The sequence below is a fragment of the Saccoglossus kowalevskii genome, chromosome 21, assembly GCF_978046115.1.
Source record: "Saccoglossus kowalevskii chromosome 21, keSacKowa6.1, whole genome shotgun sequence".
Taxonomy (NCBI): domain Eukaryota; kingdom Metazoa; phylum Hemichordata; class Enteropneusta; family Harrimaniidae; genus Saccoglossus; species Saccoglossus kowalevskii.
In genome coordinates this window covers 26,317,851-26,389,939 of record NC_140661.1, presented here as the reverse complement: position 1 = coordinate 26,389,939, position 72,089 = coordinate 26,317,851, and the positions used below count along the sequence as shown (strand labels likewise).

Sequence of the window (72,089 nt, the reverse complement as noted above, 5' to 3'; positions counted from 1 at the left end):
AATGTCTTGCATTTTGCGTCTTGCAGGTTCACTTGAATTGCTATACTTGTTCATAATTGTAGTTCAGTGACATCACAGTTATTTTAGTAACCATAGTAACACAGATCATGGATCAAAGCTTCGAATGATATAAAATGTAAAGGCTGATCATTTACTCTTTTTTTTAGAAAACAATTAATGCCAATATTTAAAGTGAATAAATGAAAACTATAAATTTGTGTTTTGCCAATATTCACACATTTGTGACTTCTAAAAAATCACCTCAAGCACCTTTCACATGAGTCTGTTCATAAATTATTATGCCCATGACACCGTTACACAAATATTGAGAAACATATTTGACATTTTACTACTTTTCCTCCAATCTGAAAATCAGGATTATAAGATTTTATTGCCAAAATATCTTTGCCAGCACTACACATGGCGGCTCTGTTGTTCAACCCATACCACAGGAACTACAGACTAGGTGGTATATGTGATACTTAGGTGTTGTTGTATGCATGTATGTACGTGTCTGAATTGTGTAATTTGAATTGTGCGTGTCCTATTGTTATTTAATAAATTATACTTTGTGTGTGGAATTCTGCAAGCTGTTTTCGACTTCAGTGACCATCTGGTCATAGTCCAGTGATAAAAGAATATATGGATTTTCGTCAAAAGCGCCAATAACTAATTTTGCTTCCACTTGATAATTTTCAAATTTGTTCGAAACTTCGTTCGGTGTTTTGTGATATATTCATTGAAAAAAGGCCCACAAAACATCTGGACACCTCGGAAAATAAATATTATTAATATTTTCATGACATTTCTTATTTTACAGTTTCTGTTACTTGATGCATACACAGATTGAAATGTAATATTTGATATGAGACATTTCTGTTGATATTTGTGAGAAAGGATTCCCTGTCCTGATCATGGTAGTTTGTGACGAGAAAGAAGATATGGCTATAAACATATACGCAAATTTGCATAATAACTAATAGACTGCGTACATGTATACAACAGAAAATGAGAGTATCATACCTACCGGATGTTGATATTGCAATTACCATATTGCAACACGACAGACACATATGGAACTTTAATTTAAAATTGTATTTATTAATAAAATGCTTGAGTAGAGAAGAAAATAGACGTTACCACTGTGTGGTACACGTCACACACGACGATGATACCAGTTTCAGTGTTTCCTGTTATCATACAGGAGTATTAAAATATGACCTGATATTTGACGACTTGTAAAATACTGTGCGGTCTGACTTGTTTATTTGTTGTCCCGAAGCACGTTGTAACTCGACCACGGTGTGTTTCACATTATTCACAATTGTCACTAAAGACTCGGCATTCAGTGCAATAAAATAAATCTATTGTTCAAAGCACTAATACATGTCATGCTATTATTTTGTGTTGATAATACTGTTAAGTATATTTTATTTATCGCATTATTTTTTATGACAGAGCTTGTACACATTATTACTATATTTTATATTTTATTTTTAAGGGTTCAATTATTCCGGCCTTGGAGTCACATTATTGTCGCTTAATTTGCTTATTTGGTTTGGCCGCCATATTTGATTTCAGGCTTAAGAGTGTTTCAACCAATAGCTTTAGCTTTGCTCGTCATTTTTGATTTTCTTAATAAATGGTAAAAGTTTCGAATCAGCATTTAGATTCTCAAGAGTGATTTAACTGTTCAACTTGTTACTTTGCATGCATTGACGAAACCCATTAAACCCAAAACCTATAAAAAATAAATAATTCTGATCAATCCCGTGGTTTATCCGCTATTTGATATTTTCTTAATAAACAGTTTATTTGGACATTTGTTTCTCAAGAATGATTAAATAGACATGATTTTGAATGTGTGCTCTATCCTACCGAATTCCCCAGGTTTTTTTTGATCAAAATTGATCATGTGCTCTTTTGTCAGACTAATATTTTAAATAATTTGTTTCATATGCATATTAGTAATAATCACAGGTCTTGTTGGTACATGTGTTGATTAGTAATTTGAACATTTTTGTGTGTCAAGCACTTCAAGTGTAATGAATGACTCCCACAAAAGTCCAGGGCTGCGAATTGAGATTGAAGAAAAAACTAACTCGAGCCACTTCATGTGCTCGTTTCATAAGATAATGATCAGGTTATCATGTCATTTAATATATAATATCACGGCAAATACCAGTAGGTTTAGCGACTTTACCAATCGTTCCGAATCATTTGTTCGTTCGAACCCCATTTTTCGAAATTTGGCAACCTTGATCACTGGTCATTCACACTGTCTTCCTACACTACTACGTTCATGGTTCCCTTGTAGGCTTATGGCAGAGACACCCCTAACTGAAAAGCCGGTGAGTAAGACAGTCCCCTTACCTGGCGAACATGGGTTCAGGGAGACCGTTTAGATAACTTATACATGCTTTGTTACTGGTATGTTCAACCCATCGGCTAATCTAATCATCGGATGTGGATGTTTGTGTGCCATATAAGAGAAAGATCATTTATTATTCCAGAGGGGGGAGGGGCAAAATAGAGCGGGGTCAGCATATTTTTCAAAGCAGCAAAGAGGGGGGGCCGAATATATAGAGGAGGGGTTACAATTTTTTCATTTTCAAAATGAATAAAAGGAGGGTCCATTGATTTTTTTGAAAAGCACCAAGAATTGCCCGACGCCCCTTAGGAATAATAAATGGTCATTCAGAAGGCTCAAATGACGAGACTATGACTAGACTAATTGAAAAAAAGAACCCTTTTTATAACACTACAGACGACAGTGTAGTTAGTATGCAGCAAATAATTAGAAAATCTGCTAATAGAGATACAATTGGTACCAATTGATCTAAAAATATGAGGGAGTCACACGATGAGAGGGGGTTGGACACTCCTGTGACTGTGAAAGTGAACTTTGCCTGCCGGAGAATCATGCTCACTTGTTTACATGTGACACAGGTGTTGTAGTCAATTGAAGCTTTCAGAAAATTTGACCCGGTTGTCGTGTTTCACTATTGGGTTCTTTGTGATGGCTACCACTTTGCCAAGAATGCAAAAAGACATGTAAGGGGTGGCTTGTCTTCACCATGCATGGGGCTCTTGCCCTGGCCATGTTCACCTTCATGTCAAAGGTGTGTGTAATTGTTAAGATAAGGTTCAGGGGTGGATAACAAGAGTGACGAACTGGTGTACACTATAACAGATGACTTTATTGAAACTCCTGCCGTGATGTGTCAAAACACCCACTTATATACACAATTTTACATTCCTTGCATTTTGGCGGAAAGTGACTTTGGCCTTGTACTTGATTGGGTAATAGGGAGACGAGCTGATAGGTAAATAACTATTAATGAGGTTGTTTTATTGGCTAAAATTAACGTACTATGATTGGCTAAATTATTTGTAAGCAGAATCCTAAATCGACATCAAGCTCGGCTAGTTATATTTCCGATAAAAGGTTAGTGTTACTGCAACTACCAAGACCAGTATGTGACCTGATCCTGAGACTGAAAGAGACTGCTGTTTATACTAAGTGCTGGTGCCATGCTGTGGCCTGCAGCAACAGATGAGCTCCCAAACCCGGCATATTACCGAGACACGCACAAGATTCATCGATGTCCTTTTGGTGAATATTCTAGTTAGGTTCCTTTCACCAATGCCATATCGGTAACTGACAATGCCTGCCTTACTTGCTGGTGCGTGTCAGTGGTGAACTTATCAAACACATTTTTGAGTATATTCAAGACTCTCTCATCTTTATTCTTAGATTGAGACTTGTGCTTTAGAGGCGGTCAATACCATGTGCACATAAATTCGACTTGTTCAGGAAGAAATTAAATTAGAAGAAAACGACTCCTCACCAGATGAGTGTGATCGTTTCTGGTCATCGCCATCATTCCACAACCTGACTTCAGAACTAACCTAAAAGTATGCTTTTGGTCAAACTGCACTCCGGATTTAAACAAAAAATAGTCCTGTCATACTGTTGTCATGACAACGGCCGGAAACGTGATTTTTGACCGTAGCTATGGACAAAATGTATTTTTGTGCAAATCTTTGAGTCAAAATATCAGACATATCTCATCCAATTTACTTGAGTGTGTGTGCAAAGTTACTATTTAATATTAAAGTCTGTCCTAATATTACCGAAAAAAATGATAATTGTTTAGTGGAGCGGTCGCCAATCAGCTTACCGGTTTGTGCACGTGTCTGTTAAATGGTCGCGTGCCGTATACACCCGACCGTATGTATTATACCACCTGTGACCTTCATCAACATGTGTTCGTTTAATTAGGCATGTCATCCTATAAGATGATACCGTCCTTGATTTTGTGAAAATACCAACGTACATATCATACAGAAAATATATATAGGAATATTTCACATACATTGTTCGGGTCCTTTCAAAATCGTCTATAGGTATAACACGATTAACTGCAATATGTGTTTTGTAGATCTGTCCAACTAGAGATTCCCAGTTTCAAAGTATAATTTTCATTAATACAATAACTCACTATACCAGAATATGTAATGTATACTAAAATACTTCCTAATAATCCACCTAAAACCCGGTCAAATTATCTAGTACTTAGGGTGTTAATATCTGGTTAATAAACTGGTGATGACACTGTTGTTGATGATTAAAACCGACATCCGTACAAGTCTTGCATTCAGGTATTCTTATACAGTGAGTTTTGCATTCAATCCGTTTTCGTTTTCGTTAAATACATTAACCCAACGTTACAACGCTTTACATATTTTTAATTAGTGAAAAATAAGTGTTTAATTTATCCAAATAAATGTTTGATACGCAAATAGTCACAACATCATACCTCTTTGATATAAGCAGTGGCACCAAACTCGGAGACAACATCAAGAGTCAATGTTTATGGCTCGCCGAGACTTAACACCATAAAGCCTAACGGCATGCAATACCAGGTAACCAGTATTTATACGCAACATAATTCGGCCCAAGTGATGTACGAGTATCTTTAACCACGGGAAATGTTGTCGTTGCTCTATCTGTTAACACTTAAGGATGAATTCGGCGAGGGGGAGGGGGTTGACACGAAAGGGTGCCGTCCGATCAAAATGAAACGTTTCGACGGAAGTCAGTCGTCCGAGCCCATTGTCGAAGCAACGACGCTTCTTTTACGAACAGATGAAATGATTTCAGCGATTTCTTTACAGAAAAATGCCCAATAAAATATAGAAACACCACATAGAAATATGCAGGGTCTAAAATGTTGTCTATTCAACCGACAACCAGTTTGACGCCATTAGTTGCTTGCTGGAGTGAACTCTACGCGTGATTTTATTGCGTTTAAAATTGTTTCATTTCAAACTGCACATGCTCACACATAATGATTTCCCGAAATGCATACTAATGCATGGCCTCTGTACCTTGAATAAAATATATATATAATGATTGACCGGGCTTAGATACTAGTACAGAGACCGTAACACCCACCCACCCCGATATATACAGTAGAGCCGTAAACTGATATATATTGGCTCTTACTACACTTTTCTTGTAGCCATGTGTGCGCTGTAAATTATTAACATTTAAAAAAAAAAGATTATACTAATGGCCAGTGGGAAATTATGTCTACCAAATTTATTAAAGAAATTATAAAAAAATACATTAAAACATGCATAATGTTGCACCAAATGGAAAACAAATATGGCGTTGAAAGGATTATGAAAACGAAATTAATACTATGATCCGAATTTAATAAAAATCATTACGCCGAATCTGACTATACTGCACTACCTCGAGCGTTTATCGTGTCTATTACCTATCAAAACACTAAGTCATAACCGAGAAGCAATCTACAGTAGCGATGCTCGTCTATGAGCTTCCCTTGACACAATGTCTGACAACAATATACTTGGTTTAACGAAAAAACCACATGGTGTGATTATTACCCCGGCAGTATTTGAAATACACAAACAATTTGTGCAGCAAATGTATGTGTTTGTGTTCATAACGACACCGTGATCCCGATATATCGCCACAGCTTACCCAAATTGATATCTAATTGGGCTACAAGCATTCGGCATGGACCGGTGTTTGCTGTCTTCATATTAGAAGATGACCAACACGTCCCGCAACGCAAGCATACGAATACATGAATACATACATTGCCCATATATGGTAATCGAACGCGCGGGTTGACTAATAAGTGACAGCAGTGGCAGCGCGTACTACGTGGGATGCAGAATAAAGACTCTCCAATGGCAATTAAATATATCGAGTAATCCGCAATAAAGTTAAGAAGTCAGATGTTGTTCATAAAAAAATATTGCTATCCATCGAGACATCGCCATGCGTGATTGTCGCCGAAGAATTAAGTATTTCACTTACCGATGTTTCCAGGTTGTCGCTTATGTATTTCTAGTCCTGGTGGATATGCCGCTCCGCGTTGGCGACACGCATTGATCACGTGATACAACATAGAACATATGGAACACCTAGTGGGTTATAAAAATTCCCGGAATAGATCATTATTGTATTGGTAGTATGCGGCGCTAAACGCCAATCTTTTAGGCGCTTTAATTAGAATCGCAAGAGGACGAGAATGGATGTGCTTGATTGGCTATACATTCCCAACATCTCACCGTGACAATCAGACCAATCAGAGAGCAGTTTGTTTGTTGACAGTTTTTTTTTGACGTCTCAAATTCTACATGTGTGTACATGCTTTGACTCGACTGTAATTAATGCAGGGTTGTGTGAACCCGTGCAAGCAACATTGTAGTGCAAAAATCGTTCATCTCAACTCAGCATTTTTCCAATATACGCTGTGAATACTTATAGTTTGTCACGTGATCATGTTAGCGAGCTTGAATTTCCGTGTATCAGCCGGGTGATGTGTATTCAGTCATTTTTGAAAATAAACGAGAAAAGATTGGGAGGTGTATTTATGAAGGCTCGGTGTGAGAGGGTGTATTTTTGGGATTGATGCAAAGGTTACAGGCACAGTTTTTTTTAAACATAAGATTGAATTATTTTATAACAGATTTTAGAACCCACGTCCATTTCTGCGAAACCACGCCAAAATTGTAACTCGATATTCAATTAACAGTTAACAGAACTTCGAATTACGGGCAACGCAGATTTTTTGTTTTGTTTAAAGTTCAAATGTAGTAACTCGAATTTTAATTATCAGTTAACTGAACTTCGAATTACGGGAAATATATACAACTAAGTTCGAGTTACTGTTTGGGCGTGGTTTCTGAAATATTGGCATAGGCATGTCCTCTGAACTCGATGTCTGCGTAACTCGATGTTCGTAACTCGAATTCAGCATCTCTCTCCGTTGATGCTAAGAATAATCAATTGCACCAAACTTCGTCTCAACACATATCACATTGAGTTACAATCTGGGCGCGGTTTTGGAAAAGTGGGCGTGGTCTCTGAAATATGGGCGTGGGTATTTCCGAACTCGATGTTTGCATAACAATTCAGCACAAGTCTCCCCGTTGATGCTAGAAATTGCACCAAACTTCGTCTCAACAAATACCACTTACATGGCTGCATTACACTTAACTATATAGCATTGGTATATCCTCGTTATATAATAATTATATAATTCTCATCAATAAATAATATATAAATGTGGTCCTCAACATGACCATATCATTCATTGATAAGGAATCCCCAATAATTTGTAACTATATATGCAATGATAGTCTTTATCCAGCGTATCATCAGTAAGAGACCCGAGTAATCGTATCAGCCACAAATCGGACTTTTCAACGCTATTGTCTTTTAAGTTGTTTTAAAATTATTTGTTGTGTCAATCAGATGTCAAAATAACAAAAAGTCTTGAAACACAAGTGTATAAAAGTGATTGTCATAAGAATCGGATGTAGAATCAAAGATTTTTTTTCTAGCTTCTATGATATTGTATTTGTTCTTTGTTTATATATCGTATCAAGGCTGGTTATGACGATCGGGATAGGATAAATAAACAACGGCACATAAACCCCAAAGTAGACATTATCTGAACAAAAAGATTAAACACAACATGCAGCATTTATCTACACCTAACTATAATTATTTCACCTTCCTTCACGGCGTAGACATTTCTTGTAAAGTACAATGTAACTCATTTTTCGTGTTGCTGCTCCGATAATAACGTTCATTCTTAATTTTGTTTTCCAAAAAAGACAAAAAAACAATGGAATTTTTAAATAACATTTTAACCATTTGGTTATTTTCAATTGCGGTCTATCTCATTTTTTTGTAGATTTATTTTTAAATTTGGATTGGATTTTTTGGGAGCGATAATACTGCCAGTGAAAAATAGTGTTTGTATTCTTCATCAAGTGTGTGTGTGTTTGTGTGTTTTATTTTTTGTTCATTCAAGATTTTGCAATTCTCCCACGACCTCACCCCAAGTTTCTACGGGTCAACCCTTCACACATGCACGGGTAATCAAGACCTTTGGATATCATATCTACCAGTAACGCTATAGAGGGCGCACATTGAACTTATTCACATTCGTTCAATTTAAACAATGTCTCCATATTACTAGAGATTTTACTAATTTACTTCTTTAACAAATATAAACTGCGTCAAGTTCAAGTTCACAGCAAATAGGTGTTATTATATTTTGGTGATTATAGAACGTTGTATTGCTATGCACAAGACTAAACATATTGAAAACAGAATCAGTATAAAAAACACCATGCGACATTTATTTATGAATTTCTAAATGTTTACATTGTTGAGACACTTAAATTGCCCTCACTTTTACTTTATAGATTCACTTGTATGGATGTATTCCATATAACCCTCTCCTCCGACAAATACAAACACATCCGAACTAGAACAGTAAAAATAGGTGGTTAATACAAATTATATTCAAACTATATCATGTCGGGTATCACGATAACAGCATTTTCGGACGTATTCAAAGAAAATCCGCAATTCAGCCCGGCCTACAAAACAACTGAGTCCTCATGGATAGATACAAGTTTCACCAATAAAGGGCGCGATTGACACTGGCCGGGCGTTCTCAATAACAACACATATGGCTAAACTGAACCTTCTCAAAAACCAGTCGAACACAAACTATTTTGTTTCCAAGAATATATGTTTAACGAATAGTAAAACATTTCTGACAACTTATTTGAAAAAGTTTCTGTGTATTCATTGCCAGACCTTGACGTATGTGACACATATGTAAACACTGAGTAAAAAAACATGTATAACGAACGACGCAAATGAGTTCGCGCGTCCGAGAAATATTATTATTTTAATTCTTATATAGCGCGTTACATAGAACATACATTCTCAATGCGCTTTACATAAAAATAGTTATAAAAAGTACATTATTTAGAAAAATAAGATTACATTAAAACCAGATAAAACACATCATTGTACTGATGTACTATGATAATGGTAAAGATGAGTTTTTAGTTGAGACTTGAAAGCAGACAAAGTGGGTGCAAGGCAAATATGTTTGTGAATATTCTGTATTAGCATACGCCAAACCATCTTTCGTTAATATTAATGAGTTGGCTCACCGTTGTCCAATCAGTAATCTTAGGATTTTGACTGAATGGGCAGTCCCCGCACTACGTCTGATATTCGAATATGATTGAAAGCATGCGTGCGCAGTTTGGATGCTGACAATGTTGAGCTTTTCCATATTTCGCAATTCCATATTTGAATTGAAATGAAGGCAGAAAGCCGGTATTTACAAATGCGTTCATGTAATACAGTACAGGTTTCTGCCACACATTGTACAATAATTCATTGAGAAAAGTTTCAATATTTTAAAAAGATTTAACATATTTGAATGAGTCATGTTTATTTTACTCTTATAGTCTCATCTCGGATGACGCACGGGTTCACTGTCTTCGTTCATGCGCAGTGGTTGGTAGTCATGAACCAGTGATCCCCACTTAGGATACAATATTGAATTTGTTCGCTGCTGTTGTTGTAATTGAATATGTACGCGTGTTTTTGTACTATGTGAAGCCAGCAGAAGCATGTACGTTTTTCATATAAGTCTAAATATTTATAAACTAAAACAGCGGCTATACTATTGACACAACTGTGCCATTCCTTTATTTTTATAAATATTTAAATATCAACGCCAGTCAATCAACGAGCGTATTGTCGAATGACGTCATTTAAAAATGTTTAATGTTATTCCACATGTCAATAAAAACGATAGTACATGACACGAGCACGGGTAGTCACGGTGGTGTAAGTTCTCAAAGATATTCATAAAGTCCTAAATGTGACTGATTTCAAATGACAACAGTTGGGTTGAAAAATAAACACGTGACATTGTCACAGTAAATCCCGTGCTAGTGATGATCCGCGCGAGACGATCGTTTACATGATATAAGCAAATGACTTCACAGTACGCTGGCCCAAATCGTTAATCAGGGTAAAATACTAGTAAAACTACGTTTTTTTCCTTCAAAATGTTGGTTTATTATCCCATTTTTATCTCCAATACGACCATTTATAACAATGACGGTTTTTAAAAAAAAATCGTAATACGTTGATAAAAACGAGCCACAATTCTTGTTGTTTATTATGACGAATTTTGAACTTATAATAACAAAAAAATAATTTCTTCGTTAGGTGATCATATTTTGTAGAACGTTATTTGGCGAGATTTCATTACGGGATCAGTTTGGTGCATTAGTGATTTTTTTGTTTGCTTCGGTTTGTTGACGGAAAAAAAGTTGTGTGTGTTCTGCAACAAATGGGGTTACGTAGACACCCCAGGGCGGCATATGGAATGTATCAGAAAAATATGCAGAATAACATCCAGTGAGATGGCGAAATCACAGCATGAAATAATTGATCAGACACATAGTTTTAAACCTCAGGGAGATCAGTTGCACGGAAGCGGCACATCAAATGCGATCAAATTATCAATTTATAACTGTACTTTATACACGACTGCAGAGACGCGATTCGGAGCATCTTTCGTCGATGACACCATAGGACATTGGAGGACATTGTCTTATTTTTCATCAATGTGGGCGTGCTTTTGGCGAACAGTGACCGCCTCTGTCAACAGTCACGCAGTATAGTCTGTGTTTAATAGGACGAAACGATTCAAACTTAAACATAGTAGAAGACTATTTTGAAAAAAAATAAATATCGTAGCCGCACTCATCCAGTTTGAATACTTAGATGGTCGAAGCATACATATACAAATAAGAACAGGATACGTCGAAAAAAAAAATGTTCAAAACAAGCTGCTCTCTGATTGGTCTGACTATTATGTATTATGGGTTGAACAGCCAATCAGGTACATTCTTGTATGTAGCTTAGCGTTGAATACTTTTTAATAATAGAAATGCATTTGAGGCAAATAACGACCCTGATATTATCCCATTCATTAAATGCCTTCAACACACATGTCACAACTTGTGAACTCGTGCATTCTGGGTATTCTGACGATGATTGAATTTTGTTGGATCAACCTGTTGCATGATCTCGTTATTTATTTGCATATATATCGTGGTTTAGCATAGAGATGCAGATGTCAACAACTTATTTGAACCTAAGTTAAAGTAAATTATGCCAACTTCACTTTTCACAAAATAAGCTTGCATAATTAATTCCATATTGTCGCCAATGGAAATCTATATATATTTAAGTCAAATATTTACGAAAAAATACATAAACAATTATTTGTAATCATACCAAATTATATAAATTAAAAGTTTTTTTTGACTGATTGCACAGTAGAGAAACCCCATCAAATATTATGGAACTTGTTTCATCAGAAATGGCGCAACAAATCAAAGTATTGTGACATTTAAACTAATACACAAGTAGAACCAACTAGGACCCCCCATAGAGATATTAGTTCCAGTGAGCGAACAGCAATGCTCACATACCTTTGTAATTCTCAAATGACTTTTACTGGCAAATACATGAATGGAATAAAAAAATGTACTATAATGCCCAGTAGTCGCGCGCCTTATATGTATTGGCATATTTCAAGCACAAGATTCAACAGTTGCGCAGTTGAAATGCGCAGTTGTAAATCAGAAGCATGCTAGTTGATGTCCTTGACATTTAATAGTAGATTGGTTAATGCCATCGACACTTGAACACTTACTTTAGAATTGTCTGGTTGGAAATGGCATACAGGACGTCAAAGCGCAGTTTTTATTTGGTGGTGTGTACACAACTGTTATTGGCAGTCACTTGCGTAAAAGGTAATTTTCAACTTATATTGTTTTCGTGAAAAAATCAAACAAGTCAAATACAGGAAACATAGGTCATTTTTTTATCTGATTCAATTTGAACTTTGAATCCGATAAGGTTGTTTCCATCGCGAACATTGTATATTAACGCTTTTATAATAAAAACGGCGACAACGGACCAACTAAAATTGCGATTCGTTATTTTTTAGCGTCAGTTATACATGGTCAGATCTTTCAAACATCTCTCTTAGTGAAATACGTTTTTTTTAATTGTCGTTGACACAGAGTTTGGAATTGAAACGTCGCCGTTCCACCACTTGTGTTTGTACTCTATATTAACATTCGTCAATTGTATCATTTTTATATTTTCTGGCGTACAAATCTGGTCAATTATAAAAAATATTCAGGCAGTGAACATTTCTCGATTTGTTTTTTTCTCCAAGAAAATTATGCTAATTTCACGTAATGTAAATGCTTTCCCTGCCGGAAATCTTTAATTCAGATTATGTACCAAAAAGCCGCACAATACACCGTTTTATTAAACCATTTCGGAACTTTAGAAAAGTAACATGACATTGGACAATGATGTGGAATGAAAAAAAAACAAAACATTTTTGTTTTTACTTCACCCCTTCTAGACGGTATATGTTTATTATGCCGACTAAATATAATGTCACGCTGACATATGGTATGTATCAGACAAGACTCGCAACGGCGGAATAACATTCGATGGGATGTCATCACTGGCGAAAACACAGCGTGCGATCAATGAACCGGCACATGGTTTAAAACATCAAAGATATCATTCGCTTCACAACGGTACATTGAATGGGATCGGATTATGGCGGGCAGACACCACAACCTAGCAATTACGGTATACGATTCCAACAATATAGCATGTCGGCTCGGATCTAGCCACCGGAAGGTATGCCGCCTTATTTTCCAATAAGGTTGGATAACTACTTAATTCGAAACTTGGTTCATAAGTCTCTTTATAGATTGTTCCAGATTAAATCGTCACAGTCGTCACATCGGTCGCATCATGTTTGCTATGGATCCCATGTGAAATACAAAAATCGATCGCACTGCACCAAAAAGTTTGGCGAGTTACAGAAACAGTAAAACTACATGAAATATTACGAAAAAGTCAGAAGAATGTACTCAGAACTAGAAGAAGAACTTAGTTGAACTTGGCAATTGAATTATCATTAGAACGCTCAACTTCTCATGCCAACGTTGTGCACGTATGTAGACAAGATTCGCCGGATTTTTACATAGCGACTAGTTTTAGACAGCAGCTAAAATTCTTGTATGCATTGTGTGGCAAGCTAATTGCACAACCACGACCTAACAAGTTATGTGTGGGACTTGGCCATAGTGCGTAATTATGACGATAAAGTACTATACATTGAGTCTAAAATTACTACGTGTAGCACGCAGTATTTACGATTTATGTCGAAACAAACCGAAGAACAGTGACAGTAGAATCCGTACATGCGCAGTTCAGATGACAGTTCCCTGAATTAAATCTTGATAACCCCGATTTCTTTTAATTTAGCTGATTTTCTCGGTCCCATAGATTATCCTCGACTGTCTGGACCACCACTACCACCACGGTACCCCTACTATATATGAAGTACCACGTTCGTCTCGCAGTGTGATTTAATAGTAATCAACTTCAGTGCTCGCCCCGGCAACAATAGTGAAATATCTACTAGTCTTTCCATAGGATGTTCTAGTTAAATTATTCTATTTGTCGCCCTGATTGTCTGTAAGTGTCCGGAAAACTAGAACTATACCTAGCATAAATAACACATTGTGTCTTTTTTTTTCTCACAGGCACGTCTGACATGAGTGAACTCCACTTCGTAGTGGAACCTGGCAATATTGTTGTTGAAACCGGTCTCCCGTTCACTTGGGACTGCGCAGCTGGAGGCGAAGATCCTGTCACGATCACTTGGAAGAAAGATGATATAATAATTAACAATGACGAACACGTGCGTATTCTTGCGAATGGGTCACTATATTTTGACGCGACAAAGGAATCGGAATTGTCCGAAAGATTCTACGAAGGCACATATACTTGTCTTGCGACTAACAGCTATGGAACCATATTCACGTTTGGGAATATACAACTCGCCAGTAGGTACCATTATGACAAATATTACAATGTTAGTAATTAGAGTATTATTAGAGTACTGTCATGAATTTGTTTTCGCGTATCTGTTGACCGACTTAATTAGCTGATTATTAGCGAATTGCTGTGTTATGTCTGTCATCGTTTAGGTCTATTTGAAGTTTTGGACGGAACTTGGCTCAGTGATTTGGAACTAATTACGAGATATCCGTCGCGATTCTGACAGTTGGTATTCATAGTTATTAATGTAGTGAACGATTAATCAAAAGATATGACGTATTCAGTACTTAGTTTGATTGGCTTTATGATTGAAGGTTACGCCCTAGAGTCTTTTTACTGTTTTGTAATTGGTTAGAGTTTTGAAAATGAATAAAGAGAGTTTGAGTTGGTCTTGGCGAATACTCCACGACAGACGCAGTCGAGTCGAGTCGAGAGTCCAAGAGAGTCCTGGGGCGAGCCTTGAGGCAGTCCAGTCTTGGGCGAGTCTTGGGTCAGCCTTGGATAGTCTTGGGGACTTTTCCCCAGGGCGCTGTGTCTGATAGAGTGCTCGATTGACCGACTAAGACGAGAGCTGAAACGTATTTCGTTGTGTGTGTCTTATTTGACTGTAAAGTATAAGTGACTTTCCCGATCCCGTACCTCAAGGGGACGAGATAGAGAGACGAGACGAGTTTCCCCCCTGACAGTGTGGAGACCCCGAGAGAGAGAGATTTATCCCCTGATAGTACACATTAAATCCGTCGCTGTGTGAAATTATTTAAATTTCCAGACCTCTACTTTGAAGATAAAATACGGAGAAGACAGTGGAATTTGAATATTGTTGTTTGATACTGTATGTTGGTGGACACATTTGATTAAGATTTATAATAATATAAACAATGCAGAATAAAACTAAATGTTCATTCAATGTATAGACACTTGTTTTCTAATTTGCATATTCTCTGATTTATTTGGTTCTGCATATGCATAAAATTGCCAATTTTCATTACGTGTTCTCGTTAATTTTGTGTTTTTAGTATATTGTATTTTTCTGTGTGTTATACCGCTTATATTAAAACTCGATTTAACAATCTTTATTATATTTTTCAGTGTCAGTGTTTAGACAATATTACAAAAAACGTTAGAACAAGTGTACGACATTTTTTTCTGCTTCAGACAAAATGTTCTTAATTTCGTTATAGCCTTTCAAAATTTCGAGATTGAACGTCAACATTTCTAGACTGTCGAAATTGGGGCTTCGAATTATATATTTTGTTTACTAGTATTCAGTTTCCATGCTAAACGTAATTACTGTTTCTTGGTGTTTTGAAGCACTGTCAAGGCCAATACTGAGACCAAGATCTCGCGTTGTTCTCGCGGGAAGACCTGTGCGACTGAGATGCTTAGTGCAAGAATCGATTCCCGAACATACAATCTTTTGGCAGAAAAATGGTGTCGACCTACCTAAGAGCTACAGGTAATATATTTTCATTCAATTGCAGAGGAACATAGACTCTTAATCTAAACACAATTTTAGAAATAGCACTGAAAATAAGTATGTCATGCATTTGCTGTGCTCAAATCGCCAGGGTCGTCGCAATGCGTTCAACTTTTCCAACATTTCTTTGGATTCCTTCTCATCCTATTATTTCACAGCACAAAGCAAACAAGGTATGATGACGGTCTGGATAGTATGCTGCCCTCTGGTGAACAGAGTCGCCTTTGCTCTATATTTCGTTTTTTTTTCTTTGACAAAGTTTTCCGATTAAAAAATCGTGTATCCTTAATCTGACAGTTTGTCCGAGTCTTACGAATATACCGGTATTGTTATTCTTCATGCATAACTGAACTAGCAATATTATCGGTAAACATGCAGTTTCCCAAATATTACATTACGCTAAGATTACATTACGAGCAAATTAACGCGATATGGGTACCAGGCGGAATTGACACGTCGACTGCCTCCACCATTGTGACGTAGGAGAGGAACATAGCAAACGCAAAACATATTATATGATACAGTATTACCGATCAACCTGATTCAGTATCAATAACATAGTTTTGAGCCAAATTACCTGTTAAACACAAATAAACCAAATTATTATCTCGCAAGTAGGAGACACTCCATGTTAATGAAAAAACTGGTCACATGATCGTTTGATAATTATCCATATACCCACGATATTTTTTCTTAGGTCGAAGTCAGTATACACGAGTGATTACCACCAGAGTGTTTGTATCAATCCGCGCCGCAAGCGAAGATTGATGCTACCCTGGCGATAATCGCGAGTGTCTGTTGACGTCAACCTAAGAGAAAATATCGTAGGATTACTAGTATGTATTTATCAAATGCATATTTCCACAGTATTAAACAGTGTATGTTGACAGCGGCAAAAATGTACAGTACGTCATAGGAAGTACTAGTATATTTTCAACCCCGACCCAAATAGAGGACAGAATCTGCCAATACATGAAAAGCTGTTCATACCCTTGTCTAGTCACATGCAACGTAACACAAACCCAAAATAACAAGATTGTCGATTCTCACAGGAACCATACTCATTTCCATTAAACCCTAACAAGTTTTCCAAACAACTTATCATACACACGCAATAATGTCATAATTCCATCGATAACATGTCTTCAGATACGTGGTCCTGCCACAGGGAGTTCTTCAAATTATCAATTTTCAACCAAGCGACGTAGGAGAGTATTCTTGTATAGCTGAAAATACTTTCTTCAGAAAAATGAGTTCCACCGCGACTTTTAGTATCCATAACCGAGAGGAATCCGCGTCTAAAGACGAGAGCTGTCCAGACAACAGAACGCCCAAGATACTGTCCGCACCAAATAGCATTGTTTCGTTATCTGGAACCAGTGTAACATTGGAGTGCCTTGTTGACAGTTGCTCAACAGACGAAGCAGTGCCGTTCGTCACCTGGTACAAAGGTCTGTATTTTTATATTAATACATATGGTTTATTACTAGTAAATCGAATAATGTAATAATAATCATAATTTAACCATATATATATATGCATAACCATATATGCTCTCACAGCGTTACAAACAGGATTGCACTCTGCCCAATTGCCAGACTCGCGAAAGTATGTTTTATGTTCTGTTTTAAATACGTGTTGACATCTGGTATACCAAATTGTATGTTTTCATATCACCTTCTTTTTTATTCATAGGCGGACTTCCGTTATCATCAAATAAATTTGTACCACACGGCGAGACAAATCTAAAGTTAGAAGAATTAAACATTGCAATGGCTGGTGTGTATAAGTGTGAGGTGACCATCCCGTCAATGGATATCAATCTTTTTGCTGTAATAAATCTGGATATTCTTGGTAAGACGACATCTAGCCAATGTTATTTACCACAAAACAATACGCGATGAACTACGGGAACACCGCGTTCCTTTAAGTCACGTCCTCCCAGCAACGAGGAGCTTCATCCCCAGCGTCGATTTAGGTCGCCCGTCATTAGCGTTGATAACTTTTATATGACAAACGGCAGCTTAATCAGACAGTAGGTTATTTCAACGGCATACCTTACTACCATCTACTTATTTTTGTGTAACAGAAAGTCTTCGTCGCTAGCAGGCTGACGTGTCCTTCCTAATTATTAATCCGTGCTGTGTAATTGAGGAGGTCTGAATTGAGGTCTCATATCAAAATTAGCCTAACAGCATTAAATGTTTTTTTTTCACCGCGTTTTATCTGAACCGCGATGTGTCAGGGCGTACGTAAATTACGTCAGCTCGTGGTTAGACTCATGTATGAAGTTTTGATTTTTGACAAGTACCTGTAGATCCGGGCAACTCTCGCTTAGACACTTCTGTAATTTTTGCATTCTCCGTCGCAGAGACTATTGGTCTTTTATCACTAAGCTAGGTAGTCGCGAGGGAACGTCCCACTAGTCTCTGCCACAGGCTAATTTAAATATTAATGACCGGACCTACATTTTGCTTTGTCCTGAGTGCGTTTGCGTCGCTTCGTAGGGTGCCTCAAACGACGTGGCAGAAAGTAGATGTATTGGTCCGTTGCTATGCGAGCGAAAATCGTATAAAATGTATAAAATTTATTTTGAAATCACGCCCACTGGCATTTTATGTTTGAGAAAATTACCTAAACACGTTTGTACTTATCATCGATTTCCTAGTTCGCTATCTTTTTCCTAACATCGCCCAGTTGTGACGTCATATAGCAGGCGAACGAAAACTGGGCAGGCGCGAGGCGCCCGCGTCACCCCGAGGCAACGACGCGAACGCACAGACGATTTGAACTGACGATTCACATCTACGTCTCCTACCGCACGATCTACTTTTTCATTATTTTATCATTTTGAAAAGATTTTAGCACTGAATGTAAACATATTTGACATATTTATTTTAAATAACACCCATTTTTTTCAACTGAAGCTTAGGATATCAGAAACAAATGAATTAAAAAAAACGCGGAATACCAACAATTTTGGTGTAAAATGTCGCCTGTGGCAGAGTCTAGTTGCAGCTCTCTGTGGCCCCCTAGGTCAAGAAGACTCTGCAAGGGAGAGTGTGATTTTTGTTGACATCCTTTTTTGTAGGCATTTGAAATGACGAGCATCTGTTTACCTACATGTGGTTTCTTTTTTCGGAGAAATTCACCCAAACGCTAACATTTTCGTTTATAGAAATGTAATTATTGGTATGAGCTTTTTCATGTATCTGAGCAGGAAAATACCGTGATCATGTAGATGGCAACACGAGAGGCTGACTGCACTAAAACTGTTTTACGAAGCGCCTGACAGTTTTCACAGTGTGCCCTTCTAGCAAAGATTTAAATTTACAGTTTGTAACGCATTCTGCAAATGCTACAAATGTGCATTTCGTGTCATCTATAGTTCATCTTTACTTCTGAATTAATCGCAATGTGCCCCGTGTTGTATATTTAAAGTAATGATTTTCCTAACATCATCGTTCCTGGACCTAAGTTTATAATATGTTTATGCAATAGCTCATTAATTTATCAATCTCTTACCAAGACCATTTTGGTGTGTTTGTTTTCGTATATGCATATACGATTTTTGTTCTCTGTGATGTGAGGTGTTTCGTATTTGTTTGGCATGTATTGTTTGGCGTTACTTAGCAACATGCAACGTGGTGGGCAAGGTGATTAGTGTTACATGCCTTTGTATCTGATCTGTCAACTCTCTACCACAGTACCGCCAGAATTCCTGAGTGTGCCTGAATCACAAATCATTCCGCTCCAAACGACGGCAAGATTTACATGCGTGGTATATGGTGTGCCGGAGCCTGAGATAACATGGTACTACAACGGTGAAGCTATCCGATACAGCGGCCGCTTTTTCATGCCGACGAATAGAGACTTGGTTATTAGCAATGTACGCAAGAACCCAAAGGAGTCAGACGAGGGCGTCTACCAATGTGTGGCCGAAAATAGCAGTGGACGGATAACAGCTGTTGCTTTATTGACGATAGAGATTTGTAAGTTTAGTTTAGTTGTTCATATGGAACACATAACACCACTGACAAGAAATTCTACCTAATAAGTTGCACACGGCACGTAACGTGTTTGCGCAGCGTTTGGTGTCTTGACATGGTTCAGAAAGTCCCCCGTCGTTGTGGATTGTCATTTACGTATGCTCTCACTCAGGTTTGAAAAGGAAATTTTGAAATTATCAAGAGTCTTTTTCGGGCAAGTTTGACGTTATATCTACATTTTAACAAATTAGTGACAGAATTCAAATTTGGACGAAAGTTATTAAATATTGACGATACCGTCGGTGACAGTAGTATCAGGAAAATGGGTATCTTAAAGCGCGGTGGTCGCCGCGCAGCGCGTGTTCGAATTTCATGTAAATAAACAATGTATTTCACACGCGTTGTATACGTCGCTTTGAGTCCCTTATCGAATGAGACGTGGCGCGACGACTACCGCCCTTCAAATTGGAAGTTGAGTGGTTCCAAGACGTAGGTGTGAGCATGGAACTATAGTTCCATGGTGTGAGCGTTGCCAGCCGAGACTGCTTATTGTTTTAACAAGCGTGTAACGCATTACTGAAAAAATATGTTATTTTAGCTAACATGTTATTTTAGCTAACATGTTATTTTAGCTAATTTGTAAATTAGCTACTTCAAAATGTCGCTAATTCAAAATAAACCATTTTCCTGCAATGATACGTTTGATACTTTAGCTAAATTAATATTCATGCATTTATTGGATATTTTAATGAATATTCACGAAGCGTGTATATTAGTCAAAGATTAGAACACTATACGTAAGACGACGAACTACGTATAATATATATTCGATAGTGTATAATATTGTTGTCAACATTTGGGAATGATATTTTTATCAAAAGTTGACAATATACGGACCATATCAGATGTTAGTATTCAATCTGACAGATTAACGGATGAAACGGACGACGATGTGAGCATTAATTAATACAAATATGTTTCCTTTTAGCCGTTAAAAACCCAAACGAACCGGTAATTGTGTTTGCGGCGCCTGTGACTACTTCATCAATCGCTCTGGAATGGGAAGCACCGCGTAATATAGATGGAGAACAACTTATAGCCTACAGTGTATACTACCAGCCAATATACGGTAAATATCGATTCTCTATAATTCATAGAAATTGATTTTATGCCAATATATACCACTTTTTGACCACAATTAAGTTCAGTAGATGCTTTCGGGGTTCTCTAGTCTGGGTACTATATCGCTTCGCTTTTTACCAAAACTCTCACGCTAGTCAGGTCGTCCTTCAAAGATTCTACTCATTAAGCATATAAATTTATTTGCAATGTCATGAAGAATGGGCGGTTGCACTTTCGTCGCTGTGGCAACTATAAGTTGATATAGCGAATGTCTTTGATATGTTCATGTTCGAACTCACCACAAGTGTTCATTTTGTAATCTTCCCACGCAGGGTTTTCAAAATGCAATTATATATAATATAATTTATACGTGCTAGAATGTAACTCATATTCTCAATGTCGTTTTTGCGAGTGTGCAAAAAAAAAACACGAATCTCTGTAAACCACACCACATACCGTATACAGTGGTTGGAGTATGGTCAAGCAATACGAATCTGCTTCCTTATATACGTACTATAGACCGACAGACGTTCAAATGTGTTTCATATGCCTGTAGGTGGACGGACTGGTGTCAAAGTGGTTTCCAGTGACGTCACATCGTGTGTCGTACATAGTTTGCTACCTCACACTAACTACATACTAGAGGTAGTGGCCTTTTCAGGAGTAGCAGCAAGCCATACTTCAGATTCCGTGACAGTGACAACAACCATTTTGGGTGAGTGATTTGATCCCCTGTATACTGTATATCTATGGTGATATTAGTGGTATCTATGGTGATACTAACGATTAAATAAACAATAAAACATAAGTTTGAGAATTTTCAATATTTTTGATCAACATTTTTGACGCCACACTAAAAGAAAAGAAAAAACACACACACGTTACACTAATAACTACACTGTTGCGCATGTCTTTTCGATTTTCAATACGTACCAGTGAATCAAATTGACTACGTAATCTCGTCAAGTATTGTTGCCTATGTGTGGTTTCTATGCCAACGGCATTCACGGCCAGGTACATTGATATATGGCTTGGACTTCTGAACATGTATCATCTATGGGTTGATTTTACAGCACCAAACGAGACTCCCACCTTCAATCTACTCGCCATCGACAGTTCCAGTATTGAGATCACATGGGACGTACTGGCGCAAAATAACGGCATGATCAACCGATACAATATTTATTATCGCAAAAAGACTGCGGACAGTTGTTCAAATATCGTGGCAGTCACTACAAATGGCACAACATACGAGTACACAGCGGAGGACCTGGATCCTGATTGTGTGTATGAAGTACAAATGGCTGCTTCAACTTCAGCAGGAGAAGGTCCAAAATCTGCATGGACCTCAATAAAAACACTGAACCACCAATCAGGTGAGTAATTTGAAACATAATAGGGTTAGGGTAGTTCCATATGTGGCGTCACATCCAGCACGGAGAATGCAAAAAAACTATATATCAGATGAGACCTATTACGGCCTTAGATTTTGTGAGAAAATTCCCACTCTGTGTTGATACTCTCGGGGTTCTCAACTTTATATTGATTATCCGCATTTAAGAATTTAATTGAGTACCTACCCCCTGCACGGAAGTGTCACGGTGATTTGTCTGATAGATTCCGGAAATCCCAACTGGTAATTAATATCTGGTTATTTAAAGCTGTGTAATGAACTCACTCAGGATTATAAATTAAATTTTTCAAACGTGGGGGGTCTTTATTTGACGGTGGTCTTAACTAGAACATTTGTGGTCCAATTACAGTATTGTTAATCTACCATAACTGGTCGTTTAGGGGAATAGGTATTCATATCTGATGTCTAACAATTTTAAAATCTAGCGTTTGAGTAAAAAACAAACATCTTCAAGTACAGTAGTTGGTATCCTATCATCTATCAAGGTAGTTTATATCACAGTCAATTATATTGTAGTAGGGTACGCCCGTGCCAAACGAGTTGGATTATTAATGAGTTGATTGAGTTCTTTTTCTCTTTGGATTTGAGACTTATAATGAAGAAGTGTACTGTTTTTTTTTTGTTTTTGTTTTTTGTAATTTGAATCAATATCCACTCCAGTTAAAAGGAAATCGGGAAGTATTTATTTTTAATGATACAAATTTGTCCGTGTGTATGTCTCTGTCAAATGTAGTTCCTTTGATATCTCAATGGCTTGATTAAAATGACACTTGGGACACACATACCACTGTTTGGTATATGTCATGCACATCAGACCTGAATACTTCCGTGCTGTGTATTGTAACAACGGTTTGCTTGAATGGGTTGAAACTTAGTAGATGCATATCACCCGTACAGTTGATAATAGTTTCTAATTATTCTGTATCCATTTTGTATCCATTTATCATCTATCTAGTTGAATATCTGACCCTAGTTTTGAATTAATCTGTGCATATTAATTAGCTTATTAGTATACTATTTAACTGTTGCGGGTGTTTACTCTTTTCCTAACAATCACATGGCGTGAATCTTTGTATCCATATACTTTTTAGCTTTGTCGAGCGGAGCTCATCATCTGAGTGATTGTCCGTCGGCGACCGTCGTTGTCTGTCGTCCGGTGTCCGTCGTCGTCCGTCGTCCGTGTCAACTTTTTAATTTTTCGAGTTCTTGTTGAAAACCGCAAGTCCGATTGCCTTGAATTATACATATAGGTACCTCACGTAGACCTCTCTCAGATTGTTCATTTCGTAATGATATCTTCAATAATCTATTTCTGATGAATATTTTGATCATTTTTGGTAAAAAGTTATATTTTCCAATTCTTGTTGAAAACAGCAAGTCCGATTACTTTGATACTATACATATAGGTACTTCGGGTATACCTCTCAGATTTGTTTATTTTCTAATGATATCTTTATATCTTTAATGAATGTGCATTGCTGACAGGGGAGCTATCTCAGCGGACATGCTGCTTGTTGTCTTGTTGAATGCCTAACTCTAGCTTGGAATTAATCTGTGAATATTACTTATTTATTAGCATACTATTTAACTGTTTCGAGATGTTTACTCTGTATCTTAGCAATCAAATGGCTTGAAACTTTGTATCCATATACTATGTGTCTAGTTGAATATCTGACCCAAGTTTAGAATCAATCTGTGCATATTAATTGTCATTAGCATACTATTAACTTGTTCAGGTTGTTTTCTTTATCTTAGCAATCAAAGTTTGAAACTTTGTTGTTGAATGCCTGACCCTAGTTAATTAATTATTTAATTACCTAATTTGCATCATTAATTGCATGTTCTTCTTATAACTTTGTAACATTTTACTCAAGTCGATTGAAACTAGCTGCTGGTGTCGACGATTATGTAATATTCTAAGATTGTGCATGCATACTAATGAATTGTTTTCATCGTGTTTGTTTCATTATAACGGATATGTTGAAGCTAAGTATACGAATGCTGTTTATAAATGACTGGTAACAGTTTATAATAGTCAGTGCAGTTTAATTCACTGATACTGTAAATTAAGTACATGGAACTTTTTTCATCTTTTTCTGTCTGTGTCATACCAATCCTCGGGGCGGAGCTACGTCACAAGACGTTCCACGTTGCTAAGACGCGCACCACTGTATCAAGTATTTCTGTGGACTCTGTGCGCGCTGCAGTGGAACTCTGGTCGAGCCGGTGAAAATTCGAGAAAACAACACAAACTCAACTTTGAAGTAATCCTGAAGAACCAAATTTATATATGTTACACACACAGGGATAGTCTTGTTACACTGTTCAGGGGAGTCTCAACAACCATCCCAAAGTATCGTTTTCTGCGAGTTTCTTGCCTTTGTTTTCATCGCGATGGTTGCCCCGAGGATACAAGAAAAACACTTTTTTTTTACTTATAATTGTCGCATATTATGAGTAGGCTTCTATCTTAACAACTAAAATGGCATAGAAGAGAACCATTGTAGTCAGCCAACTATGACTTATTAACACATTTAAATAAAGGGTTTCAAGGCGATCGACGGCAATTACTGTGAGAGTCCACAACAATAACTCCAATATTTGTGTCTTTCAGCTACAATGCAAAGTAATTTCCCAAGTCCTCCTCGAAATCTTACGGCCTTCGCTGTGTCTTCTGAGTCTATTGCACTGTGGTGGGAGGCGCCGCTGCTCAGGAATACTATCGATGACATCATATCGTACTATGTACATTACCAAGTCAACCCAGGTAATATATCAAGTTACCCCGGGTAATGTTTTCAATTATATTCGTCGTGATACCAGTTATTTGATCCTTTCAAATTATTGTCGGGATTATAACATTGTGAATTGTTTTAGTTTGACAGTGTGGCACAATTCGGGCATCTTTTATTTTGCAGCCTTTTTTTCTCATTGAAAAATCAATTTTACGGCCTACATGTTGTATATTTTTCCTGGTGGCACTGTATTTTAAGATTCTAAATTAATTTTTGAACAAAACCATTATCATTTAAATATATAAAATTACTTCTGGCTATCAAAATCAACATTTCAATAAATCTAGAAATACTCCAAATATTATATTTGTCTTTATTTGTCAGTAATAATCACTCAAAGTATCGATTTCAGAATAACTAAACTGATTTGGTCATCGAAATCTTGAATTTTGTTATTCCAATGTTTGCAATATCTGAACACATTATATTAGCGATTGTGTGTAAAAAAAATAGCAAACAAGTCGAAGGCAATGTTGAATTATATTATTTTCGAGTTTCTTCATTAACGGGGGTCAGAAAAGTAACGTCTTTCATATCGGAATGTGCACAATGAAGATGACATGTGGACATGGAGAAGAACGCCGGGAAATAAATTTTAACAAAAATATCACACGAAGTCATGGGTCTCATCCTGAAACTGTTTTGTATGTAGATACCTTGGATGGATTTCTGCCAGATTTGTTCATTTCGTGACGATGTCTTTAATTGGCTATTTTTGGCGATTATTTTTGTCATTTTTAGTAGAAAATGCAATTTTTGGCCTCTGCGAGCTCAACTGCTTTGATACTCAGTATGCAGGTCCCTTGGCGGAACTCATGTCATATTTGTTCATTTCGTGACGATATCTTCAATTCGTGGTTCCAATACCCAATATTTACATATGCATTTATCTCGACAGATGGTGCCGAACACACTATCACCGTCGACAGTGACGTAGACAGCTACGTGGTCAGGGACTTATTACCCTTGACAAACTACACGTTCTATGTAGAGGCGTATACCAGTCATGGAGTCAGTGAGCCATCAGACACCATCTACGAAGTCACCATCATGGATGCCGGTAAATTACATAAAACAAAAGTTGGCTTAGAAATTCTTATATGTTGGAAGTTGAGACTCTGCCGCTAACTGTCGATTCTATGGTAAAATGTAAACAAAGCTTGATTTCAAGCGCGGGCCACTCCAAATTTCAACATTTTAAACACCGACGTTTGGTTATAGTGCTATGGCTAAATAAGAACATTTGTTGGCTCGTATTACAATGCTTTTCAGTAATAGTAAGTCGGTATAGACTTTTTTATTTGTTTGTGTTTCATTTTTTTTTCTAGCATATAAGAACTATATTTGCAGATATGACTGACACATTTCATGTTTTAAGTTGTAAACATTTTACCCAGTTTTGAATTTCTATAAAATTATATTCAAAGCCCGCCACAATTTTGTGACCTTTTCTCAAATATTTTCTCATACAATAATGGGTCGGACAGTAACAAATTGGGTAGGTCGGCCATTTGTTTGTATGCGTGATATTTCGATAGCGGCCGCGATTTATGAGTTCAAACGGAAAGGTAACAGAGTCAACTCATTTAAACAAAACAGATACAGGTACCATGCCAACACGCCTCGAAAATATTGATAATTGAACTTTGCTAGATCAAAAAATCATCGGGAGAGAACTGTTGCCAACTTAGTATTCCATGTCTCAGAATTCTATTTAAAATGAAGTTGGTATGAACAGGAATAAACCTTCACCCAGTGAGGTATACTACTCGATATTGCACGCTTTGAAATGAGTTCCGCCTCGTGACAGTTTACAAACTTTATATGAATGCAATTCGCAGTGTAGCAGTTCACTGTCCACAGTGCCAAGAGCCTAATCATGGGTTTGGGGGAAACACGTCGCGTGCGGTGAACAGCAGACCACATCAGCAATGGTTTATAGCTCTAAAATAACATGTTAACACATGCACATTTGTTTGTTTACAGATGAGAATACAGCTCCTAATTTCACAGTGCAAAGCTATAGTCCACGCAGTGCTTTAGTCGAGTGGGATCTGGTCCAGTTCGATGAGTGCAAAAATATCACGGAGAAAGGAGTCCGCGTTTACTATCGGAAAATCGGAGAGAATACAACTAGCTACATCGACGTCGAAGGAAGTCACCAAAGCCATTTTTTTACTGATCTAGAAGCAGGGGCTACCTACGAAGTCGAATTGTCGGTCTCGGACTGTGAAGGCCAGGAGAGTATTTCGCTGACAAAACATGTTCTTATACAGTGAACATTGATGGGGCTGCTAAAAACCCAGGAATTAAGCGAAGTTCGTTACAAACATCTAACTTAATTCCTTGTCCCACTGTCTGGTATGTGATTATATTGTACATAAAGAACATATTCATTTTAAATATATAGCCATTGTTACATGTAACAAAATACACACTTCTGAAGTATGTTTGTAGTCATTTTGGCGTACCTTTTTTTTTATTAGGCAAGCATTTTTATACGAGTCGAAATAATTGTATATATTATTCACTTATTTAACGTCTGTCAGTGAAAATTAATGGCGTAATCCCAGTACATAATTAATAACAGTCCCAACCAGTTCTACGTGAGAGAATATAGAGTTTAACCATATTTATATTATGTATGCATGCCATATTATTATCATTATTATAATTGGCAATATTGGTCACCAGTTGTTGAATGTTGTAGAATTTAGCAGACATCGATCACAGAGTTAGCAAATACGTTTTTCTTGAAAATGTGTGTGTTGTGATATAAACGAGGCTAGGATGGTACAGACTCCATTAGCCACAAAGAGATTAGGAATGATTGTAAATATGTTTTCTCAATTTAATAGGCGTCGATTTCGTCCGGTACTCAATGCAACCATTGTCCAGATAATAACAATCAAAGCCGTAGATATCACAAAACGCGTTACCCAATCTAAAACGTGTTTTTTGTGTGTATTTGCCCCAAATTGTCAAGTAATCACTCATTATTGATGTATATCTGGGATCAATATGTTAAAATCCATCGTTAACAGTGAACGGATTACGATTTACCGTTTCAAAACGGTTTGTTTTGAACATTACAAATTCTACTAATTGTAGTTCAGTGGAGTACAGAAACTAATTGAGTGACTTACACTGAGATAAGAAATAATTTTCATTCAATAAATGTATTGACTTTACAATGCCTTGTGACACTCCGATTAGTAGTAATAGTAATCCTATTAAATTTACAAAGAAGGTTTTTCTTCCTGCCAGCTTTTTGTGTCACAAATTATTGTGAAAACCAAATGTGTATTAAACACGTTTATATTTATTCATTGTGTGTAAATTATTAGTTGAGATAAAATGTGTTTTCCTCCACGTTTTATAAAAAGAAATGTTACTAATAAAATGTCCTTCCAAATTGAGATTGATGTCGTTTTAGATACACTATTTTGTTGCGCCCCCCTCGCGAAGAAGCGTTTCCGTGACGTCAAAATGACGTAGATGTGGTTCAAATAGAACATGCTGCTTGGATGTGTAGTCTCCCGCCATTTAAAATACATTTTTTTTCATATACTGACGACTGCAGGACGACATGAAAGACTGTTTTTTTCATTCGTTTCGTCGCTAGGGGCGCAACATAAAAATAATAATCTCAGCTCTCGCTTTTATTCATAAATTTGAAGTAGGGGAGTCGTCACCTGCGCATGCGTCAGATGGCCATAGCGTGTCATTGTTTACAAATAAACGCGTACCCATGAGCCTTTGCGTTTTTAGCTTGTGTTGTTATCGTCGACTGGGACTCAATTCCCCTGCGCGCGTGCGCAGGTGACGACCCTCCCGCTTTAATGTAGTTGACTGCCTATTTTAGCTCGTCAATTATGTTAAAATAATGCATCCATTACCAACACATATCACAAGTACCACGAGTATTATCCATAAATACAGTCACACATTTTACAAGATGGCCGCTCATGCAGTCCTGCAGCCTTTATTTAAACAATAATAAACGACCCGCCAACCCATAATGGGCGAAAGCTCACTTTGTATATATATATTTCATATATGGAGCACAAAGTGTGCTTGTCGGGGAGTTCATTATTGTTATTATTTTGTAGCGTTGTCATTACCAGTGGATTTGCTGCCTCTAAAAAGCGGAAAAAAATTGCGAAAAATCTACAGTGAACGGAATAGTTTCAAAGTCACTGGCCCGTGAATCTGAATAATTTAAAATGTCTTTCTGGAAATTGTTTCCACAATCTCATATGGCAAACTAAGAAAGAAACTAGTTTTAATCCATCAAATATAATTGTATTGAACTCATTTACATTGCGAGTGAATGAGTGACTGATGTGTGATGTGGAGTAGCATTACAGTGATCGCCCGAGCGAACGGCACACCGTGACGCCGTATCCACAGTCAGCTGGCGCACACGTGATAATAAAATAAATACGATATTTACTATATGGGGGCCGCCATCTTGAATGACGCATAAAACTAAATAAGAGACAAGTTGTGAAACGCGTTTTTCAGATTCCTACAAATCAGGACAAAAATACCAATCTTTCTCAAAAATACGGTACGTTGGGGTTATATTAAGCCAACCGATAACAAAATTCGGCCGAATTCGTCGTTTTTGTGTGGAAAAATCCTTTGCATACGAACACCTAATTACGCAAAGAACATAGAACACTAAGCCGGGGTATTTGAAACCGAAAGCGTTAGGCCGTCGCTGATTGGCTGCTGTGCTGGAATGCGTTTATTTTGTCATGTCTCGCAACTGAACGTCCAAGCTGACTTTGTTTTGGCTGTACATGTAACATTAAAAAAAAAAGTACTACATAGTACCACACTGCTGATATGTGTAAGTATTTATTACTTTATTTATTAAATTATTACTTTATTTTGCACTTTTAAAATGAGGGATTGTACGTCGGGCTCCCCAATGAAGCCGCGAAAGGTGCGTTCCTAGATTCTGCTGAGTCAGACCATGGAGTGCCACCTTTTTGGCAAATATTCCTCTTTGATAGAGCAATTTTCGTCGACAACATCAGATTGAAATTTGCCGACATGTTTGAACAAGTGCCCCGGAAGTACTATTGAATAGCCAATTAGAAGAATCCATTTCCCGACCAATCAGATTTCATATTTTATTAATGGCGTATTCCCATTACCTGCCTCTTTGAGCTTGCGCGTAGAGGCGGGGACCAGCCAAGCGATTTTTTTAACACACGCACGAAAAAAATCATTCAAAGATAGCGCCCTCTACAGGCGTAAAAAGGTTAATGCACGCGTTTTTTTTTTATCACACACACGAAAAAATAATCATTCGAAAATAACGCCTCCCACAGGCGTAAAAAGGTTAATGCACGCGTTTTTTTTTCTTTTTACACACACACATTTTCATTCGACCTCACACACGTCATTTAAAAAAAACACGTCAGTTTTCAACACACATTATTTTAAAATACACACGTCATTTAATATACACATTTTTAATACACACGTCATTTTAATATACATATAATTTTAAAACACGCACGTCATTTTAATATACACATAATTTTTAAAACATACACGTGATTTTAATATACATATAATTTTTAAAACACACACGTCGTTTTTAAACACACGTCATTTTAATAAACACATTGTTTTTAATACACATCATTTTTTAAACATACATAATTTTTAAAACTTCATTTTTTAAACACACATATTTTTTTATACAAACGCCATTTAAAATACACACATCATTTTTTAATGCACATACATTTAATGAATACATACACACATCAGTCATTTTGAAACACACACCATTAAAACGCAGAGTCACGCCGTTTTAAAAATACACACATCATTTTAAAACACACACGCCACAGTCTCCAATATGTACGTAATTTTGAATTATTAGTCAGTTTTATTCTAGTATACACAAAATAATAAATTTACATTCCGCGCCTCGTATTTCGACGTCGTTGTTTTGAACGTAGTAATTTGTGGAAAAAAAACCGCAACAGACACATTGCTCAATAGACCATTTCCGTACACTGCGAGAATCACGCGTTATGCGTGAAATCGAACGTAAAAACAGGACAAACAAAGGTCATAGCGTCGTAGTGGCGTCAAACATCGCGTGGGATTCGACAAACGCAAAAGTATTTTGGGGACATTTCCATGCTTAATAGTGTGCTGTCCACATTTGATGATAGGCAATTTCGATTAAGTAAGGGTATTCGGAAGCAATATTCCTCTGTCGAAGATCGGCCGGTCAATGTAAGCTACGAAATAAAGAAATTCTAGTTCAAAATCAAATCGTTCGATTTTTGCGGCAGACGTTCGACGCGCGTCTTTCATGCATCTCGCGAGATCTCGCAATTGTACGGAAAATCCCCTATTTCGGATCTCCCGATATAAATTTAAAACAAATAACTTTCTCGTACTATAAACCCCCACGGCCGTCTCTACCTACCCGTGCGTGATTGTGTTAGCAACAACTGTTGAAAGCCGAATTAATGAACCTTGGCTGGCGAAGATGGTAAATCCCTGTGTGTGGGCAAAACTACGTACAGCTTTGGATTCTGCCTCCCACTCACATAAGCAATATAGAAATGCATGTTTTGTCATAGAATACAAATACTAAGAGAATCACAAGTTTACAAGTATTTTTATAGCAAGTGTGGCAGCTTTGAGTTACTAAGCATTACTTTCACTCATGTAACACTCCGCGGCTGTGAGTAATACAAAACGAAAGATTTTCATACATATGTCGTCGTCATGTGGTGGCGTCAATATGTTAACACTCACTGACACACTGGGATTGAATCAATACAAACTTTCGTTTCATTCCGGCCTTAAATATATTTAAATTTGTTTCATAAATTGAACTTTCTATTTAACGTAGTGAATATTGTCACAGTTTCACTCGATGGTTGTTAATCTATTTTATAAATCGAAATCGATTTTAACGAATATGCCGCTACGAAAGGCGAAACATTATTCACTTCCGGGATTTGACTCATACAAGCAGTATTGTAAATATCGTGATTTTTCGTCGATTTGGCGAAATATCACATTTCATAACGGCAAGAGCATGCCGATTATCAACAACAGACTGTAAGCACACCCATGGCATCGTTTTTCCCATCTGCGCCTCCACTGGAAGTCGACGAGGACGATTTCAACGAACGATTTTTGACCTGTACCATTTGTCTTGAGCCATACCAGGAAGCCCCCAAACTCCTTCCATGTTTGCATTCATTTTGCAGTAATTGCCTTCGATCGCACAGTCGAGGTAATTCGGTATTCAAGTGTCCAGTATGTCGGAGAGACGTACCCGTTCCACAGCAAGGTGTAGACGGATTCCCCAACAACATATATGTCCGTGACCTGAAGGAATTTCTCGCAGCACAGCCTCGCCGGTCAGCGGTATTACCGGCGTCGAGCCTCAGTGCTGCCGTTCCGATCGTCACGCAGAGGGAACGACGACAGAATGCGTCCCAACCCAAAATAAACAAACAAGTTAGTAGCAATTTTCTTAAGCGTACTGCAATTAAATTGAGACTAAATTTTCGATCGAAGACAAAACGGTACTGTTCTTACCATGCGGAGAAAGAGTTGAAACTCTACTGTGAAACTTGTCAACTGATCGTTTGTAAAAAATGTGTCAAAATCGAACACTCCGATGGGCATTTTATTATGGACATCCATTCGGCTGCTGAAAGCAGACTACAAAAACTAGGACTGTTGTTGAATGAAGCCAAATCGCACATCGAACCTCTGCAGATCAGCGTTCAGACAGTTGGCGAAGAAGTACGCAAACTACGCGCTAGAAAAGAGGAACTAAAACAGGATATCAATGATACATTTAACGACCTAGCGCAAGCCGTGGAAACTCAGAGAAACGTATGCATGGCGAAATTAACAGAGGCCGTACAGGGTAAGGAACATGCCCTCAACACGCAGTACAGCGAGCTTGACCTTGGGCACAGTACTGTGCGAAGTGGATGCCAGTTTGCACACCAAACCATTCAAGATCTTAGAGAATCTGACTATGAAATCGTTGCTGCAAGTAACCAGCTGGCTGCCAGGTTAGAAGAGCTAGTGGCAGTACGTGGTCGACATACTGCCGAGCCGGTAGATAATGCCTGCCTTTCATTTGTTTTGAATGAAGAAGATATTGCAGAGCTTCGTCAGATTGTGTCTCGCATTGGAGAAGTCCATCAATTTTAAATTCTGTGAACTAATTAATTCCGCTTGTAAACATTATTTTGATTAGATTAATGTGATTCGCAAGAAACGTAATTCATGAAGTTTCTGTGATGACATGTCTTTAGGGTCCCAGTAAAATTATTCACGAAAGTTTATTTTGCAAATATAAAGCAGATTTAATACATATGCAGTTTAGGACAAATATAAAAGACTTCTGTACAGTACAGCTTATCCCACAACCTGTATTTATTTTTGCATATACACCACACATTTATCACATGAGGATTGCGTATACATTGTATATTATTGGTGTTACGTATTTATCACTTTCGCATCATATATTTATTGCATTCGAGTTGAGAATTTATCTTTCTATCACGCTGGTGTCACATACTAGTATTTACAGTCACACATTTTAACTACCACAGTTGCATTGTAAACTCATGCTAGGCAAATACAAGTCTGAATGATGCACTAAAATTACCATGATAAATGGGTGCAGTGAATGCAATGAAAGCACAACACAAATGCGATAATTATATGCAGGGTTTTTTCTAGAAAAAAACTGCAAGAGGGAGCACTGCAATTCAGCGGCGCCACCAAGTGGGGGAGATAGGGTTCTCGCTACCAGGGTGTGGAGTTTTTGGAGCATTCTATGGCTTCCTCGGGGCCAAAATTACTATCAGACAGGTCACAGTTGAAGACGTGGCCACATGTAATCCCTGGTCTATCAGAATTTTATGGTTGCCAGAGGATCTGCCCCCAGGGTAGGGGGGCGCTGCACCCCTATTCCCTTGTTTAAACAAAATCACTGATATGCGAATGTGATAAATGCATGAATGCTGAGCAAAAAGTCATATTGTACATTAACATTTTTGGATGAAAAATTATTTCTGATGGGGTGGATGGGTTGAAGTTCCAGGTGGAATATTTTTCATTTACTGGATTATTAGCTTATTTTTGTGTGCATACCAGTTATGCAGATTACTTGTTGAACTTTTTTTCTGCAAAATTATTTTTGTTGGTATTGTCCAGTCACAGTCATCAAGAGTAGAAACAATGGTCCACTCCATGTAATGTTCTACAATCCTACTTTCCAATGGTATAACCCATATGTATGTTGGGTGGTAGAGAGGTATGATATACCAGTAATCTCTCCCTTTCAGAGTATTATATACTTTTAATCTTCTATCTGTAGAATGGATGCTTCCACTGGATTAAAAAATACTATAAATACTTGTCAGAGGTCATACAAGTGCAAAAATGAATTATTGTGACCCACTCTAAATTCAAAATAGTCTACACTTTCTCTACTAGAGTTACACTTTCACCACCGTCACGAGAGTTATACTTTCACCACCGTCACGAGAGTTATACTTTCACCACCGTCACGAGAGTTACACTTTCACTGCTAGGAATTTTAGGGCCTAGGTCATTTGATGTCATTTGATGTCATTTACCTGCCTGTTCATAACATTTAAGTTATAACATTTTTTACTTTTCTTAATTTAAGAGTAAAGATTGTCATATTTGATGTTTTTTGTTATTGTCAGTTGCATATACTACCTATAGCCCTGCATTCCTGCTTCCAATCACCATTCAATAAATTGGAAGGCTGAACCATGCTATTTGATGTTCTTCAGATTGTATTGAGTGGGTCACATGTGATTATAGATATTCCTTTGATAAATGATTTGGGTAGTACATTCCGGGGGGCTACTCTTATTTGGTAGAGCTGTTCCAAATATAAAATACAAATAAGTTGCACACATAGGCTGAGGGTACATGTTTTTGGGGCATTATGAGGATATTTATTTTGGAGAGTCGGTTATTAGCATGATAGATGTCTGTATTTTTAAAACAAAATTCTGCCATTGTTGGCATCAAAGGATATACCTGTACATAGGAAGTACCTACTAGTCAATTTAATGAGTCATGCATCAGGCCAGACTTTTATTATTCCTTGTTTCACGAACCCGCCGAATGAACAGAAGCCGAAAATAAAATAATAATTTATTTCAGCATAACTTCTTGCGCCCGCCGACTTGTGAGTGCAAAAAATTGCTAAAAAAAATTATTTTTTATCTTCATTTTTTTTCCCTGCCTGCCGCCTAACAAATACATATCTTGATCAAAGTATCGAAGTCTCGCGCAGATCTATACTCGGTGAATCTTGGGTATTGACCTGTCTGCGTGCTGCTTGAGACTACTAGGTGAACATGGCAGTGTGGTTTGTGGTGACACGCCGTGAAACTCGAGAAATCCCTCATTAATGCTGAAAATTGTGCCACAATTGGCGTCATTGCCAACCAGGTTGTACATGGAATAAAATTTTATTTCATTCCTTCTCTCTGATCAATGATCTCACTTACAATTCTTTGAGAATCACACAAATTTAATGGAAAAAAAGAATTTATTTTATTTTTCCGCCCTCCTCAAAAAAATTGACTTATAAAAACTCGCGAAACAAGGAATAAAAAAAGTCTGGCCTTAGCTGAAAAAACAACATTTCTGGTCAATTTGTTTTTTAATATCCATGCACGTATTCATGTTTCTATTTAAAAATTTGGAGAGTTTGTATAGTTATTGAGCATGATAGATTTCTGTATTTATAAAACAAAATGATGCCGTTGTTGGCATCGAAGGATACATTGGAGAGGGTGACAATATTATTTGTTATGAGAATAATTTTTTTTATTTATGTAGCTATATGTTGAATTAGTAAAAATTAATGTTAGCTTAAAGTAATGAAAATAGTATGCTAGCTTTCACAGTATATGTAAATGATTTGCCACACATATGTTAGCTATATTTTTTCTTTTTTTCTATTAGCCAGTTCTTAAGTTAACAAATTTCTTAGATGAATCATTATATTGTAAATGTATTAATTGTTCCCTGTGTTTTTATTTTACTATTTTTGCCGATAACTGGAGTCCATTACTTTGAATTCACAGGAATATGTGAAATAACATTATAACTCTTCGTTTCAAATCTGTGCATTAAAATCCCAATGAATGTGATAAAATAGTAAAAATAAATACCAGTGAACATTATTTTTTTACAATATATTGGAATAAGTTTAAGTAAAGAGCAATTATACGGGTTATTTGTTACTTAAATATCATACATTTGAATATGAACTTGAGTATTTGGTTCAAGCCTCAAATGTTTCACTCAAAAATTCCATAGTGCAAATTCTGTAATCAGTGTGGTCTCAATCTTTTGCCACAACCAGCAAGCATTTCAACTGTTAGATACAACTGAACATTCAATTGATGAGTGCAATATTGCCTGTTTGATTGTCTGTAACAAAAAAACAAAAAATTAGAAAGGCTTGCAGCTAATGGTCTCTTCATCAATGACAGCAAGGATCACGCTAGTTTGTACATGAAATTTATTTGCTTTCAGAATAATGATTTCGAATCAGTCATGGAAGCTAGTCATAATGTCTTCTAACAAGGTTCTTTAATTCTGTGTGTTTTATTATAGGGCAAAATTGGCTTCATTAGTAATGCTAGATTGATTCCTAGTCAATGTCTCATCGAAATACAGACATTTGAGAGTTGAAATCAATTTTGTAATAATCATTTAATATCTGGTAGAAATAGAAAGAAAACATCAACTACAGAAGAGGTTGCATCCAAATAGGTTTACAACAAAACTGATTGTTAGTTTACATACTATGTGTTTAGATCAACTTTTATGAATATAATTAAACTGTCTTGTATCATAGAATTTTTTGTAGAGAAAATAATTGTACACAATGATCTATTCTTAATTTATTAAAATAATATATTGTACTTAGCCTAGGACCAAAACAGAGTAGCCAGATATAGTGTGTTTAAAACTCAAATTAGGACTTGGACTTTACAGAGACATCAAAGCTTTGATGGTTGACAAACTTTGCCTTGGTGCCTGTTAAAAAATACTGATATCCCGCAATGTTAATCCTATATGCTTAAAGCGAGAGGGTTGTCACCTGTGCATGCACGGGAATTGAAACTTGTTTATAAACAATGACATGCTATGGGTATCTGTCGCATGCACAGGTGACGACTCTCGGTTTAAAATTTGATCTTGAAATTGTGTTTCATCTCAACTACTAACTTCAAGTCCTGCAAATTAGGACATTCTCTTACATGTAGTAAAAGGATTCAAGCAATGCATTATGGGAGAGAACTTCCCATTAGTATAATAATATAATGAAAAACTATTATCACACTGGAACTCACTATATTGAATGTCGTTGTTAATGAAGCATTTTTTGAAATTTCATCATCAATTTCCATTTTAGTTTCTTAAAATTTGAAGCATGTTCAATTTTTACAACAGGTCTTGCATGTTGAGTGAATTCAAACAAAAAACATTTTACCTTCATGAACATGTGGTCTTAAATTCACAAACAACTTAAAAAACTTGTATTTGACCAGAAGAGACTTGAAGTAATCCTGAAAACACAGGATGCATACTTGAAAGGGCACCTATTTTCAAGACAAAATTTTATAATATTGACTTACCGGTACTATTTACTGTAGAATACTTTATTTTCGCTGGAATTAATTTTCGCTGAAAGGGATTTTTGGGTGTTTTGTATGGAATTTATTTTCACTGATTTTTGTTGAGTTTAATATGAAATATAGGAAAAAAAGTGTATTCGCTGGATTTTATTTTCACTGAATCATCCCTTCAGCGAAAATAAAGTATTCTACAGTATTTTTTTTAACAAAAAAAGGACACCAAGGCAAACCCTTAGGGCATCAAGACAATTGTGTTTGATGGTTCAGTGAAATTCAAACCTTGTACTTGTCTATTTTTGTGACAAATTAATATATCCATGTTCCATCCACGGCTCAAACTGTTTTTATAGTATCACAGTGAGCAATCTGTCTCACCATCTGCTTGCATTTATGGCATATTCTGTATTTTACATAGAACAAACAACTCTCTTGTCAGCTTATATTCTACTACTGTTTAACAATCAAAATGACAGGTCACAATTAATCATGGTTTTGTTAATGTAGTGTTCAGAAACAATTTGTGTACAAATTGAAGGATGATATATAATTTGCATATTTTGATTATTCATTAGATGATTTAGTTAAAATTGATCCCCAGTTTGCAAAAGGACATTTAGCATAGGGTCATATTGGGGGCACTTCAAAGCATTACTATATTTGGTTCTTGTGATATAATTGTACAGTTATGAGAATTTATTGACTACTGAATATGAATAACATCTGAAAACAATTCCTACACTTTATCATAGTCTACATTACTCTGTTGTAAATACAATTTACACATCAAAATTTATAGATGTGTGTAAAATAATATTATATTTTTTAGACAGTTTCAGTTGAATGAAAATGGACATTGTATTTGCTCTATTAGTAGCGTTTGCATAAGTGACACAGGTTTGTCTTTGGGCACACTAGGATGTATTTTAATGATCCAGCATCCAGTAGCTGTCACTGTTGATAAACATGCCTTTCTACCGGTAATAGAACAAATACAGTATAGTGTTCAGGAGCAAGATACTTGTTATTTGAAAAAAAAAATATACATTTTTCATTAAATGAATCATTGATAGGTGTATTTTTGTGTGGTAACTGTAATGTATATAATATCTCTTTAAATAATGTAGCATTTGTAAATATAAACTCCTTTTATATGAAGTTATAATTCAAATTTTAGGTAGTCTTAGTGGGAAATAAATTAATTGGTATGTGTTAAAATTTTTATGCCAACAAACATTGTATATATTGCAGTTCAACAACAAATGCCATTTGTAATTTATCTATACGTTACTAAAAATGTAACTATATTTAGCAACATATACATTTTTGGGTATATGAGAACAACGATCTTCCAAATTTATTTGTTCACAAAGTTGCAGAGTAAAATTTCATCATTTGTGCAATCTAATGTTCAATATATTCATAATATTAAACTTGAATTTCATGGAGAAAATAGCAAAGTTCCTTAGCATTGAATTTGTTGAGTTGGAACACTGCTGTATACATTTGATGTCATTAATTGTGCTCAAAGGACTAAGTGATGTGAACAACTGAAAAAGCAAAATGATCAGGGCCATGGCCAAGTGTTTAGTAATACTGCTGTAAAATACTTTATTTTAGCTGGAATTAATTTTCGCTGGAATTTATTTTCACTGATTTCTGACCAGTTGAATGTAAAATATAGGAAAATGGTATATTCGCGAAAATAGCGAAAATGAATTCCAAGCGAAAATAAAGTATTTTATAGTAAATTACTGAAACATATCCCGAGATTTCTTTATCAGTATCTTTGAATTATGACCCCCCAAAGTCAACTTTTGTCACAATTCACAAAATTCACCCTTCATTTTTCCACTTTTTTTCAAAATGTTTCAATCTGTAGGCAAAATAAAATATTAAGTTCCAAATTACCCAAAACATACTAAAAAAAATACATGAAGATGTGAATTTTAGTATTCAAAAGAGTAATCCTCCAGAGAAAAATGATTAAATGTCCTTCGGAGTTTGTAACACAGATTTATGGAAATATGTACGTTGCTATAGTTACATTTTCACTAAGTTTTAAAGAATGCCCTATAATTAATTCGAGGAAATTTTTGTTCACTGTTGTCAACTTTTGATATTTTTTCATTTATTATCTTGTAAAATATCAAGAGTTGAACATTGGTGTATAATTTTTTTACTTTGATAAATGTAATTGATGTTGTCACAACAAATGTTTTAACTGAAGCATATTTATGTAATGGTTAGTGCAACATCCCTGTTTGGACTCCCTAGTCTGTTGCTAATAATTTTCCACTGCAGCAACTCTGCCAAGACTCCCTAACCTGTATATTGAATTATTTTTAAGCTGTATCAGTTTTCAATTTTGATTATCTCTAACTTTAGTTAAAAAAAAGTTTAGAGACGTGTAGAGTGAATATTTTTTATTTTCTTGTTTCATCCAGCATTTGCTGGTATAATGCACCTTGGTTTAAAGTCTCATGGGTAGACGCTTGTTTGTAAACAACGTCATGCTATGGCTGTATGATATACATGTGACAACTCCTCTGCTTTAAGATCAGTTTGTAGCTAGATGGAAAGGTATGTTTCCCAATATTCAAGATTGTGAAATGGCCATCAATTGCTGTGATGTTCTGGAATCTCTAACTCTTTCTGCTCTAATTATTCTTCCAAATTGCAAATACCATATTCACTCTATTAGTAACACATGTGCTTATGGTGTTAATGACAGAGATGTAACTAAAGTCGAAATAACAAAATATATTATATTTTATTAACCCAGCATACAATATGCCATTTTAGTGATTAATTTAGTTGAGAAATACTAAACAAAAGATTTTCACTGCCACTTATCATTATTAATTGGACTACAAATTGAACAAAAAAAATGCAAGGTTTTGTGGATTTATTTGATATGTCAATATCTTGTATCTTATTTTTATGAATAATTAAAGCAACATTGATTAATGTATTATGATTAATTTTGTATTCATATTTACATTTTGTTATTTTTTTTACTTTCCCGCATAATCTATGTCTGCAATTTGACTCTTTTTTTCAGAAAGAAATATTCTATATATTTTTCATATACTCACTACGATACAACTTATGTGTTTTGCCAATTCAAATGATGAATCAATGTAAATAAAACTGTCACACTGTGTACATGGAAAATAAATGTTTTCATTGCTCTGATTATGCTTCTATGTGTGAAAACTTTAGTCAGGAAGGTGATCCTGTAACATCCTGTGATGCCGAATTCTGACTCCAGTGAGCCACCCTATACAGGGTACATATGCAGACGTGCTGTACAGTAAGTTATCCCTGCTGATCAACAGGAACCACTGATGCTCACTGCCCGAAACACTCATGTTGTACCGGTGCTACTAGTAGCAGCAGATAGCAGTGCAGTTGCCGATACTCCCTGGATACAGAGCATGAGTTTAAATTGTAGTGCAGCTGCTTCGACAGTGTGCCAGATACGAAGGAACGCAACATTGTACATTGCTGTTCATCGGAGAATGGAGTGTTACCTGCAGCATCGATCAGATCCAAGTTTTATTTATTTATTGTATATTCCCATTTCTTGCTGATTCCAGTGACTAGCACCCCATTTATTTATTTATTTATTTATTTATTTATTTATTTATTTATTTATTTATTTATTTATTTATTTTATATTGTGTTGTTTTGATTTATTGTATTCGTTACCGGTATATTTCCTGCACTGCCTCAATTGTGGTGATATACTTTCACCAAACGATCCCCACCCTATGACAGTGGATGAGCTGGAGGGAGAAGACTTAAAAGATAAGCACGCTACCAGAGATGCCTATTATTAGACCTGTATTGAAGATAAGCTCCCAGCTTCTATCTGTTTACTCCATATAAAGCTTGCATTGCATTCCTGTATATAGGCTTTCACGGAGGGTAACACGAATGTGGCCAACTGTGTGATCATTTAAGAGTAGCGGCATGATTTTCAAGTAGCCGATCGATTTGTTCCAAGTAGCAAAGCAATTTCCAAGTAGCCGACTGATATTCATGTAGCAGTCCATTATATGTGTGATGCACGCACATATGTTATTTTAGTAATATTCTTTGCAATTCTAATGCAATTCCGTACACAGATGGACCATGTATATATTTAAATTTGATCTCATTTTAATTCTTAACTGTACAATGTAAATGATTTTAGTTGTATTGCCAATTATTTCCATGTCTGGGTTATACAGAAGCTAGCGCCGATGACGACGGCAGAAAATACATTTAATACCTGTTGGACTTTCATACTTTGGGCGATGCTTCATTGCTTTGATATCTAGAATGCAGGACGCTTGGATGGGTCGCTATCCGATTTTTAACAAGATGATAACAAATTGAAAATTCCATGACAAGACATATATAAATTACTTTTTTTTTTGATACGGCGAAAATATTTCGGTAACTATGACAAATATCCTTTACAATTTTGAAGATAATAAAAAACATGCATGATAAACCACCCAGACAGCCACACAGTAAAAATCATAATGGAAACAAGTTTTGTTTTAATTTTCTTTAATTTTTCTTTTTGTTCATTTATTACTATTTTTGTTTTGTTTTACTTGCCGTTATTAATTTTGTTTCTATTGTATTTCGACCGCCTTGAGGTAGAAGCCAACTCGTAAATGCAAATACCAAGAATTTACTGATAAATTGTACTCCAGAGTAAAATAAGGATATTGTCTTTCAAAAAAAAGGTAGGTCACCAGCCTATTTTAGCAGATAGTGGCGATTTTGTTAGTATTATAACGCTTTTACCATAGGCTCCTTTGGCAGTGATATTATGCAATGTTTCAAACTGAGTACTGGTGACGTAAGCTGAAAAAATAACATATATTGTAAAAGATTGGATATTTTTTTTGAATTATTTATAGAATCAGGGTTTTAAAAAGTGTCAAAAAATACAATTGTTTTTTAACATGGTGCTCTATTAAATTAATTTAAAACTAGTGATTTTCTGAAAAATATAAGTACAAGTTTCTCAAAATACGCCACTTCAACAGACACAATAATGCTATTTCACAGGAGATGGGACACTAGCTACGTAATTTCACATAATAAAAAAATGAACATTGTCATGCGGTTTATGATAACTTTCTCAAAAATTATGAGTAGACCTCTACCTTAACTACATATTACAGAATGCATATAGAAATTTTGTGCAAATCTCACGCAAGAGTCGACCAGTCTGAGCATGGGTTACATACTTCTCAGAATGTAACGAGGAGAGAAACAACAAACTACCTGAAAAAACACAGCTAGGGACGAAGAACGTTCACTGATTAAACCAGTACTTTCATTCGTTGTTTAAACTGGCATGTAAGTAATCTTTGTTGAATATTTTTCGTCTTCGTTGACTTATATCTGAAAACATTTTTGATGTCAATGGATTGCATTCGATTCGATTACATTGGATTACAAACTGTCGATTGATCTCGTCTGGATCACAATCTGTGTATAGGAAGATATATTACGAAAACATCAAGTTACACGAATGACCACGCCCATATTTTAAAAATCACCCCTTTTGCGAAACCACGCCCATATTGCAACGCGATGTTCAATTAACCAGTAATCGAATTTCGTGTTACGGGCAACATATATTTTTTGTTTTGTTTTGTTTTGTTTTGTTTTGTTTTGTTTTGTTTTGTTTTGTTTGAGCTCTGCCAAATAAAACTGTTCATGTTAACTTTGTGTGGTTTTATGTTTTGATCGTGGTTATCACAGTAACGCATTAGAAGTACTCATTTCACATGGTTTTTAAAACTTCCAGATGATGCAAGTACAACTAAGTCAGAAATTTGAAAGTGCCTGTCAAAAATATTCTAAAAGAATGATTTGGGGTATTGTATTAATAATGGAATGTACCAAATGCATTGAACAAGTTGTTTTTATATCAAAGCCCTCTTACCAGACTGAATATAACAATACTGAACAATATAACCTCAAACAGAAATGAGATATTTCTTTTGCATTCTTGAACTATCAGTGTCACTAGTGTATGCTGATGCTAAACACTCCAGTTCAATCAAACAACCATCCAATTTAAATATAAATGTCAGACAATCATGTTTCCAATTTGCAATCACAAATAACCAGATTATTTCAACTAGACTAAACTTGGATTAAGTTACTCTCAGGACAAGGACTGTGATTTCTCGTATCTGTTATCAGGTCTCTAAGAACAAATCCGCCAAATCCTCATGAATCAACGTCCACATCGACACTGTTCTCCTTGTTAAGTACCTTTACATAATTATCGAGAACCATCAGGGCGACCATCACCAGCAAGACGACGAAACATGTAATACATCGCCACCAATACAAGATAAGATAACTGAAACTCGCAAACTGATTCATAGTTGGTGTTTAACAATTTCTCAGGACAAAACAGATATGCTAAAGGCTCTTCGTCCCCAAAACAACTGCAAATTGAATTACAAATCGAGGCAGAAATTGCCAAAAACGAAGCTTCCAAAACCAAGGCCATAAATAATGCACCCTAAAATAAAGAAAAAGAAGCCAAAATCAGGTGCTGCAAAAAAGTCGACTGACCAAGTGTTGTACATAGTTCCATGACCTCATAAATTTACAAATAAACTGGCCACACATGGTTCAAATACAGATGAGTTGCCCTACAACCAACTGACACATTGACAAGGGGCGAAATTTACATCATCTTTTACCAAGACCCTGAACAAACAAGAAGCTATGAACCAGCCACCGTACTGACATACTACCCATATGTGAGTTGTATACTTATGCGAAGTCCGCAGTTACCATGCCGAAGTACTGAAAGAAATATAGCTTGGAACGGTGACTTTTCACATACTAAAGCAAGATGTCTCTTTAATAGGTAGACTAGCGGTATAAGAGATCAGACTCACTACTGAGGCAACTTCCAAAAAGGGCAATGCAGACATGGGAGTGATCATCAAAACCAGACTAGTGAGACAGAGTATCATATTTGCCGCCTGTGTTTGTTCATACGCTAAATCAATGCCACACATTCAGCCAAGGACTGCCAACACAAACCAAAGTAATGACAACCATATACCAATATACAAATAATAGTGACAGTTATATTAATCACGGACCCAGCAGTACCATCACCGATACCTCAATTGTGTTATCTTCTCACACACATTGTGTCCCAGCGTTGGACAAATACATAACTTCAAAAACGCTTCCCCCTGTTGGACAGCGCCACCGAAGGGCAAACCATAGTTACCTCATATGAAACATGCATCTCCTTGGTGTATGACATAGTAGCACAACACCAGACCAATATATTTCAGTTTCAGGAGCACAGTACAACCAAAATACCCACAAGTAGTTGGATGATGATATTGCAGGGACAAACAAGGTTACGTCAAATCGCTTTAAGTGCCAATTATACACTGTTCAAAACATTAGGAATAAACACCTATATTTAACCAACACCAGCATTATCGAACCACCGACTATCAGCTGGCCATCAACAAACTACCAGAATCAGCGAATTACCGTGCCATCAACATTCAATGTGCAACTGTGGCGTACATAGCTACGTGATTATTATGATAAAATTATCGCAGACTTTCTACAATTTGGTTGGCCAATCAACTATACAGATAGCGTGCTACCCCAATCACAATTCTGCCATCAATTTCACATCTCATTTATATATTTTCAAAAAACCATGCTTGGAGCACTCACCGGCCCATTTTCAGGAAATCCACTATCTATCAGGGGGAATTCTTCTCCACGGGGTTCTCCACACGTGTCAGGAGGGAATCTCGTCTCGTCTCTATATCGCGTCCCCTTGAGGTACGGGATCGAGGAAGTCACTTAAGCTTTACAGTCAAATAAGACACACACAACAAAATACGTTTCAACTCTCGTCTTAGTCGATCAGTCGAGCACTCTATAAGACACAGCGCCCTGGGGAAAAATCCCCAAGACTATCCCAAGGCTGATCCAAGACTCTGTCCAAGACTGGACTTTCTCAAGGCTCTCTAGGACTGGACTGGACTGCGTCTGTCGTGCTGTACTCGCTAAGACCAACTAAAACAACTTCATTCATTTTCAAAACTCTATCCAATTACAAAGCAGTAAAAAGACTCTAGGGCGTAACCTTCAATCATAAAGCCAATCACACTAAGTACTGAATACGTCATATCTTTTGATTAATCGTTCACTACATTACAAACTACGAATACCAACTGTCAGAAATAGTAGCCCGAATAGCAACGGTTATCTCGTAATTAGTTCCAAATCACTGAGCCAAGTTCCGTCCAGGACCTTGCCTGCCTAAACGATAACAGACATAACACAGCCATTCGCTAATAATCAACTAAATAAGTCGGTCAACAGATAAACAAATTCATCATACATCCCTTCAGTCAAACTGAGCAATGCCTCCTGGAATAACACGTTCATAAATCAAAGATACCGTCCTCTACTCATCATCATATGGGTAAAATACAATACTAATAAAAGGTATAAATCAAAAAAGAAAACACACTAATTAATAAACTGATTATAAGTCTAAATACAATGGTTATAAAGTCTCAAAAATCAACGGTTATAAATCAAAAAACAAGGGAAAGGCTACAAATCGACTCGCTTTTCTCAAACAGTTCGCTGAGGTAACCCTTCGCTGCACTGTCTCCGTTACTAAGGTTACAAACTCAATAAAAAAGGTCAAAAAAGGTCAAAAAAACTAAGGCGTGGCGGTGTAACCAAGCAATCAGCTAATCGCGGCCGTCGACAGCATGATCACGTGATTACCAGGGATGCGTCTCTCGGGCGTTATCAAACAATACGTATATAAGCGCACCACCTCTCATCCCGAAAAGACATTAAAAACGTTACAAAGGTGCTCTCCACTCAAAAAGCGTCAGAAGTATTCCGGAAACAACACGTAAACAAAAACAACTCTTAAAACGTCGATATCTCTGTACATCGACAAATCTCAAAACTCTGAAAACTCATTGGGACATTACTTTTCCCATCATATTCCGTATTCATAAACTCATTAAAACTTCATAAAACTTCACAAAACTCATAACACTGTGTTGCAAATACTTGTCCACTGAGGCGCGCTTAAATCGTTATAAAGGACCTCGCACGTCACTAAATATCAGTTCAAAACAAAGATCTGGGCGCTTACATAACATACAATTCGATATCACAAAAAACGGTAAGAAAAAACGATAGGAAAAGCAAGAAATACGTTACATACTGAACAATATGGTTAGGATTCTGAAAAAAAGTGTTCAACGTCTTGAGTTACACAGTGTCAGTTACAGTGTCCACCGAGCGGTTCTCTAAGCAATACACAGATAGCTAAAGTTCTAATCAAAGTCTATAAGCGTCTTCTCTTGTCATCGCGTTAGTCCGGGTCGTTCTATCATCTTCTTGTCTTTAATGCCGCTCAATTCTTGATTATACTGTCCTATCCGATACTTGTCCTTCATAAGGGGTTCCAAAGTTTTCATCTCTTCAGCGTTGTACACCCGGCCCCCCCACTCCCTATATTTAGGGGGGCCTATGCTTGTTCCCTCATTTTTTACCCCCCCCCTATCTAGGGAAAAGAAGAAAATTTAACCCCCCCTTTCACGGGCTTTTCCGATGAATTTCACCCCCTATTTAGGGAACTTTTCAGTCTAGAACTCCTTTTAAACCCCCCTTTTTTGTATATCTCGGGAAGTGTTTTGAAATACACCCCCTATTTTGAGAATCTCGGGAAAACAAGCAAAAAATACCCCCTTTTCTACGATTTTCTCGGGAAAATGTTCCCGAGACAGATCGTCAAAAAGTACCCCCTTTCCCGAGAAAATGGGAACGCGCATGCGGCCCCCTATGGATCCTGAGTGGGGGGCCGGGGTTGTACATCGGTGCCATACTGTTAACGGTGTTAGTCGTCAAGCGCGGTTTTGTCTCTGTGGTCAAGCTGTTAGTTCGGTTCGCAAGAAAGACACACCTTCGCCATTTCACTCTTCTTCACAGGATGTCAATGTGTGTTAAACACCTGCCCGGGATCTCCATTCACGTATCAGGGGGGAATTCTTCTCCATGGGGTTCTCCACACATGTCTGGGGGGAATCTCGTCTCGTCTCAATATCGCGTCCCCTTGAGGTACTGGATCAGGGAAGTCACTTAAGCTTTACAGATACGCGTAAACAAATTCATCATATATCACTGCTGTTGGCATTCTCTCATCTATCATCTGTACCAAAGAAAGGGTTGACTGAAAGGCAAACTGTCATTGATCTATCTTTTCCAGTAGGCACATCAGTCAACGACGGCATACCCACTGACAATTTTCTTGGTGATCCATATAAACTTTGGTACCCATCAATTGACAAAGTTGATTCAAATTATAAACCAATATGGTCAATATTGCCTTTCGTTCAAAGATGACATACGGCGTTGCTTGACAACCTGATTCAAATTACAAACCAATATGGCCAAGATTCCTTTTCATTAAAGGCTGATATATGGCGTTGCTACTGATGGATTCCGGTCGATCTGCATGACTACCATGGAGGGGATTAGAGTTCTTCAATACAAAACTTCCATTTGGTCGTAGATCGGCCGCCATGGCATATCAAAGAACAACAACCAGGCTCATGCACATTTATCTCAAATTGGGATACCACGCCACCAGCTACACTAATGACTTTACAAGAGGAGAGGCTTCAGGGAATGCACAGAAAGCCTATGACACACTCAAAGACACCATTACTAAATATGGGTTTTGGGATATCAATTGAAAAAATGCTGCCTACCAACCACCTGTTTAACGTTTTTGGGAAAACAATTTGACACAATAAAGATGGAAGTTAGTATCCCAGAGCAAAACTCAGTGAAGAAGTTTTGACTCATAAAAAAGTGCACTAAACGAGAGTTTCAAGCACTCATTGGCAAGCTGGCATTTATAGCAGACTGTGCATGTTGACAACCAACTCAGTGCCTACTTCCGTCAGGACGTATCATGGTGGATCGCATTCATGCGTGGTTACAACGGTGTCAGCACAATTCCAGAAACTCTGTTCTCAGCACCAGATATGCGACTAGCTACGGATGCATGCCTTACTGGTTGTGGTGGCTGGCTACAAAAACACACAAGTGTTATTGAGCCCTTTCCTACCACAATGCCAATATACTGGAGCTGACAGCCATTCTAGTTGCACTACGGCTATAATCAATGCAATTATCGGGAAAATCTTACATCATTAATTGTGGGTCTGGCAGAGATGAGCAGTTACTTCAAATCGCAAGGAATATCTGGTTGATAACAGCAATATACGGCTAAGGGCAACTCATCTGTCTGGCGTGGACAACAGAGCAGCCGATCTACTTTCACGATGGCACCAGCACCAATCCCATGCCGTCAGTTTCTTCAGCTCAATGTCAAAATTTGACCTGGTAGAACAACACGTGCAGGAACAAGATTTCATAATTAACCATAGGCATTTGATTTATTTGGGTAATACAATAGAGGAAATAAAACCATTTAAAAGTCAGCATTCCGCCCAGCCTTCTAAATGTATATCTCACTTGCTTAACCAATCTAGGACTCAAACTATTTCCACCTTCAGAATAGACATTCTGTAAATGTGCATGCGTGCTTTCGCATTCGTTCAAAAGCACTAAATAATTCAGAAACTGGTATAATATCTGGCACAAGCTTTTAGGTTTTTGTAATGACAGTTTTCACAGCATCAACGTCAAACTTACCCTACAGGGACAAGAGAAACTTATGTCATCTATGCCTCATCACAAACTTCCAATTTTACCAAAACATTTATTCTCAATGAGACAGTACTTGTAACTTTGATATAGCTGTATGTGCCTGTATCTTGTTATTTTCATTCTTTCAAAGTCTAACATGGTACCCATGTCGCGCCGCAAACTTTTATCGCAAGAGCAACTACGTCGCATGGACATCTCATTTGCAGTGCAAGGTCGGATGTTACACACCCAGTTGTCAAAAAAACATCAGAAAAGTGACTTTTGGCATGCTATTCCTGTAGCTAAAATACCTTACTCAGTAATTTGCCGGTCACTGCCTATTATATCATGTTAATTCACATCCTTGCTTTGGCGATTACATACAAAACAAGTGCCAGACTATTACTAGTCAATTAAAGAGGGGATTCGTCACCTGCACATGCGTCAGATGACCATAGCGTGTCATTGTTTACAAACAAGTGTCTACTCATGAGCCTTTGCGTTTCTAGCATGTGCTGTTATCGTCGCTTGAGACTCAATTCCCGCGCGTATCACTAGTAACTAACAATCAGTACAGCTATCGATGGATCGGAATTCACTGCCATTTGTGTATCCTCCGTAAACAGTCTTGCTTGTGACACCACCAGCTGAGCAGTAAGTTCACGCAGAACAGAGTGGTAACACCTTAATATGATTGTCAGTAATATATATTGAAATAAAGACACGACTGAAAAGATATCTGTTAGTGTGTGCTCAAATAAATACGCCGCAAAATGTTTAGGCATCTAAATACACAATTTCGTATAATAACCAACACTACATCTATCATTGCAAATGTCGTAAACCTATCAACTCACGGCGAAAATAGCCAGACTGCGCATGCGCCAAATAATATGCATACGACGGGTCATGTTCTTTTACTATATTTGCCAAGTGACTGATTACATGTTCGTATATGGTTAAATAGGTTAATATTTATATCCCATATATCATTGCAGTTCACTGTACTAAAGCAAGTAATTATTATTATCAAATGAATTCGAATAATTTCACATTTGATTGTGCAATTAATTTATATTCTAATTACAGTTTCTTATAGTTGTAAAACTAAAAACTAAAAAACAAAATGTAACTACAATTTCTTCAACAAAGCTACGCCAAAACTATTTTGATCATCACTCCATTTCTTTTCTATAGCAAATCCGGCTTTTGTCATTGTAGCTTGAAACTGTTCCCAGTTCCATTTTAAACTCATGTATTCTGGATCATGTGCATAGATCATTTCTCCCTTCTTCATATATATCTTCAAATCCAAATTATCTGAAAATTGAGAGTAAAGTAGATGCGAAATTGTGATTTAATTTGTTACGTTTGTTATGTAATTATAAGAAAAATGTGGTCCACAAAAGCCTGAGTATATTTACTGCAGATGGTTTAGGTTCTTTGAATTGTTATTCATTTCCAAGGTACAACACATTGTTCAAATTCATACATTGCCTATACAAAATGGAGAAATTTTTTTTTTTTAATCTGTGATGTACACATGCATTATGCAACAAATACATGCACACAAGTCGGGCTCGATATTGAAGCTGTACAAATCGGCATATTCTATATATATATATCAAATAACACTGCTATTGGGGTTTATAGATTGACGTGTCATAATGGCAATAATGAACTACCATCAGTGCAACAATGGAATAATATCCTTGATGATATATGTAGGCCTTCATTTTATTGACCATGTCAGAGTCGATTCGGATATAATCTACTGTCTCCAGGTAAAGAAAATATACAAAAATCTACAAGTCCTCACCTATATGTACAACTTGCTCACATGTGCTCTGACATGCAATCTGGATGTATTGTGGGTTTTCTACAAATGTATCTTCGCTATCACTTGTAACATACTTGCTGCATAATCTAAATTTTCTCAGATTGAAGTTTGCCCCATGTTCTCGATTTAATCGTGTCAGCACATTCAGAATAAACGGTGCGATTGTTTCTTGATGCGAGTATGCTGCCAGTTGTCGCTTTTTGTTTTGTGTAATATCTATGCCAACCAAGAATCTATCACTGTCCGCTGTGAAATTAGAGTGACAGACAAGATAACAATTCGTTGGTGGTGTTAAAGTTGAGTACGTTCTATATGTCGAGTGTTAATGCTTACGATCTCGTAGAAGCCCTCACTTTATGAAATAGCGTGTGAAATATTTGTGAATAGAACGAAAAGAACATTACACAAGAAATTATTGAATTGTTTCATTCGAGGCGAGCTGGGAAACACGATTTTGCACCATTTAATAAGTATGAAAGTAACGATAAAGTTTTTTTGAAATACCTAATGCTTCCCTTATAGATGTTAAGAGCAATTCCATTTCAGGCATAGGCACATTGCTGAAGCTACCGCCCAAGAATATAAGAAGCTTGTTCTGGCGGAAATTCTTCAAATGGTTCAAACCATCAATATATAACCCCGTAATAGGCTTCACTACTAAACCACAGAATCGTTCCATCAATAGACTGGCATGGTGTTCCATGAAATCTGTTCAATAAATAAATATTTGGCAATTATTGAACTGTTTTCTGAGGATGAATTCGGTAACAACGCTGCGACTGAAACAAAATGGATGGACGATTTCATGAATGCATGAATCTCAACAGAAAAATTATGCAATGGCATTTTAATCTTCCAAGCACGTCGTGAAATTATTGTGAGATTTCGTTCAGCCAAGCTGAGATCATTATTTGACAGTACATTAGTAGATGATGAAGGTTGTATCAGCATCAGATGAAACCTAATAATTTGTTAAGACCAAATCTTTTGCGATTGCCAGTTGGTCATAGCGAAATAGAGCAATAAATACGTATGGCAGAAATGTGTTGGTAAGTATGTTAGAGAAAATAAATTGTTAATAGCAATCGCTTAACACTGGTAGGAATATAGTAATGGTGAAAATATCGCAGTCAAATATCGCAATAATGTAAAATAACATACTTATATAGCTCCCAAATCCCCAAGGGCGTTGTACATTATTACCAGGTTTAGTTTGCTTGTACTGAGTCAAAATTATCTGCCATCTCAAATCCCCAGGAAGCATACAACTCTGGCTCCCATATAAAAGCACAAATGGGTTAGATGTCAACATTCAAGTTTCTATTTACTCCTGGGTAATGAGCAGTAGGAGAAACGTGCCCAAGGATACAACACAATGACATTGCCAAGCCTCCCAATCACAACCCTGGATTTTCAGTCAGTGTGATATCCATTGAACCATGGCAATCCCTGTAGCGGTAAGCACAATGATTCAGAGAAAAGTAAACTTTTTCTTTCATTCCAAGTAAACTAATGGTTTTATACCATTTTATATACTACCTTTTGCTACATCTATTGGCATATAAGTGAGTGGTATATTATTCTTCAATAACGCTGTAATCAGGTGTGTGGTTTTAGAAGCATTTCCAGCACCCAGCTCACACAAAATAACATCTTGCAAATCCGAAACGATTTCGTCTATAATGAGAGCAACATAGCAAGAAGTAAGAGTTAAACAAATGCAGCACAAATTACCAGCTTAATCTCATAAACCCCATAACATAATTTTATGTGTTCAAAATTTTGACTGAACGGCTTAAACCAGACATACTGAGTTACCAACTTGTTCGGAGAGTGAACCCATAAGTTAAATAAAGCTTACCTCTCAAATGAGCATAACATGTTCTACATTACCACCTTATTTATATATTTTACTCACTTTAATTTAGTATGTATGAACGTACCTGCATATTGTCTCAGAATGTGCATTTCCTTTCTGTAAGTGTCATAGTGTGGGTTGTCTGTTGTGACTTTCTCATACAGATGTGATCCATATGTGTCATAAAGATACCACTGGTCAACATATTTTGGCGTTGATAATAACCACTTTCTGACTGTTTCTCTATCTGGTTCCATACTTTCCTGGTGTGACATAAACGAACGTTACTTCAAACTTTGTTTAAATGAATGCTTGACGAAGGACCATGTATGTTATTGTAAGTAACATTTAGGTCATATTTCTGTACAACATCAAGAGATTAAACAGCGGTATAGCGAATAATGTAATACTATAATTGATGAGATAAATAAGATAATACTGTAGTAATTAAATTGAACAATTAACTAATGACAGACATACGCATTCCTTTATGCATAATAATTATTACATTGCTGGGGAGGTTCATGTACTGGTTTTACCCTTCTGTAAAAAACTTCTGCTCTCCACAAGTATGGAAAACACAATAACGCCAGTTTAAGTAACAATGAAATAGATCCTTTGATAAATGTATTTCATAAACCAAACGTTGATAGCTATATGGCTATCATAACGCAACGATGAATGCATATTATGGGAGAAACTATTGTAAACTGAATGGAAATTCACTATTAAATTAAATAAGTCAAACTTTAGCCTGTTTATCAATAGTTGGAATCATATAAATTAGGATATATGACATTTTTGTCTCACGTTACCGAACAGAAGTTCGATACATGAAAATAATATATAAATACCATGGGTACCAATGCAGTAATGTAACTTTTGGCCATCGAACTCTCGTTACTTATAGAAACTACTGGTGACCGAATGTATATTATGAGAGAAACTATGTCTGATTATGCGTTACATGTATTTACATAGAAACAAACACTGTAGCTTTGTGTGATTTTTTTTGAATCTGATAACATCTGCGATTAGTCAAGAAACCAGTCTCAAGAAGTATACAAGTATATAAAATAAGCTGCAACCCACTAGTATTTTTAAAGAGTGTTATTTCATAATAAATAAATAAAGATTAGGTTGGGAACAATTAAGAAGTATATATAATGTATCAGCAAATGCAAAATCTTCAAGTCAAATTAAAGCGCCAAATGTAATACGTCCTACCAGTCTTATAATAGCAGTTTCAAATGATCATGCTTTTTATTTTTGCTAAGTTGCGCACGATGAGAGATCACCGGCGCCGACATTGTTACAGTGTATCAACGTAATCCCAACGCAACTTTGAATGAACTGTAAATAAGGTGAAGTGACTTCTGGAGACTGAATGCTTTTTGCGAACTCCGTATACGGGACACGGTTATAAACCGACGTTAGCTTCACGATCACGTCCTACTATGGCAATGTTGTTTTTAGGGGAGCGGATTGCCAACCAGACTACCGGCTTTTTATTTAAATATTACGTACGTACGTTGCTAAACCTTTGGGGCAATAATGCATGGCAGCCCATGGCCATATGAAGTACGGTTTAATGTAACTCCTCAACCCACATTGCTGTATATAGTAGTCATAAACCCGAGTCTGCTACAAATACTGAATACACCAGGTTAAGCTTGGTAATAGTCTTTGACCGTTCCTGCACGTACGATGCTACACCTTTGGGGCAATAATGCACGGCAGCCAAGGTTATATGAAGTACGGTTTAATGTAACTCCTCAACCCCCATTGCTGTATATAGTAGTCATAAACCCGAGTCTACTTCAAATACTGAATACACCAGGTTACAGCTTGGTACTAGCCTTTGACTGTTCCTGCACGTACGATGCTGCACCTTTGGGGCAATAATGCACGGCAGCCCATGGCTATATGAAGGCGGACCATACAATGTTTGTTTAAATATTTGTTGTCTAGACAATTTTCACTGATAACATCGGTTGTGTATATTTCAGACTTCATGAAACATCTATCAATGTTGTGGCAGATAATGAGATATTAAAGCGTAAAGAGTCTTACTTGTGTGGCCGTATACTGTAGGGAAAAAGCTTTACGCAAAAATTCAGTTCATATTAGCCAAATAAAACATATTCTGTTCGAGTGTCGCTGTTGGGGAAAGTGTCAAATAGTTCTTCAACAAGAAAGGTCATACATCAGTAAAACAAAGTACCCGGATAAGGAAGTTCGTCAGCGAATACCAACTTGACACGTACACTGCCAAAAAAGAACAACGGCTATTGTTTTACATTACACTGATTTGCAGATTACACATAGTTTTGTCTGTTGCATTTCAAGGTAGGTCATGTATTGATATATAATTTAAATCGTCATATGCGTGCAGATTCCGTGTTAACAACAAGTGTACTTTTTACACGTTGTATAACTTCGCGACACATCTCGACGACTGCGTCACAGACCAAGTACAGCACTTTTGTAATATAAATGTTTCCATATAACCGCAAGGTCATTGGTAGATTATGTGGTCTTGTTATTGCAAAACTATTGGTGTTTAATATAGTGCGACTCCATATTTACATTGTTTTGGAAGGTCGAAAGGTGAAATATTGTACAGTATTGTTCTATACGACTCACTTGATCAGATGATTAGGTAGTGACGGGATTATACAATGTGTGTGGTCGCCGCCCCACTCACGAAATGTTATGACCCACCTGAACCGTAACCGGTTCGAACCGGATTCATTCGTACCTCGTTATATTCAATGTTTTATAAAGCCTATTTAAAACGCAATGATAAGTTTTCACACAACTTTATTATTTTCTTAACATAATAATTGTTTTTTTCCGGAGATCATGCAACACATACAAATTTTTGATACAACATTTGTCCGCATTTGATTAGTGAATTACGAAATCATATTGATGGAATGGACCGCGCAACTACAAAAGTTTACAAGGTGGATATACCTCATTACAATAGATTGCTGTATTGAGTCCAATGCTTGCCTTTAGAAACATATAACTGAGTACAGTTATATTACGAATTGAATAAGCCTCACCAGACACGATTTAAGCATTTTCTTGGATGATTTGGTATGCATTTGTTATGCGTTATTTACAAAAGAAGCACGTGTGTACGACCGGAATATTGATTATTGGGAACTATTAAAACAAGGTTTAATTGATATATTAGTCCAAAATAAAAAAATATGGCTATCACATTATTAATGACAATGTACCCACTCCCCATGGACTGTCACATTTGTTTACACACGTTTGCACGGCTGCACCGGCCGTTTTCACTGGAAGATAAAATAACGCTGTCAATAAATATACATATACATATACGTGTTTCAATTTATAGGCAATGTTATCGCAACAGAATGCGTGTCTTTGTTGATCATCATGTGACACATCATTACACATTCACATACTGATTGGCTACAATGTAAACATATGACGTCATCCTTTCACAGTTGAAATTTCCAGAACAATCTGTTGTTGCCTTGTTATTACCTTGTATTATGTTAAAGTAATGATACACGGATCAACAAGCATTTCTCTATTTCAATCAACGTGATGCAACAGGCTGCAACTTGTTGACAACAAATCTGCAACTTGCAACATTGCACGACCAACGGATCCACGTTTGTGATCAACGAATATTGTTTTTGAAACAGTTTATAGGTGGTCAAATGGGCAATCACAAATCAAAATCAGATTATCACCAGGGGAGACGTAAGAACCAAGTGGACCAGCTACTTGGAAGCATAAAATACGACCGCCATCATGTAGTCAAAGTTCAAGAGAACAAATCGCATGCATGGAATGCAGAAGATTCTTCTGACGTAATGTTGGTTTCTCCAGACGGTCTCACGATGAGGAGAGTTTGTAGAGAAGGAAGCAGTGATGGAATCAGAGGCAAAGTAGCTTACACATCGGGCAGACACACGTTTCAATTCACTTGCTCAAATAGTAACCATTTTTCTGACGTGATGTTAGGTGTATCGACGTCGGAGGCACCACTGATGTTCACTGGGTGTACTGATGTAGTTGGAGCAACAGCAGACTCCTGGGGTTGGCACATATCTGGTAGTCGACTGGTACACGATGGGAGAATGGTCGGTGCGTTCCCATGTCAACAATCCTACACAGTACCAAACACACTTTATGCAGTTCTGGATATGGATAATGGAACGTTGAGGTAGGCATACAAACCACCCAACTCAGGGGCTCTGAATACTCATATCTCAAAATAAAAGTTTACACACTTGAATTCGATGTATTTGGTATCTGATCCATAAACAACATGCATCCATCGTCCATGATCCAGACTAAACATCCAATGTTTAATTGTAATACTCTTTTATACTGTTAATCTATAGTAACACTCTGCATTGTTGTGCTGTGCTTAATACATCAAATACATGAAGGCTAGTATAGTTCATGCATCACATTATTGCCATGAGTGGTCTAGTGAGGCGACGGTGTGCTTCTGGTAGCGCGATAAATGCTCGGCATTACGTCAGATTACTTTTTAATCTTCATTATAGATTTAGTGATGGGATTAATGAATTAGGCGTGGCATTCACTAATCTTCCGTGTCAACAACAACAACAACATAATGGTCTGCATATAACATGTGCTGCCACAGGTCCATGCTGCATTAAAATGCTATATTTAGGATCAGCTGGTAAGTATATATGCTGTTTACTTATACCCCTATTTGATATCTTGTTTGCCATCGTTGTCATAATTTGTCTTCTACAGTGGTGAGGACTTATCCGATTGTGTTGCAATTTCAAGATTCGTAGTTACAATTGATTTAATGTGAGCTGGTATTGCCGTGAAAAATGTTTCTAGCAGTGTTGCAATAAATTATTTTTCAGTTCACTGCGAGATCTCACGTTTTGTGTGAATGGCACAGACCGTCGCAAAAATAAATTATTCGAGTTTATTTTTTATATCTTAATGTCGAAATGCCAATCTGTCTGAAGTGAATATGGCATTGAGATACTGTTGCTTCACTTCAAAATTGACTGTCACCGAAAGTAAGCGTGGTTTACCTCAAAAATGCTATTGAGTTTATCGAATCTCACACGATGTATTGACGTCATACCGAATAAATGAATGCAGAATAGCATAAAGTGTATGCATTGTTGTATGAGTGGGTGTATTGGATGCATTATTAAACGTTAAATTATTTCTATCTGCACTCAGAGTCAGATATTGGCCCTGTTCTACATACTACATCTAGCGTCAGTGGCTACATGTTCCATCCAAATTGTGGAAGTGATGTGAAAATTACTCAAAAAGATCAAGTAGCAACAAAAATAAGGTAAGGCTTAATTGTACTGTATCATGAAATACGGAGCAAGTTTAATATGCTAACTATATCTGAAGCAGACAATACATCTAATCGACTGCATAACCGTATTTATTTTAGAAAGAGTGATTCCGGTACAAATGGCATAATAGTCACCCGACAATCCCTGTCAACACACAAGTTGTTTGAGATCCGCTTGGATTCTATATTGGAAACGGGAAATGGTCGTCTGAAATTTGGCATCACAACTAAAAGACCAGAAGAATATAACATTCCCAGAAAGAAATCACAAAAGATCGGCCAGACACTGCTTTGGTCGGGGTCGTACCTACTTATCAATGGTCAAAAATGGTTACACCTTGAAAAAGACTTGGATACAATTGTGGTACGGGACATCTATTATATAACGTTTCCAATTAACAAAGATACTCACAACAATCGCCATTCATTTTGTTTAACATAACCTAGTTTGCATAACTTTTCAGATTGGCGATACAATTGGAATCGAAAGGAAAGGTAACAATGCGTTTGTTATTAACTTCAACGGCAAGAATATTGAGAAATTTGTCCTTGATGACAATGTTTCTTGTGTTTATGGCATTGTTGATCTCAGTGGAGATGCAGATGTAATTACTATTGTCGGTGAGTTTATTCAATCATTACCCCTTGATGTAAGAACAATGTTCATACACACACTTGCCTATGAAGACAATTAATGCCACTTTTGTTCAAACCAAAAATTATCTATTGTAGATAATCCCTCAATAGAATTGTTTTTATCTGCAGGCACGTTACGTAAAGGCGAAAGTTATAACACCAAACGGCAGCTACAATCCAAGGAATCAAGCTATGTTAGGAACCCCGTAATTGCAATGCACCACATGCAGCACACTATCAGAAAACTAAAACATGGAACATATCCAGACAATGACGACGAACTTGATACACTTATTACAGAAGTTCTTCAGCCAATTTATTCAACTAAAGATAACAATATGAGAAAGGTTATTGGGGAACAATTAGTCGCAACGGGGGGTATTCGAGAGATAGCTAAGCTATTAGAATACCTTATTACATTGGGAGATGAGAGTGACATGGCCTGGCAAGGAACTAACGCTGTGTTTCAAACTTGTTGGACTTATGCATCGAATAACATGCTAGTGTGTAAAGAGTTTGGTCAGTCATCTGTACTAGAGAAAATGTTATCTTTTCTTGAGTGTTACGGATCTTCAAGTCACGATGACGTAATTATCAATACTTGTTGTTCTTACACATACCATATATATATATATATAGTATCTTGTCTTGTAATTGCCCATCACTTATCATTAATTTAATTGTCTTCACATCGGTAGATTTTAATGATCAATATAACTAACATTCATATTGTACAATCTGTCTAGACTGTCAAACCGGGGTTGTATGATCAAGAAAATGTTCGCATATTAATATTTACAACAATAAGCTTGGAACATATTTTTTCCTATTCTGTCTTAGAGAGACATGAACAAAAATCAAAATGCTACAAAGCGTTACATGAATCAGCATGGTGATTTTTCCATCTATCTCTTTATTACATTACTAATGGTTAATCTCATATATTTTTCATTTAAGGAAACCTATTCGATGATCATGTCAGCGTTGGGGACACTCTACCAATGTGGACAATCACTTTTTAATTGTGTGGAGTTTGTCAAATTGAAATTATTTGACCGTCTCGCGCCATTTCTAAAATCCGAAGTAAAGGGTATAGCAGTTTTAGCAACTGTAATGTTGTCGAGTGTCACCATCAATGTGGGACAAGATGATCTCATAGTTAGCCGTCAGGTTGTACGTTGGTTGCTAAATGTACTGGATTCGACATTGGATGATGATAGCATGTGTTATGCATTAGATGGTGTGAAATGGACTACATTAGAAATAACAAAATGTCTTGAAAGACTTGCGGTTAACAACGATGCGATTAAATTGACCATGGTCCAGTGTGGGTGTATCCCTCTTCTCGTCAAGGCATTAAAGAGAGGCAGAACCTCCGAGCAAGAGTCTGCGTGTAACACGCTATTTGCATTGTCAGGTTTGGGAGACGTGAGATTGACAATCCAGGTGACGTCAGAGGTAATTGACGGATTAAACATCTTGTCGGAATCACAGCATACTTATGTCAGGTATGCTGCTGAACGTGCTCTCATCGTTTTGGAAACATCAACGCCAACTGCAGGTACATTCATTTGCTTTTGAGAGGTCTCATTCTTATTGCATATTCATTTCCAAAAGCAAGTTCACTGTTTTAGCATGTATTTTGCAGATACTGATCATTGCAAATATCGTGAAGTTTGCGAACGTTTTAAGAAGAGTTTAAATCTGCCAGGTAATTGTATAATTATAATTTCGATATGGCAGTTCTTCTCCCTGTAATTAGAATTTAATCACTTGTCTTGATAAAACTGTGGGAAACACAGCATTTATATTGCTTGGGGAGTAAGCAAATGGTGTTTCCAAATTGTAAAATGTGATGTTACTACTCTCGAAGTGATTGTTGCTACTAATTTGTTCCATACTTTATACAGAGTTGTTACTTGACCCAGAACACGACAAATGTATATGTAACAATTGCCATGTGAAAAGTGGTGCTGACAAATATTATGTTCGCGGAAAACCTGGCATATATCATGAAGCACCCATAGGATGGTATAGATTCGCAGTGAAGTAGGTAGACCCCGACACGGGGACATATAAAACACATAAAATATGTATCTGAAGTTCGTCTGGGTGGACGTTACACACACTATTTTTTGATTAATATTACGTCATTTTGTTTGTAGGGTTTCTCAGAGAGCCCATCATTTCGATATATTTAGTAATTGGCACGTTGCGTTTCACGGAACCCATTTAAACTCAGTTCGAAGTATTCTGGAGACTGGTGACCTACTTCTACCAGGTCAGGAAAATATAGATATAGAGAATTGTTTGTATTTAATTTGAAATGAGAATAGTTCTTCCTACTAATATTTAGTTACCCGTGCGTGTAACTGATACAGTTACCTTACATTTTTCATTATTTTATAGACCATTGGCATAATTTCGGAAATTATTGTTGTTACATGACCACAGTAATTACCAGGATGTCTTCAAGGATTATACGTATGACATCCTGTTGTCCACACGTTCTTATCGTGATATTGTCACCATCGTTAAGTATTGGTTGAACCATGCGTTAATACAAGAACTGCATTAGTACTGTGTCATACATGCAGAGATATAGTGTGTATATATATATATAGACATTTTAGTCACTAATCCCAGCCCATTCGTCAATTGCAGGCGATGTACGATTTGGTGGGAAGAAGTTATTGGAAAGACCTGGTCATTTCAATGATCTACGAAAACCGGACCCTAAATTTGACACCAAGCAGATATTTCTGTCGCCGAGTATTCGCTATTGCGCTAACAATGCCTACTCATACCCGTACAAGTATGTATATCAGTAGAACGATTCCCACGTCACATAGTATGTTTGATATATTCCACAGATATGATATGAGTATGATATCTATATAATCACAACAACACATGTGTGGACGGTATTTAAATGTTTTTAATGAAAATAATGTACGTTGTTATAATTGCGTGCGCTTATCTTCCGTAGATACGTTGATAAAGACACTAATAAGTCATACGATGTAAGAGTAGTGTTTCAAGTACGCATCAGACCAGGGAGTTATAATGTTGGCCCCGAAACAATTGGGCAGAAGTCGGAGATTGATCCTATATTTCACAACCAAGAATTGGAATGGTTCACCAAAGAAAGAGGCGCAGTTATACCATATGGATTGTTGTTTCGGTTGGATGAAATTAAATGTTAGTTCTATTCACTTGAAAGACATAAGTCCTAAAAGACAATCATATCCAGTATTTTAGTAATGTTGACCAGCAAGTGGTTTGGTTGAAGTGTGCAATTTAGCAATAATTTTTAGCATAATACACAAATTTAATATATGCTAGTTTAAAAAGGCACGGTTTATATGTATAACAGTTTACCGATTTAAACCAGTTTAAAAAATAAACCATGTATAACCAAGAACTCATTTAACAGATGATTATAATAGCGCTGATTGATTGTGGCAAATGTTTTGAAGCTATATACAATGCTTATTCAATCAACTCAGTTGTTGCTTCAGTTTAATAAATCAGTTAGTGCTACTATGGTAAATAGTGCATCTACACAGTGATTGTTTTACTTGTGAATAAAGTGGGATATTCAGTTGCCGCACTGTAATTTGTGCAACCTTACTTCAAACATTATATGCAAAGTAAAGTATATGTGAAATGTTGCGACCACGTGGCCATTAAATTTCATATTTGATTTTTTCAATCCTCTCAAGTGTTTTTGGTCATTCTTTCAAGTAACTTTACAAAAGGCTTAGAAAATTGTTCATTTTAGAAAACGTTCCATCTATATTGCGGCGATGGACACATTAACGTCATCCAGTGACAAATGTATTTTACTCTGTATCTGTTCAGAAATGCAATGAAGGTTTTAGTTTTATTATCAAAGACTTCGTAATATATGAAGAGAGAGAGGCAGCACATTGCCAACAAATATGAACATTTGAATAAGATAATTGTAGCAGACAAATTGCTTAAAACTCATATGGTGTTCTATGTCACATTATTTCTACAGCGTTCTATTCTCCTTTCTTCAATTTAACGGGATGCAATTGATGCACGTCATGAATTTGATGTTAAATACACTTGCCGACAAATTATGTTGCCCCTTTGCTCTCAATTATTACCTGGAATATTTACGTTTACATTCATACACAGTTACGTTGATGTGTCATAATACATGTTGGAAGGAACGATTTATCAAGCATTCATCTGTGCTGTATATGGAACGGCATTTGCAAAATAAATAAATATTATCACGTTATCGTTGTGTGTGTGTTTTATTTTGTGAAAGGGGGTCAATTGTACACCACGAATGAGTATACATAATGAGTATATATAATTAAGTTGTTATGATGTTTTACCATACACTTAAACACCTAGGTGTGACGTCACACTGTGGTGATGTGTATATCATAAATTTCCTATCACTACACCTTAGCAAGTTTTTGAGACAAACAGACATGTAGTTACACCGCCAATTGCATGTGTACATACAGTCACCGGGAACAATGAGAACGAGCCTTATTTACATAGTTAGAACAATGATTTTATGAAATACCAGTACAATCATAGACTCTTAAAGTTTAAAAGGCTAGTGAAACAACGGCAGGTTCATAACAATGAGTGACACAAATCGTACTTAGTGCACTGATGACAAATACAGCGTCAGACTTCAAACAAAAGACAAATTAGAAATTAGAAACTGGGCGATAGTTTATGAACACGCAATCAGCGCAATGTTTTTTTAAACAAGGTATTATAAACGTTATATTTGCCTGGGAATATACAAGTGACGAGTTCACAAAGCGGGAAATACTAACTATCTCTTCAAAAATGCAACCCAACATTGCTCGTTTTGGAAGAGGATCCAAACTACATATTTTAATCTAACAGACCAACTTCTCATAACACAATGCAATTTCTTAATTCATAATTTTGCTAAATCACAGTAATAATTAAAAATTCAAGATGCAGTTACTGGATATATAGGCTAGGGGGATTTTCAGCATGAGCCTCATACTACATCATATGTAATTTTGTGGTTTTATTATTATCTGGTGAATACATCATAGATCATTTATATTTTATTGTGAATTACTAAAAAGTTGGTTCTTGATATTCTGGACAATAGCATGTTTCATTTGAAATGAACGTTGGTTGAGATGTATGCGTTTGTCGATTTCATTGATAACTTTCACAGATATGTTTAAATTGATGTTGTAAGTCATTTAGGGTAAATGTTGTTTATGCCTAAGGTAAAAAAAGAGAAGATGGCTGCAATAATAATGGTACAATCCATCCAGTCACATGAACATATATCAATACATACATGTGTTGATGCGTGTATGTATAAAAGATGAAAGAAAATCCCTTGTATTTGTTATACAGTAATATATATATAATTGTGAGTATGTAGAAAATAGCTAACTTACAAGTGCAACCGGATTCCTTTATTGTTCTGGTGTGATGGCAGATTGGGTTGTGACGCAGCTAAATAATCCATGTATTTTTTGTTTCGTACCAGTAGAAATTGAAAAATGTGGATTTTCAAAATGGTACAGCAAAATGTGTTCAGATGTATGTACATAACGTCCTGTATATAATTGACGGCAACACTTTTCGTCTTTTATTTTATGTATAAAAATAAATAAATATTTTATTACGTACATGTGCTGAAACTTTAAGTGCAGAGTATAAACTACAAAATTAATTATGCCACTGCAATTGTCAATTTCATCGGTATCTTTCACAGATATGTTTAAATTGATGTTGTAAGTCGTATATATTACATACATCAATATCAGGTTGCATTTAGGGTAAATGTTGTTCATGCCTAAGGTAAGAAAGAGAAGATGGCTGCAATAATAATGTTATAATCCATTCAATCGCATGAACATATATTAATACATACATGTGTTGATGCGTGTATGTATAAAATATGAAAGAAAATCCCTTGTATTTGTTATACAGTAAAGGTGGAAGTTAAAATTGTTACTAATACATTGCTATATATATTTGTGAGTATGTAGAAAATAGCTAACTTACAAGTGCAACCGGATTCCTTTGTTGTTCTGGTGTGATGGCAGATTGGGTTGTGACGTAGCTAAATAATCCATGTATTTTTTTGTTTCGTACCAGTAGAAATTGGAAAATGTGTATTTGTTATACAGTAAAGGTGGAATTTATAATTGTTACTAATATATTCCTGTATATAAATGTGAGTATGTAGAAAATAGCTAACTTACAAGTGCAGCCGGATTCCTTTATTGTTCTGGTGTGATGGCCGATTGGTTTATGACGTGGCGTAATGTGGATTTTCAAATGTCACGGTTGTGACGTGGCGTACAAGCGAGCGCGTTTGCTTACAGCGGCTAGGCGTATTTGCGAAAATTGCAAGTTCCAATCTCATATTTCATGTAAATGTGCCTGTAATTTCCATCTGTGAAAAAAACTATTTGAATAGAAAATGCAGCATATAATGGACATACAAACATACAACACATATATTCAAACGGACGATCACGATAACGTCTATATATAATGTCGCATACATTCACATACTATCATATGAAATTAATTAGTTATGATTGCCCCCAGGGACAAGTATATCTACACTAGCAGTGACAAACACATGAAATTCGCGTAAGGTAGAACACGTCGGGTATTTCATACATTTTTTCCCTCAGATTCAAATTCACAGAGTATGTGAGCGAGCCAGTTGATTTCCAAAACTGGTGACATCAGCAAAAAATTGTTATTCAAAAACATCTTACAAAAGGCTCATTACAAAAAAGCGAAACAGATAACTATTACGCATTGAATGAGTTCAGTTGTTCGTATTGTGATGTTATGTTTCATGAAACCAATGTGAAAGCTATAAAATGTAACATTTAAGGGAGCATTAACGGGAGATGGACATATGTAAGGCACATAAACGTTTAATTAATTTATATAATAAGCGTTTATTATAACTATTACAAGATAATTAACTGCACAACTAATGTACGCTAATGGATCTATCCATCGTTATTATAAAGAATGGCAATTCCGAAGCAGCTCTAAGTTAGCTGTTCAAATCCAGGTATGTCAATCCATACAAACAAACATAATAACAACTTGAATTGTATGATAATTAATATTGTCAGACAATTTATTCTACAACTAGAAGGCAATCCGATAGCGCAAACCTCCACTACAGAATCAAGTAACTTATTCTTACATATATCTTACATATACTGTCTGCGTCCTTTATATGACAGAACACCTTTATCATATTGACATAAGCTTCTAATATCGTCTTATAAAAGACGGAACAAATTTGTATTGAATAGTTTACGAGATTGACGATTTCTGAAAATTCAAGAGCAGCTGGAAGCAGATATTATGTAAATTCTTATGTCAGGGGATATTCATACTGAAAATGTTTGTTACCATAAAAACCTGATAAACATCTCTACTACTTTAGAAATTTTACGAGAAAGGATTATTACCTTCGTAAGTTATAAATTAAGTAATTCTCAAAATTGACATGGCTAGAAAATACAACTGCTATCAAAAGCTCAATGGTGTTCAACCTTAGTGTCAAATCTATTAGAAGATCATTTTTTCGGAACTTAAATCCTGTCATGAGGAATAAATGTATGGATGACAGAAAAAGTGAAGTTATAAATATTAACCGCAATCAATATATATTGTCCATGTAAGTGATTTTTGTGTAATATTTGAAAACAGTAAATGATCACATCATATACCGTATTTTTAATTTAGGGATATATTATTACATGCTAATGTTGAATGTGCTTATTGTCAAATCTAAGATAATAATCATAATTATTGTACTTAATCATATAATGTTCATTTCATTCACATTTATATGTGTTAATAATGTATTTTCCCACATTTGCCCGCTGAGGTATCCTTCTGTTACTGCTCCACTAATTTTCACAAACACAAAGGCAATGTCTGTGTGTTTATAATGCAGGCGGTTATATTTCTGTTTTCACAAAACATTTTGGAGAACATAAACGTTTACCAGCCAATACAGCATATTTATTTTATCTGCTACGAAAATAAAATCCGTTTTTGAACGACATTATCTTCTAATAATCGAAACATAAATCATATACCACCAGCAATCTACGATAGTTAAAATATACTAAAAATGATGCAATTGAAATGCATTTGGTATTAATAGTTATTAGGATGAAAGTGGGTAGAAGATAATGTAAAATCGACGATCATTTTAGAATTAGTATCTTGGGTAGTATTGACTATTCACTGGAATGACTTACCCAGACTGACAGCATGAGAACCAACTTTTATTACATATAATATTAATAATTGCGACATTATTTTAATCATTTTCTCAGTGATGGTATGTAATGACCCCGGCGAAATTTTACGCAAACATTATTTGTGTAATTTGGAATGATTATTTTCTAGTCTTTTCATTTCTGACTGTCCATCTTTAATATGTAGTGTCATTGGGAGACTTATCTTGACAATTGTTGGTTCTTCTTGTTCTACATATCACTGTGCCGACACATGTCACGGTTTAGCCCATATACTTTCGCAAACTAAGGGCTCTGATCCGCGGTATATCAACAAGATCTTATTTGGACCCATCAACATGCCTGAATGAGTTGCACAAGCTTACTTTTATGAGTTCAACACTAAAGTGATAAATTGTGTACCTAAAAGGTGTATGACCTTATATTTTTGTTCGATAATAAATCAGATCAGTGCCCTATGTCCTTAAATGCTGACAGCGCAATTCGTCTATTTATGAATGTTGTTTGTCGAAGGAGTATCATTCGTTCGTGTCGCGAGTTAACTAACTGGTGCCTTTCTGTACCAACAGATTTCCTTGATCCATATGACTCATTGACTCACTAAGCGACAGCCTACATAGAGTTGTTTGTCGAAACGAGGTCATAATGCTGCCTAAGTGTCATTATTGAGAAATTTTGAAGACATAGGATGAAGGACCACCAGGACGCATACTAATCAAGGTCACTGGTAGGACACCATATACTTCCCCATACGTTTCTGTACGGTCTATAAACCTTTGAATGAATAATCGAGTTGTGAATGAAAAAAATATTCAATGTATAATTCAATTCTGGAATTGCTCAGATGTGTACAGCATTAGTTAGGAATGTATTGTCTCCAGCAACACAGTTATTTATGCGATTTCTGAAACACTTTCTGTGGAACAGAAACAGGAAAAACAAAAAATGTATCAACATTGTGACATGACCTTTCTCACACTTAACTATACTGCATATGATATGTTGCAAAATTGACACTAACGTTTTGTCATTTTCTGGCGGCCAAAGTCACGTGACTGCTAAAGCATTAATTCGTGAAAAAGGCAGCCAATATGGCAATGTTATAGCAACAAAACATGATATAACATGAAAAGTCTCAGAAGTAGAGAAATCGAACCCTCGAACTAATATAGCTGGGAAAAGCCGTGACATACATGAATTTTCAAATATTTGGCCTAAACGTTCCAGAGAAAATGATTTTTAAAGCGCGGTGGTCGTCGCGCAGCGCTTGAATTTCATGTAAATAAACAATGTATTTTACACTCGTTGTATACGTCGCTATGAGTTCTCGAAGAGAACGCGGCACGACGAATTTTGTGTTATTTTCAGTTAATCCAGTATACTTTTTTGAAGATAATATTGTTTTTCAAAATTCGCAAGTTAAAAAAATGAAACAAACGACTGACAACAAAACAATCCACGAGAACAAAACAATCAACATGTACACTACATCATGTATTATACTACATAGTTAATTCAGTATATGAACGATATATGGATACCATTATTTACACGAAGTTGTAAAAGTTGTTGACATGACAGTAAATCAGTTTGAGTAGTAGCAAATAACAATACAATTATACGACTTTGTGGTACTGAAATGAAGATAATAAAGATTACAGTAACTTTACGACCTTGAAAATACTTGATATGACGTCAGTATAGTGGCATGTTTAGTGGTTGTCAGGTCAATAGTTCGTTGGTGAAAATACTTCAATTGCGCTATTTTTGTCTTAAAACTAGTAATATGTTTATACATAACGACTACAACGACAAGGTGTGGTATTTCTGACCATAAAACTCAATAACAGTAAGTACAATAGAAACTATAAATAAAAAATTGTGAATACGATAAATAAAGTGTAAATGCTGTACAACGCAATATAGAGAATTTCATATTTGTTTATTTTAGAACAATTATTCAAAAAACATTCACATCATCCAAGAAGAATGGGAGCAAACTTATCAAAGAATTCAGGCTTGGACGAGAGATTGGGTGACAAAGATTGGTATTCAGAATTGAAGACACAAGAGCAATTGCGCCATGCGTGGGACACTGACGACATGTCTCCATGTATGAAGGTTTTGAAGGATGGGTTCACTGCACAAAGATGCAAAGACAAACATAAACGATCGTCACATATCACCATGGATGGCATTAGGGGAAAGATGATGTATCACACTGGGGTTCACGTCTTTCGAATCAACTGTCCCAAAAATAGGCGAGGCAAAGATACTATGATTGGAGTAGTGACTCCCCAAGCACCTATGGAATGTCAAGATAACTTCCCACTTCTTGGTGCTACTGAAGACTCATGGGGCTGGAATCTCACTAACAATAAATTATTTCATGGTGGTGAAGACGTCGGTGTTTATCCGTCTGGTGGCTCCTATGTAGTGCCAGATAGTATATATATGGCTTTAGATTTAGATAATAGAATTGTGAGGTGAGGATATTGAAAGGTTATACCACTCCCGATGATTGTTAAGCTGTTTAAACAATTTGTATTTAATCCAATATGACCACCAAGCCCTGTGACCAATTTCGGTACATGTTTTTGTCATGTATAACATTGAATTATTTTCGATTCAGATAAAACATTCACAAGTTAAACAAATTGTAATTAATTTTGAAATTTGTGCCGTAAATCCAAGATAATCACATGTTAATATAATTGCAAGAAAGAATGACACGGCATTAAATTATGAGGCACTGATTTGCTAATGATGCGGCTAAATTGCTCATAATGTAGCCATTGTTTCCTGTGGCAAAACCTTTTTAATGTAGCTACTTTGTTAGCAAAATAGTGTCTCATACTATAATATCGACGTTCAAACATTTCTCGCTGTCACAGCTGTCATTGATTACAAAACATATGGTACACCACATTAATTTCAATTTATAAAGCATTAGTAATTACGAGTAATGGAGCTCTTCCTGTTTGTATTTAATTCAAGTTGGCGGCAGATGCCCCAAAACCAAGTTTCAAATCAATGTGGTTAGTGGTTCAAACTGATTGATAAGTGTTGCTAAGTGATAGCCCACATTTCAATAATGCCAAAACACAGTGACAAATCATAATTTTGCATTATTTGAAAACATTCTGTTCAGCTCTATAGACCATTTTAACATTTTAAGCAATAAGAATATATAGTATTATTTACATTATGCTTTCCCGTTCTATATGATTTGTGTACTCCCTACTCGATCAGATATTTATGCCAGATTATTTAGTTTCGGGGTAGGTCTCCTAGTGGCAGAAAGCAGAGATTGCCAATCAGATGATTCGATTCCACTGAACATGTTAAAATGTAGAAAAATGAGAATACGTATAAGTTCATGCCTAGAAACATGTCGTGTAACAGTAACATATATGACAGACGCCGACTATAGTCTTTTTCCCTGGATTTTTTTTTTTTAGTTTTCGTGATGATCGAAATAACTTGGGAGTGGCCTTTAGTAAGATACCATTATATACAATACTATGTATTGCCGCCTGTACATCAAGTTATCAGTGTAAAATTAAAATGATATATATGGGAACAGAGAGTGAGTATGCGCATTGTTTAATTTGCTTACGATCGAATTACAATATATTAAATATATTCTTGGAGCATTTGGAGTTGAACTTGTATTCTGTGAACTAAATCGCGACTATTTTCATGTAAATAATTAAAATATCAATTAATATTAGCACGTATCCCTCCACCGATTGGTGAAAGTTACTATACATTTGACACCAATTTCAATGAATATATGGAAATCACGTTTAGTGGAAGAGTTGCCGTGGGACAAAGGTAAACCATACTAATAAATATTTACATGTTTTTTTCAAAACTCTGTATGGTATATGTGTTTCTGATGTATTTCGTATATTTACTTTAAACCGTATATCATGGTTACATATATACATATGCATCAGCTTATTAGATAACTATGATAAAAGACGGATTTTGACAAGCAATCCGCTCAGGATTGATGAGATGTTTGAGGTTCGTGTTGATGCTGTGGTCCCAGGACAAAACAAAATTCTTGAGATAGGAATCACAACAAAAACGGGCGAGATATGCATGTGGTCTGGTTTACACGTGTTTGAGAATGGTCAACCGATTTTAGAAGTCCAGAAAAATCTAGATGACGCCACGGTAAGATTGTTTTTGCATATATGTTCATTTGATAATTCGACATTTAAAACCATGACACACAATTTCTAGCGTTTGGGAACGATTTAGGTATTGCAATATACGGATACACGGATTAGAGCAACAGAGATGCAACGAATGTGTATTTACGCCTGACTTATATGCCTAGTATGTCTATCCAGACAGGTGATACAATCGGAGTAGAACGACACAGAGATGACTCAATTAGTTTTTATTTCAATGGTGAGACAATTAGCAATACAATACAATTGGAAATTAGACCACATGAAGTGTATGGTT

General features: G+C 36.3%; 5 protein-coding genes and 1 long non-coding RNA gene across 9 annotated transcripts in view; 4 read left to right on the top strand and 2 right to left on the bottom strand.

Annotated features, from left to right (window-relative positions):
* The window catches only part of LOC144359574 (beta-1,3-galactosyltransferase 5-like), a 68,493-nt gene extending 62,061 nt beyond the window's left edge, over nt 1-6,432 (bottom strand). For both annotated transcript variants that reach the window (XR_013422038.1, XM_085494779.1), the window contains exon 1: nt 6,359-6,432. The gene's annotated coding sequence lies outside the window, so the exon portion shown is untranslated. The remainder of the gene's footprint in view (nt 1-6,358) is intronic.
* Nucleotides 6,433-11,958: 5,526 nt separating this feature from the next.
* LOC100369833 (protogenin-like) lies at nt 11,959-28,540 on the top strand. Its single transcript, XM_002738776.4, has 12 exons — nt 11,959-12,201; nt 14,029-14,331; nt 15,638-15,782; nt 16,953-17,254; nt 17,499-17,657; nt 19,511-19,795; nt 20,781-20,921; nt 21,471-21,629; nt 21,988-22,290; nt 24,943-25,095; nt 26,022-26,183; nt 27,110-28,540. Exons 1-12 carry the CDS (start codon nt 12,123-12,125, stop codon nt 27,400-27,402), a joined length of 2,484 nt encoding a protein of 827 aa, XP_002738822.3. The 5' UTR covers nt 11,959-12,122; the 3' UTR covers nt 27,403-28,540.
* A 3,705-nt stretch (nt 28,541-32,245) lies between these two features.
* LOC102810023 (tripartite motif-containing protein 3-like) lies at nt 32,246-33,349 on the top strand. The gene has a single exon (XM_006821516.2). It carries the CDS (start codon nt 32,246-32,248, stop codon nt 33,347-33,349), a length of 1,104 nt encoding a protein of 367 aa, XP_006821579.1.
* Nucleotides 33,350-50,518: 17,169 nt separating this feature from the next.
* LOC144359573 (uncharacterized) lies at nt 50,519-65,616 on the bottom strand. Of its 3 annotated transcripts, XM_085494914.1 has the most exons (7): nt 65,562-65,616; nt 64,984-65,149; nt 53,395-53,572; nt 52,991-53,128; nt 51,956-52,159; nt 51,431-51,697; nt 50,519-50,931 (listed from the first exon to the last, which is right to left on the bottom strand). In XM_085494914.1, exons 3-7 carry the CDS (start codon nt 53,564-53,566, stop codon nt 50,744-50,746), a joined length of 969 nt encoding a protein of 322 aa, XP_085351040.1. In that variant the 5' UTR covers nt 53,567-53,572; nt 64,984-65,149; nt 65,562-65,616; the 3' UTR covers nt 50,519-50,743. The 3 variants fall into 3 exon arrangements, with proteins under 3 accessions (XP_085351040.1, XP_085351041.1, XP_085351042.1); XM_085494915.1 differs by lacking the exons at nt 64,984-65,149; nt 65,562-65,616 and adding an exon at nt 65,362-65,403; XM_085494916.1 differs by lacking the exons at nt 64,984-65,149; nt 65,562-65,616 and adding an exon at nt 64,749-64,762.
* LOC144359578 (SPRY domain-containing SOCS box protein 4-like) lies at nt 57,017-57,529 on the top strand. The gene has a single exon (XM_078012693.2). The coding sequence runs from the start codon at nt 57,017-57,019 to the stop codon at nt 57,527-57,529; it is 513 nt and encodes a 170-aa protein (XP_077868819.2).
* LOC144359572 (uncharacterized) lies at nt 57,927-58,636 on the top strand. Its single transcript, XR_013422037.1, has 2 exons — nt 57,927-58,014; nt 58,542-58,636. It is a non-coding gene; the product is annotated as an uncharacterized LOC144359572 (long non-coding RNA).
* Nucleotides 65,617-72,089: the final 6,473 nt, after the last annotated feature.

Coding starts and splice junctions, on each gene's coding strand:
- LOC144359573 (XM_085494914.1), bottom strand. CDS start 53,566: ATGGAACCAGATAGAGAAACAGTCAGAAAGTGGTTATTATCAACGCCA. Junction 53,129..53,394: donor CATTCTGAGACAATATGCAG/GTACGTTCATAC, acceptor CTCTCATTATAG/ACGAAATCGTTTCGGATTTG. Junction 52,160..52,990: donor GCCAATAGATGTAGCAAAAG/GTAGTATATAAA, acceptor TTTATTGAACAG/ATTTCATGGAACACCATGCC.
- LOC144359578 (XM_078012693.2), top strand. CDS start 57,017: ATGGGCAATCACAAATCAAAATCAGATTATCACCAGGGGAGACGTAAG.
- LOC100369833 (XM_002738776.4), top strand. CDS start 12,123: ATGGCATACAGGACGTCAAAGCGCAGTTTTTATTTGGTGGTGTGTACA. Junction 21,630..21,987: donor AGTGACAACAACCATTTTGG/GTGAGTGATTTG, acceptor TTGATTTTACAG/CACCAAACGAGACTCCCACC. Junction 25,096..26,021: donor ACATTACCAAGTCAACCCAG/GTAATATATCAA, acceptor TTATCTCGACAG/ATGGTGCCGAACACACTATC.
- LOC102810023 (XM_006821516.2), top strand. CDS start 32,246: ATGGCATCGTTTTTCCCATCTGCGCCTCCACTGGAAGTCGACGAGGAC.